Source organism: Pinus tabuliformis, chromosome 9 (assembly GCF_031772625.1).
Source record: "Pinus tabuliformis cultivar Carrire ecotype Pingquan chromosome 9, CPIR1, whole genome shotgun sequence".
Classification (NCBI taxonomy): Eukaryota; Viridiplantae; Streptophyta; class Pinopsida; order Pinales; family Pinaceae; genus Pinus; species Pinus tabuliformis.
In genome coordinates, this window is record NC_142307.1 from 1,711,135,031 (window position 1) to 1,711,207,119 (window position 72,089).

At 39.0% G+C, this 72,089-nt stretch overlaps 1 protein-coding gene and 1 long non-coding RNA gene across 2 annotated transcripts; both read right to left on the minus strand.

Annotated features, from left to right (window-relative positions):
* Nucleotides 1–30,745: 30,745 nt before the first annotated feature.
* Nucleotides 30,746–34,436, minus strand: LOC149155542 (uncharacterized). Its single transcript, XM_089440584.1, has 2 exons — nucleotides 34,028–34,436; nucleotides 30,746–31,565 (listed from the first exon to the last, which is right to left on the minus strand). The coding sequence occupies exons 1-2, from the start codon at nucleotides 34,318–34,320 to the stop codon at nucleotides 30,854–30,856; spliced, it is 1,005 nt and encodes a 334-aa protein (XP_089296710.1). The 5' UTR covers nucleotides 34,321–34,436; the 3' UTR covers nucleotides 30,746–30,853.
* A 51-nt stretch (nucleotides 34,437–34,487) lies between these two features.
* On the minus strand, nucleotides 34,488–35,335 carry LOC149155543 (uncharacterized). Its single transcript, XR_016263698.1, has 3 exons — nucleotides 35,199–35,335; nucleotides 34,829–35,029; nucleotides 34,488–34,689 (listed from the first exon to the last, which is right to left on the minus strand). It is a non-coding gene; the product is annotated as an uncharacterized LOC149155543 (long non-coding RNA).
* Between the last annotated feature and the right edge of the window lie 36,754 nt (nucleotides 35,336–72,089).

Sequence of the window (72,089 nt, forward strand, 5' to 3'; positions counted from 1 at the left end):
ACCCAAAATCGAGCGCTCACCTTAAGCGAAATTAATGATGGCACGCCTGAGTATCCAAAGATGATCATGTTGCGTTTTTCGAAGAGTCAAGTCCTTATGAGTGTCATGATTATGCATTCATTAGAGTTTAAAGCTTTCATGTCAATCTTTTCATATCTCTTTTCCTTTGCGTAAACTGCAAGGCAGCAACTAATATAAATCTATATGCAGGAAACATCCAAGGAAAAGGGGAAAGCGCCTATACTTGAAGAACAGAGAGGAGATGCCTTCGCAAATGAATGCCGCATGCAGCAGAGCCGCGGAGTCTAGAGTATCACTCCACAGACACTGATGAAAATAGACTATCCAAGACTCAGAATCAAAGGCACACAAAAGCAGCATGTTTGCAAAAGATCCTGAAGCTCAGATTGGGTAAAGCAAAAAGAAAAACGCTGAAAAGGGATGATGCTTCAGAAAAGCCTGGAACAAAGAATGGAAGCAATTTTCAATACGTAATATTGTTTAGGCAATCAAATCCCTAACTCATTGAGTCATTCACACGGCCAGAAACCGAAATAGCAACAGCACAATCAGTTTGAAAGAAATCTGGGTTATACTAAGTATACACACAGCAAAAAACACCCAGTCAGAGGGAGATTTTCAAAAATATCTTCTGAGTTGTCAGAAAGAGGTGCCAGCTTTTGTTATTTCTACTTTCATCGCCCGAGCAAAAGGAAAAGACAACCAACCGACTCTTTCTAGGCGAACCTCACATTGCTTACAGCACTAAGGAGCAGATACAGAAACGGTTAGAAATTAGATTCAATTTTTAGAAATAAATTTGCTTTAGTAAAAGGGCGGTCATTTGAAGCCATTCCCTAAATTTGTGTAATTAAAATTAGTTAGTTAGTAGTATTTAACCCTTCTCATGGCATTTGGAGAAGGGTTCGGAAATTTGTCAAAAAAATTGTCCTCAGAACATGCACTTTTGCACCCTCAGAGGGGGTTTTTGATGAATGGATGGATCGAGATTTATTTATGTTTGCATTTTAATGTCTGCTACTGATGTTGCACTTCTGTACTCTTAGTAGATGTTAGAAGTAAGTAGAGATAAATCGTTATTGCTTGAAGTTTGTGGGTGAAATCAGTCATAAATGGTACTTTTATCTCTTGATTAATTTCTGCTCATATTCTTAGAGTGATATACAGCTGATTTGTTTATATGTTAATGTATGAATGTCTGGATTACCATTTGGCACTTTTGTACGGTGGAATCATTTGTTTGTGCTTAACATATGAATAACTGATTATGCGATATGCTGTTCACAACTGTTTTGCCTAACTCCTTATGCAGAACGGTTCATCTTAAATTGATTTATATTCTTATGATAGCTGAATGATCTTTATTACCAGTTGTTGTATGAAATCTTTTTAGATCGCATAATGAAAGAATTTTACCCCGGGTTAGTATAGATTAGATGTGTTGTTTTTGTTAGATTACAGTAGCATAGAGTCAGTTTAGAGTCTAGAATTAAATTAGTTTAAAATTACCTTTAGATTAGTGTCTTCAAAATACACACACACACACACACACACATCTTTTAGATTGGGAAGCTGGTCCCATCATCCCCAGTCGGACCCGCTACACCAAACGGGCAAGGAGCCGCCAACCAGGTTCCCGACCGGGTGGGTATCCCCCTTGTTGTTGACCCGATTTTGGGGCCCTCAACATATTTGGCGCTAGAAGGAGGGCACGAACTATGAATGACAACTAAGTCAAAATCTAAATGCCATTCTGAGAGTAAATCACCCTCACCAACTCCCCCGACTTCTCCACTACGGTTAAACCCGGAGTTACAAGTCGCTCGAGTATCCACCGCTGCTACCTACTCCAATATATCAGACCAACTCATTATTGAACCCCCTGAAATTCAAACTTTGATTCGTAAACTCCAGGGATTCTCTATTTTTTCTCATAGGTCTGATAAATCTAACAGCAGCGTGACTTCGCAGTACAATCCTGCTCACCCTCTGACCAGATTGAAGAGTGAAAAATTTGGTATTCAACCAAGTGAACTCCCTCTCCCTACTAGGAAAAGAGCAAGGAAAGCACCACCAGAGTCTGACCGTGAGACTCTTTCATCCACTTCGTCCATTTCAACACCCTCACCGCGAAGTCAACCACCCACATCCTCATCCCAAATCATTCATCCATCTTCCACACTTCCTCTTCAATCATCAACGATCATAATACCTTCATCTTCTCAGCATCAGGGACCGTCTTCTGCACTCTCATTAACTAGCGGCTCAACGATGGCCCAGTCTCCATGGAACAATCCTGGGGCGGTTTTAATGCCTCCACCCCTGAGCCCAATACCGGCCCATCCTGAGAAGTGGCTACCTAAATTCAATCCAGAAACAGGCATGCTAGCTGAAGAGCATATCAATAATTTCATGCTTTCTGTTAATCTCAACGGAGTTACCAAGGAAGATGCTGTCGTCCGACTTTTTCCTTACACAATGCAAGGAACAGCCGGGTCATGGTACTTTTCGTTACCATCCGGGTCCATCACAAGTTGGGACATTTTTCAAAGTCAATTCCTCACCAAGTTTGGTGATGACAGATCAACAGCAACATTGATCAATGACCTATCTAATCTTAAAGCTGAGGCTAGAGAACCCATTAAAGATTTCAACTTACGGTTCAATAAGATCCTCAACAAGATTCTCGCTGCTTCTCAACCCAGCGAGGAAGTAAGATGTGAATGGTACATCACGGCCTTACCATCTAACTTGGCTATCTTCGTAGATAGGGCAAGCAAGACGACCTTAGTTGAAAACTTAACTGAGGCGCTAGCAGTAGAAAAACGCGTAGTTGCCCTAGAAAAGAGATCTGCAATAGAAGAACGCAAATCTAAGAAGATCTCTTTCAAACAAAAAGAAGCAAACGAAAGATCCTTTCGATATGGAAGGATTACAAAAGGTGTTAAAGGCCATGTCCAACGAGATGATTGACATAAGAAAGCAAGTAGCAGAAACTTCTTCAAAGACGCCCTACAGATCTTTTAAAAGAAACCTTCCCATGGAGGTGAAACCACCCAATGCTGTCTCAAACGTCGAATCTGAAGAAGAAGAAGAAGAAGAGAATACCACTGAAGGGCAGACCGATGATGAAGAAGTTGTGGAACTACAAGGAATGTGGGATTTAATCCTCCCACAAGAAGAGGATCAAGAAGCATTTCCGGTTAGCACACGAAGCAAAAATCAACTTGATCCTCCCCAAATTACCCCTAAACAGAAGGGCGCAAGCCCTGCAACAAAAGATAAGGTCACAACAAAGAAAACAACCACTAGAACGACCCAACTTAGCCCAGTCCAATCAGATCAAGCACCTCCATCAAGAACACTGATAGTGTCGGATGAAATGGAGTATAACATTATCGATGACATGAAAAAGACTAGGGCTAATATCACTCTTTACGAATTGAGAAAACTGAAACATCAACAGAAAATAATGATGAAAGAACTACATGCCGTGCCTACTACATCTTTACCTACAGTTGTAGCTTCCCACAACATGGGAAGACCTCCGACCAACGTGATCAATAAGATTGATCCAAATGACATTGCCTTGATTGGAGGAAGGTCAAGATCCCATACTCCTCCTTTTCTCCTCACTTATGAAATTTTCAATAAAAACGTGCACAATTGCCTGATTGATTCTGGTGCTTCAACGAATATTCTACCCAGATCAATATGTGCCAAATTGAATGTTCAACCTCAGAAATTTGCAGTGCGCATAGTTCAACTTGATCGATCTCAAGTCGAAGTGATTGGTGAACTTAACCAGGTGACCATAAGATTGTCGTCTAACCCGAAAGTCTGTCAAGTTATCGACATTCTAGTAGCTGATATCCCTGAATTCTATGGTTTAATTCTTAGCAGGGATTGGTCCGAGAAACTCCACGGATATTTCTCAACCGACTGGTTGCACATGTGGTTACCCTACAATGACAAACCCAATCAAATAAAGGTTGAACGAGAATTGCACCAAAAGTACATAGTGACAGAATTGGAAGGAGAAAACGAAGCAATAGCATACAACAGCAGTATCATAGGCAATTACTTGGTAGATTCTTTCCTCGACAATTTCAATGCTCACACTTCACCTTACTTAGAAAATTCAGTTGTGTCCCAAATTGAAAATTTTTCCCAAACTGATGATTCAAAGTGTTTTAATTTTTTAGATAGTTCTGTAAATACATCTTTATTTTGGAAATTATATTTTGATGGCTCTAAATCTAACGAGGGAGCAGGAGCAGGATGCGTTCTGGTTAACCCAGATGGGAACAAGAACATGCTTACATGCAGACTTGAGTTCAATTGCACAAACAATACAGTGGAATACGAAGCCTTGGTGCAAGGTCTATATAAAGCAATCGGCTTGAATGTTAAGTATCTTCAAGTCTTTGGAGATTCCGAAGTTGTCGTCAAACAGGTACGTAACACCATACATTGCCTGTCAAGTCATTTAAAGCACTATCAATCTTTAGTACAAGATCTGACTTCACATTTCATAGCATTCAATATTTCGTCAATCCCAAGACTCCAAAATGCGAGCGCAGACCTGTTGGCTAACGTAGCCTCTAGACTGATTCCCTCCGAAGATTTTAGTCCCGATAGGTTTTCAATAGAGTTAATCTTTAAACCATCCATCCCTGACAACATCACCAACTGGAGAGTATTCAATGACGATCCAAACATCGTAAATTTCCTCACTTCTGAAGGATCCTACTCAAATCAAATAATTGACGAAGACCATCATGATCACCAAATTCAGCAAAATAGCACTGATAACGCTATACCTAAATCGGTGGTTAAGTTAGAAGATTTATATGATTTAAAAAGTCGGTTTAAAAGGTCTGCCAATTCTAAACTCTACAGTTCAACTCTGAACTATGAATTAGTGAACCTAGGAACCGATCAGAAGCCACAAAACGTTAATCTGGGCCACGGCCTAGCTCCTGAAGAAAAATCAGCATATATCCGTCTTCTAAGACAATTCAAAAACGTTTTCACGTGGAATTACGATGAGCTGAAAACATACAACACTTCTATCATTCAACACACTATCCCTATGATTGACAATGAAAAACCTGTCCAGCAGAAGCTCAGAAAAATCCACCCCAACTTAGAAAATCAGATAAAGACTGAGCTAAATAAATTGTTGAGAGCCAGAATAATTTTCCCCGTCAGACACTCCAAATGGGTATCCAATATGGTGCCTATTAGGAAGAAAAAAGGAGATATTAGAATCTGTATTGATTTCCGGAATCTCAATAAAGCCTGTCAGAAAGACAATTTTCCCCTCCCACCTATGGAGCAAATACTATAGGCAGTAGCGGGCTCAGAATTAATGTATTTCCTGGATGGATTTTTAGGATACAATCAAGTGCTGGTGCATCCCGATGATCAGTTGAAAACCACATTCCGAACCAAGTGGAGCACATACGCATATCGGAAGATGCCATTTGGTCTGATCAATGTCGGCGCTACCTTTCAGAGAGCAATGGACATCGCATTTAAAGGTTTGGTCAATAAATCGGTAGTGATTTACCTGGATGATATAACAGTGTACTCCAAGAAGTGAAGCGACCATCTCAAAGATTTGAAACAGATCTTTCAAAGATGCTTAAGGTATGGAATTTCACTTAACCCAAAGAAATCTTTTTTCGCATTAAGTGAAGGGAAATTGCTCAGATTCATAGTGTCGAAATCTGGTATTCACATTGAACCTGACAGAATCAAAGAAATTTCCGAAATATCCATACCCCATAACAAAAAGGCCATGCAATCTTTCCTCGGACAAATCAATTTTGTAAAAAGATTTGTCCCCGATTTTTCACGTATTATTTCTCCTTTACAAAATATGATAAAAAAGAATTCAAGTTTTAAATGGGGCATAGATGAGCACGAAGCATTCAACTTGATCAAACAAGCTATCATCAACGCTCCATCTTTAGCTACCCCAAATTTTTCAGAATCCTTCATCTTATACACTTTTGCCTCAGAAAAATCTTATGCCGCGATTTTGACTCAAGTAAACCAAGAAAAGGCGGAAGCTCCAATCGCATTCTTTAGCTCGAACTTACAAGGTGCTGAACTCAATTACTCAGACGTGGAGAAACAGACTTATGTTGTTTTCAAAGCAATCAAATATTTCAGACCTTTCTTACTTAAAGCCCATACCAAAGTCGTAGTACCGTTTCCAGCGGTAAGAAACCTTTTGGTACAAAAGGATGTGGGCGAAAAGAGAGCAAATTGGATTACCGCGCTACAAGAATATGATCTTGAGATCAAACCAGCAAACATCGTAAGAGGTCAAGGCTTCTGCAAGATGTTAGCTGGAGCATCGCAAATTCCAGAGAACTCATCTGAAGAGGTAGACACGTATGAGGTAAGCCTAAACGACGCAGAATCATTATATGCGGACACCATTTATTATCTTAAGCACGGGTATGCTCTGTCACACCTAGATCACACCAAGAAAAGAGCTCTGAGGTTGAAAGCTAAACAATACCAGCTCGTAAATGATGTTCTATTTAAAAGGAATTATGATTCTGTACTTCTTAGGTGTCTTGAGAAAACTGAAGCCGAAAAGGTTTTGCAGGAACTCCACGATGGACCAGCAGGTGGACACTATGCTGGAGAGACTACTGTGCATAAGATCTTACGTGCAGGATATTATTGGCCCACGCTATTCAAAGACTCATACAATTACGTAAGGAAATGCCAAATCTGCCAGACTGCCGCAGGGAAACAAAGGAAATCGTCCATGCCACTACAGCCGGTCAACATCGAGCAACCATTCAACCAATGGGGCTTGGACATAATAGGTGAGATCATTCCTCACTCTTCTAAGCAGCATAGGTATATCCTCACGGCAACAGATTATTTTACTAAATGGGTAGAAGCAATTCCTCTCAAGACAATTAATTCTGAAAACATTATTGAATTCATAGATCAATTTATCATCACTAGGTTTGGATTGCCAACGGCCTTAATGTTTGATAATGCATCATACTTTTCTGGAAATGCAATGACTGAGTTTGCATTAAAAAGAGGGTTCAAATTGAAATATTCTGCTAATTACTATCCGCAAGGTAATGGGTTGGCTGAATCAACAAACAAAAACCTAATCAGGATTATCAAAAGAACAGTCGACCAAAACCAAAAGAATTGGCACAAAGCGCTGGTAAATGCTTTATGGGCAGATAGAATCACGAAGAAAGCTTCAATCGGCACTTCTCCCTTTAATTTAGTTTATGGGAAAGAAGTGGTTTTTCCAACTCACTTAGTCATTCCCTCTTTGTCTCTAGTACAACACATCGATGAAGTATCTACTTCCTCTTTGCAATTAAGACAAATGGAAATAATCAAACTAGAAGAACACCGAGAACAAGCTAAGAAAACCCATGCTCACCACCAAGCACTAATAAAATCCTCTTTTGACTCAGCCATCATAACCAGAAAGAACTTTCAGATGGGAGATTTAGTTTTGAAATGGGATAAGGCTCATGAAGAAAAGGGCAAACATACGAAATTTCAGAAGCTGTGGCTTGGTCCTTTTCAGATTGTAGAAGTCATAGACCCATCAACGTTTGTGTTGCAGGATTTGGCAGGTAGAAGAGATTCTTTGCCTGTGAATGGACAGATTCTTAAAATGTATTTTCCATAGAAGATCACTCATCTGTTTTTTGTACGATAGTTTTAGTTTCTTTTATTTTTGTTTTTTCTTTCTTATAAATAAAACCGGTTGTAAATGATCATTGAATAAGATTCATGAAAGAGCACACTAACTCTCTATCAGATTTTGATTTCACTTGTACAAATAGAAAAACTTTTCGAAAAATCTGATTTTTATTATTGACAAATAGAGTTAACTTTAGCCTGAATAATGATATTAGTTTCAACCTTTCGAAAGACTTTGATGAAATCAACCTTTGGTTAAAAATTGCTTTATCCCAGCAAAATGAAAGGTATCATCAATAATAAAATAAATATTCTCTGCAAAGCTGTGATTTTCAAAGCTCTATTATTGTCGTCCAGAGCTTTCTTAAGGAAAAACAATGACTTCCTCCCTGCCAAAGGAAACCGCAGCATTCAGAGAAACAATCCGAGAAAGCACTATATCTCAAGGAATAAGAGGTCTCATCACGAGCCGACTTATCATGATCACAGATATTATAACTTGCTGACTTTGCCAATACTGTCTATCAAAACAGGGCAACGACTCAAGATTGTTGCAATCAAAAGACAAGGGGTCTCATCACGAGCCAGCTTGTTCAGCAAAAGTGTAAATCAAGTGAATGACTGTGTCATAATTTGGCCACCAAACCAAGACATTGTTCTTTAGAGAGTAAAAAAAGGAAAAAGTGCCAAAAAAGGATTTTTCTCTGAAATGTTGTAAATAACCTTAAGCAGGAAAAAGGATCATTGCTGGATAACATGGTAACCCTGTCGAGGCTATGGACGCTTGCAGGCAGCAGAGGTTCTACCTACGACAAATGAGCATATTTTAAATCCAGCACGCAGAGAAGACCTTATTTTATCTTTTAAAAAGGACCGAATAATGTCTGGTATGAATGCAAGAACTAAGCCTAGGGAAGCAGACAATTGGAATAAAAGAAGGGTTGAAACAAAGTATCATTGACAGGATGAGGGGTAATCTACTCTATCTGTCCATAACAAAATTTAGACATATGAAAACTTTTATGTTTCGAAAGTGGAAATGTCAATAGAAAAGCAGAGATAACTGGTTCTCCACAGTGAATCGCCATTGTTGTGGTCAACAACAACCCCCCTCTTTGTTTAGTATTAGCAATAATATCAAGCAAAGGGGGACCCTTAACAAAAATCCCAAAAATATTTTTATCCAAATTTTTGTATTTTAACTCCCTAAAAGCTATATCGCATCGCAGAGAGAGAGTGAAGAGTTTTCCTATGCGCATAAATAAGCTACAAAGAAGCGATGCGAAATTCATCGCATCGCATATTCTGAAAGCGCCCTTAAAAGAAAATGAGAAGGAATCGCCGACGGCCGATGTGCGACGTCGCATATCGCAAACGTCGCAAAAGCAGCACACAACGAGCAAATGAAAATTGCGATATTGCGATTTGCGATCTGCGATCCTACAAACTGCGATTTTGCGATTTGCGATCTGCGACGAATGAAACTATTAATTGCTGCAATACAAATCGCAGAAACCACTCATCGCAAAGTTTCTTCGGCATGATTTGTAAACCCAAAATCGAGCGCTCACCTTAAGCGAAATTAATGATGGCACGCCTGAGTATCCAAAGATGATCATGTTGCGTTTTTCGAAGAGTCAAGTCCTTATGAGTGTCATGATTATGCATTCATTAGAGTTTAAAGCTTTCATGTCAATCTTTTCATATCTCTTTTCCTTTGCGTAAACTGTAAGGCAGCAACTAATATAAATCTATATGCAGGAAACATCCAAGGAAAAGGGGAAAGCGCCTATACTTGAAGAACAGAGAGGAGATGCCTTCGCAAATGAATGCCGCATGCAGCAGAGCCGCGGAGTCTAGAGTATCACTCCACAGACACTGATGAAAATAGACTATCCAAGACTCAGAATCAAAGGCACACAAAAGCAGCATGTTTGCAAAAGATCCTGAAGCTCAGATTGGGTAAAGCAAAAAGAAAAACGTTGAAAAGGGATGATGCTTCAGAAAAGCCTGGAACAAAGAATGGAAGCAATTTTCAATACGTAAGATTGTTCAGGCAATGAAATCCCTAACTCATTGAGTCATTCACACGGCCGGAAACCGAAATAGCAACAGCACAATCAGTTTGAAAGAAATATGGGTTATACTAAGTATACACACAACAAAAAACACCCAGTCAGAGGGAGATTTTCAAAAATATCTTCTGAGTTGTCAGAAAGAGGTGCCAGCTTTTGTTATTTCTACTTTCATCGCCCGAGCAAAAGGAAAAGACAACCAGCCGACTCTTTCCAGGCGAACCTCACATTGCTTACAGCACTAAGGAGCAGATACAGATACGGTTAGAAATTAGATTCAATTTTTAGAAATAAATTTGCTTTAGTAAAAGGGCGGTCATTTGAAGTCGTTCCCTAAATTTGTGTAATTAAAATTAGTTTGTTAGTATTATTTAACCCTTCTCATGGCATTTGGAGAAGGGTCCGGAAATTTGTCAAAAAACTTGTCCTCAGAACATGCACTTTTGCACCCTCGGAGGGGGTTTTTGATGAATGGATGGATCGAGATTTATTTATGTTTGCATTTTAATGTCTACTACTGATGTTGCACTTCTGTACTCTTAGTAGATGTTAGAAGTAAGTAGAGATAAATCGTTATTGCTTGAAGTTTGTGGGTGAAATCAGTCATAAATGGTACTTTTATCTCTTGATTAATTTCTGCTCATATTCTTAGAGTGATATACAGCTGATTTGTTTATATGTTAATGTATGAATGTCTGTATTACCATTTGGCACTTTTGTACGGTGGAATCATTTGTTTGTGCTTAACATATGAATAACTGATTATGCGATATGTTGTTCACAACTGTTTTGCCTAACTCCTTATGCAGAACGGTTCATCTTAAATTGATTTATATTCTTATGATAGCTGAATGATCTTTATTACCAGTTGTTGTATGAAATATTTTTAGATCGCATAATGAAAGAATTTTACCCCGGGTTAGTATAGATTAGATGTGTTGTTTTTGTTAGATTACAATAGCATAGAGTCAGTTTAGAGTCTAGAATTAAATTAGTTTAAAATTACCTTTAGATTAGTGTCTTCAAAATCTACACACACACACACATCTTTTAGATTGGGAAGCTGGTCCCATCATCCCCAGTCAGACCCGCTACACCAAACGGGCAAGGAGCCGCCAACCAGGTTCCTGACCGGGTGGGTATCCCCCTTGTTGTTGACCTGATTTCGGGGCCCTCAACATATTTGGCGCTAGAAGGAGGGCACGAACTATGAATGGCAACTAAGTCAAAATCTAAATGCCATTCTGAGAGTAAATCACCCTCACCAACTCCCCCGACTTCTCCACTACGGTTAAACCCGGAGTTACAAGTCGCTCAAGTATCCACCGCTGCTACCTACTCCAATATATCAGACCAACTCATTATTGAACCCCCTGAAATTCAAACTTTGATTCGTAAACTCCAGGGATTCTCTATTTTTTCTCATAGGTCTGATAAATCTAACAGCAGCGTGACTTCGCAGTACAATCCTGCTCACCCTCTGACCAGATTGAAGAGTGAAAAATTTGGTATTCAACCAAGTGAACTCCCTCTCCCTACTAGGAAAAGAGCAAGGAAAAGCACCACCAGAGTCTGACCGTGAGACTCTTTCATCCACTTCGTCCATTTCAACACCCTCACCGCGAAGTCAACCACCCACATCCTCATCCCAAATCATTCATCCATCTTCCACACTTCCTCTTCAATCATCAACGATCATAATACCTTCATCTTCTCAGCATCAGGGACCGTCTTCTGCACTCTCATTAACTAGCGGCTCAACGATGGCCCAGTCTCCATGGAACAATCCTGGGGTGGTTTTAATGCCTCCACCCCTGAGCCCTATACGAGCCCATCCTGAGAAGTGGCTACCTAAATTCAATCCAGAAACAGGCATGCTAGCTGAAGAGAATATCAATAATTTCATGCTTTCTGTTAATCTCAACGGAGTTACCAATGAAGATGCTGTCGTCCGACTTTTTCCTTACACAATGCAAGGAACAGCCGGGTCATGGTACTTTTCGTTACCATCCGGGTCCATCACAAGTTGGGACATTTTTCAAAGTCAATTCCTCACCAAGTTCGGTGATGACAGATCAACAGCAACATTGATCAATGACCTATCTAATCTTAAAGCTGAGGCTAGAGAACCCATTAAAGATTTCAACTTACGGTTCAATAAGATCCTCAACAAGATTCTCGCTGCTTCTCAACCCAGCGAGGAAGTAAGATGTGAATGGTACATCACGGCCTTACCATCTAACTTGGCTATCTTCGTAGATAGGGCAAGCAAGACGACCTCAGTTGAAAACTTAACTGAGGCGCTAGCAGTAGAAAAACGCGTAGTTGCCCTAGAAAAGAGATCTGCAATAGAAGAACGCAAATCTAAGAAGATCTCTTTCAAAGAAGACACCAAAAAGAAGCAAACGAAAGATCCTTTCGATATGGAAGGATTACAAAAGGTGTTAAAGGCCATGTCCAACGAGATGATTGACATAAGAAAGCAAGTAGCAGAAACTTCTTCAAAGAAGCCCTACAGATCTTTTAAAAGAAACCTTCCCATGGAGGTGAAACCACCCAATGTTGTCTCAAACGTCGAATCTGAAGAAGAAGAAGAAGAAGAGAATACCACTGAAGGGCAGACCGATGATGAAGAAGTTGTGGAACTACAAGGAATGTGGGATTTCATCCTCCCACAAGAAGAGGATCAAGAAGCATTTCCGGTTAGCACACAAAGCAAAAATCAACTTGATCCTCCCCAAATTACCCCTAAACAGAAGGGCGCAAGCCCTGCAACAAAAGATAAGGTCGTAACAAAGAAAACAACCACTAGAGCGACCCAACTTAGCCCAGTCCAATCAGATCAAGCACCTCCATCAAGAATACTGATAGTGTCGGATGAAATGGAGTATAACATTATCGATGACATGAAAAAGACTAGGGCTAATATCACTCTTTACGAATTGAGAAAACTGAAACATCAACAGAAAATAATGATGAAAGAACTACATGCCGTGCCTACTACATCTTTACCTACAGCTGTAGCTTCCCACAACATGGGAAGACCTCCGACCAACGTGATCAATAAGATTGATCCAAATGACATTGCCTTGATTGGAGGAAGGTCAAGATCCCATACTCCTCCTTTTCTCCTCACTTATGAAATTTTCAATAAAAACGTGCACAATTGCCTGATTGATTCTGGTGCTTCAACGAATATTCTACCCAGATCAATATGTGCCAAATTGAATGTTCAACCTCAGAAATCTGCAGTGCGCATAGTTCAACTTGATCGATCTCAAGTCGAAGTGATTGGTGAACTTAACCAGGTGACCATAAGATTGTCGTCTAACCTGAAAGTCTGTCAGGTTATCGACATTCTAGTAGCTGATATCCCTGAATTCTATGGTTTAATTCTTAGCAGGGATTGGTCCGAGAAACTCCACGGATATTTCTCAACCGACTGGTCGCACATGTGGTTACCCTACAACGGCAAACCCAATCAAATAAAGGTTGAACGAGAATTGAACCAAAAGTACATAGTGACAGAATTGGAAGGAGAAAACGAAGCAATAGCATACAACACAGTATCATAGGCAATTACTCGGTAGATTCTTTCCTCGGCAATTTCAATGCTCACACTTCACCTTACTTAGAAAATTCAGTTGTGTCCCAAATTGAAAATTTTTCCCAAACTGATGATTCAAAGTGTTTTAATTTTTTAGATAGTTCTGTAAATACATCTTTATTTTGGAAATTATATTTTGATCGCTCTAAATCTAACGAGGGAGCAGGAGCAGGATGCGTTCTGGTTAACCCAGATGGGAACAAGACCATGCTTACATGCAGACTTGAGTTCGATTGCACAAACAATACAACGGAATACGAAGCCTTGGTGCAAGGCCTATACAAAGCAATCGGCTTGAATGTTAAGTATCTTCAAGTCTTTGGAGATTCTGAAGTTGTCGTCAAACAGGTACGTAACACCATACATTGCCTGTCAAGTCATTTAAAGCACTATCAATCTTTAGTACAAGATCTGACTTCACATTTCATAGCATTCAATATTTCGTCAATCCCAAGACTCCAAAATGCGAGCGCAGACCTGTTGGCTAACGTAGCCTCTAGACTGATTCCCTCCGAAGATTTTAGTCCCGATAGGTTTTCAATAGAGTTAATCTTTAAACCATCCATCCCTCACAACATCACCAACTGGAGAGTATTCAATGACGATCCAGACATCGTAAATTTCCTCACTTCTGAAGGATCCTACTCAAATCAAATAATTGAGGAAGACCATCATGATCACCAAATTCAGCAAAATAGCACTGATAACGCTATACCTAAATCGGTGGTTAAGTTAGAAGATTTATATGATTTAAAAAGTCGGTTTAAAAGGTCTGCCAATTCTAAACTCTACAGTTCAACTCTGAACTATGAATTAGTGAACCTAGGAACCGATCAGAAGCCGCAAAACGTTAATCTGGGCCACGGCCTAGCTCCTGAAGAAAAATCAGCATATATCCGTCTTCTAAGACAATTCAAAAACGTTTTCACGTGGAATTACGATGAGCTGAAAACATACAACACTTCTATCATTCAACACACTATCCCTATGATTGACAATGAAAAACCTGTCCAGCAGAAGCTAACAAAAATCCACCCCAACTTAGAAAATCAGATAAAGACTGAGCTAAATAAATTGTTGAGAGCCAGAATAATTTTCCCCGTCAGACACTCCAAATGGGTATCCAATATGGTGCCTGTTAGGAAGAAAACCGGAGATATTAGAATCTGTATTGATTTCTGGAATCTCAATAAAGCCTGTCAGAAAGACAATTTTCCCCTCCCACCTATGGAGCAAATACTACAGGCAGTAGCGGGCTCAGAATTAATGTCTTTCCTGGATGGATTTTCAGGATACAATCAAGTGCTGGTGCATCCCGATGATCAGTTGAAAACCACATTCCGAACCAAGTGTGGCACATACGCATATCGGAAGATGCCATTTGGTCTGATCAATGCCGGCGCTACCTTTCAGAGAGCCATGGACATCGCATTTAAAGGTTTGGTCAATAAATCGGTAGTGATTTACCTGGATGATATAACAGTGTACTCCAAGAAGCGAAGTGATCATCTCAAAGATTTGAAACAGATCTTTCAAAGATGCTTAAGGTATGGAATTTCACTTAACCCAAAGAAATATTTTTTCGCATTAAGTGAAGGGAAATTGCTCGGATTCATAGTGTTGAAATCTGGTATTCACATTGAACCTGACAGAATCAAAGAAATTTCCGAAATATCCATACCCCATAACAAAAAGGCCATGCAATCTTTCCTCGGACAAATCAATTTTGTAAAAAGATTTGTCCCCGATTTTTCACGTATTATTTCTCCTTTACAAAATATGATAAAAAAGAATTCAAGTTTTAAATGGGGCATAGATGAGCATGAAGCATTCAACTTGATCAAACAAGCTATCATCAACGCTCCATCTTTAGCTACCCCAAATTTTTCAAAATCCTTCATCTTATACACTTTTGCCTTAGAAAAATCTTATGTCGCGATTTTGACTCAAGTAAACCAAGAAAAGGCGGAAGCTCCAATCGCATTCTTTAGCTCGAACTTACAAGGTGTTGAACTCAATTACTCAGACGTGGAGAAACAGGCTTATGCTGTTTTCAAAGCAATCAAATATTTCAGACCTTTCTTACTTAAAGCCCATACCAAAGTCATAGTACCGTTTCCAACGGTAAGAAACCTTTTGGTACAAAAGGATGTGGGCGAAAAGAGAGCAAATTGGATTACCGCGCTACAAGAATATGATCTTGAGACCAAACCAGCAAACATCGTAAGAGTTCAAGGCTTCTGCAAGATGTTAGCTGGAGCATCGCAAATTCCAGAGAACTCATTTGAAGAGGTACACACATATGAGGTAAGCCTAAACGACGCAGAATCATTATATGCGGACACCATTTATTATCTTAAGAACGGGTATGCTCCGTCACACCTGGATCACACCAAGAAAAAGCTCTGAGGTTGAAAGCTAAACAGTACCAGCTCGTAAATGATGTTCTGTTTAAAAGGAATTATGATTCTGTACTTCTTAGGTGTCTTGAGAAAACTGAAGCCGAAAAGGTTTTGCAGGAACTCCACGATGGACCAGCAGGTGGACACTATGCTGGAGAGACTACTACGCATAAGATCTTACGTGCAGGATATTATTGGCCCACGCTGTTCAATGACTCATACAATTACGTAAGGAAATGCCAAATCTGCCAGACTGCCGCAGGGAAACAAAGGAAATCGTCCATGCCACTACAACCGGTCAACATCGAGCAACCATTCAACCAATGGGGCTTGGACATAATAGGTGAGATCGTTCCTCACTCTTCTAAGCAGCATAGGTATATCCTCACGGCAACAGATTATTTTACTAAATGGGTAGAAGCAGTTCCTCTCAAGACAGTTAATTCTGAAAACATTATTGAATTCATAGATCAATTTATCATCACTAGGTTTGGATTGCCAACGGCCTTAATGTTTGATAATGCATCATACTTTTCTGGAAATGCAATGACTGAGTTTGCATTAAAAAGAGGGTTCAAATTGAAATATTCTGCTAATTACTATCCGCAAGGTAATGGGTTGGCTGAATCAACAAACAAAAACCTAATCAGGATTATCAAAAGAACAGTCGACCAAAACCAAAAGAATTGGCACAAAGCGCTGGTAAATGCTTTATGGGCAGATAGAATCACGAAGAAAGCTTCAATCGGCACTTCTCCCTTTAATTTAGTTTATGGGAAAGAAGTGGTTCTTCCAACTCACTTAGTCATTCCCTCTTTGTCTCTAGTACAACACATCGATGAAGTATCTACTTCCTCTTTGCAATTAAGAAAAATGGAAATAATCAAACTAGAAGAACGCCGAGAACAAGCTAAGAAAACCCATGCTCACCACCAAGCGCTAATAAAATCCTCTTTTGACTCAGCCATCATAACCAGAAAGAACTTTCAGATGGGAGATTTAGTTTTGAAATGGGATAAGGCTCATGAAGAAAAGGGAAAACATACGAAATTTCAGAAGTTGTGGCTTGGTCCTTTTCAGATTGTAGAAGTCATAGGCCCATCAACGTTTGTGTTGCAGGATTTGGCAGGTAGAAGAGATTCTTTGCCTGTGGATGGACAGATTCTTAAAATGTATTTTCCATAGAAGATCACTCTTCTATTTTTTGTAGGATAGTTTTAGTTTCTTTTATTTTTGTTTTTTCTTTCTTATAAATAAAACCGGTTGTAAATGATCATTGAATAAGATTCATGAAAGAGCACACTAACTCTCTATCAGATTTTGATTTCACTTGTACAAATAGCAAAACTTTTCGAAAAATCTGATTTTTATTATTGACAAATAGAGTTAACTTTAGCCTGAATAATGATATTAGTTTCAACCTTTCGAAAGACTTTGATGAAATCAACCTTTGGTTAAAAATTGCTTTATCCCAGCACAATGAAAGGTATCATCAATAATAAAATAAATATTCTCTGCAAAGCTGTGATTTTCAAAGCTCTATTATTGTCGTCCAGAGCTTTCTTAAGGAAAAACAATGACTTCCTCCCTGCCAAAGGAAACCGCAGCATTCAGAGAAACAATCCGAGAAAGAACTATATCTCAAGGAATAAGAGGTCTCATCACGAGCCGGCTTATCATGATCACAGATATTATAACTTGCTGACTTTGCCAATACTGTCTATCAAAACAGGGCAACGACTCAAGATTGTTGCAATCAAAAGACAAGGGGTCTCATCACGAGCCAGCTTTTTCAGCAAAAGTGTAAATCAAGTGAATGATTGTGTCATAATTTGGCCACCAAACCAAGACATTGTTCTTTAGAGAGTAAAAAAAGGAAAAAGTTCCAAAAAAGGATTTTTCTCTGAAATGTTGTAAATAACCTTAAGCAGGAAAAAGGATCATTGCTGGATAACATGGTAACCCTATCGAGGCTATGGACGCTTGCGGGCAGCAGAGGCTCTACCTACGACAAATGAGCATATTTTAAAGCCAGCACGCAGAGAAGACCTTATTTTAGCTTTTAAAAAGGACCGAATAATGTCTGGTATGAATGCAAGAACTAAGCCTAGGGAAGCAGACAATTGGAATAAAAGAAGGGTTGAAACAAAGTATCATTGACAGGATGAGGGGTAATCTACTCTATCTGTCCATAACAAAATTTAGACATATGAAAACTTTTATGTTTCGAAAGTGGAAATGTCAATAGAAAAGCAGAGATAACTGGTTCTCCACAGTGAATCGCCATTGTTGTGGTCAACAACAACCCCCCTCTTTGTTTAGTATTAGCAATAATATCAAGCAAAGGGGGACCCTTAACAAAAATCCCAAAAATATTTTTATCCAAATATTTGTATTTTAACTCCCTAAAAGCTATATCGCATCGCAGAGAGAGAGTGAAGAGTTTTCCTATGCGCATAAATAAGCTACAAAGAAGCGATGCAAAATTCATCGCATCGCATATTCTGAAAGCGCCCTTAAAAGAAAATGAGAAGGAATCACCGACGGCCGATGTGCGACGTCGCATATCGCAAACGTCGCAAAAGCAGCACACAACGAGCAAATGAAAATTGCGATATTGCGATTTGCGATCTGCGATCCTACAAACTGCGATTTTGTGATTTGCGATCTGCGACGAATGAAACTATTAATTGCTGCAATACAGATCGCAAAAACCACTCATCGCAAAGTTTCTTCGGCATGATTTGTAAACCCAAAATCGAGCGCTCACCTTAAGCGAAATTAATGATGGCACGCCTGAGTATCCAAAGATGATCATGTTGCGTTTTTCGAAGAGTCAAGTCCTTATGAGTGTCATGATTATGCATTCATTAGAGTTTAAAGCTTTCATGTCAATCTTTTCATATCTCTTTTCCTTTGCGTAAACTGCAAGGCAGCAACTAATATAAATCTATATGCAGGAAACATCCAAGGAAAAGGGGAAAGCGCCTATACTTGAAGAACAGAGAGGAGATGCCTTCACAAATGAATGCCGCATGCAGCAGAGCCGTGGAGTCTAGAGTATCACTCCACAGACACTGATGAAAATAGACTATCCAAGACTCAGAATCAAAGGCACACAAAAGCAGCATGTTTGCAAAAGATCCTGAAGCTCAGATTGGGTAAAGCAAAAAGAAAAACGCTGAAAAGGGATGATGCTTCAGAAAAGCCTGGAACAAAGAATGGAAGAAATTTTCAATACGTAAGATTGTTCAGGCAATGAAATCCCTAACTCATTGAGTCATTCACACGGCCAGAAACCGAAATAGCAACAGCACAATCAGTTTGAAAGAAATCTGGGTTATACTAAGTATACACACAGCAAAAAACACCCAGTTAGAGGGAGATTTTCAAAAATATCTTCTGAGTTGTCAGAAAGAGGTGCCAGCTTTTGTTATTTCTACTTTCATCGCCCGAGCAAAAGGAAAAGACAACCAGCCGACTCTTTCCAGGCGAACCTCACATTGCTTACAGCACTAAGGAGCAAATACAGAAACGGTTAGAAATTAGATTCAATTTTTAGAAATAAATTTGATTTAGTAAAAGGGCGGTCATTTGAAGCCGTTCCCTAAATTTGTGTAATTAAAATTAGTTAGTTAGTAGTATTTAACCCTTCTCATGGCATTTGGAGAAGGGTCCGGAAATTTGTCAAAACACTTGTCCTCAGAACATGCACTTTTGCACCCTCGGAGGGGGTTTTTGATGAATGGATGGATCGAGATTTATTTATGTTTGCATTTTAATGTCTGCTACTGATGTTGCACTTCTGTACTCTTAGTAGATGTTAGAAATAAGTAGAGATAAATCGTTATTGCGTGAAGTTTGTGGGTGAAATCAGTCATAAATGGTACTTTTATCTCTTGATTAATTTCTGCTTATATTCTTAGAGTGATATACAGCTTATTTGTCTATATGTTAATGTATGAATGTCTGGATTACCATTTGGCACTTTTGTACGGTGGAATCATTTGTTTGTGCTTAACATATGTATAACTGATTATGCGATATGCTGTTCACAACTGTTTTTCCTAACTCCTTATGCATAACGGTTCATCTTAAATTGATTTATATTCTTATGATAGCTGAATGATCTTTATTACCAGTTTTTGTATGAAATCTTTTTAGATCGCATAATGAAAGAATTTTACCCCGGGTTAGTATAGATTAGATGTGTTGTTTTTGTTAGATTACAGTAGCATAGAGTCAGTTTAGAGTCTAGAATTAAATTAGTTTAAAATTACCTTTAGATTAGTGTCTTCAAAATCTACACACACACACACATCTTTTAGATTGGGAAGCTGGTCCCATCATCCCCAGTCGGACCCGCTACACCAAACGGGCAAGGAGCCGCCAGCCAGGTTCCCGACCGGGTGGGTATCCCCCTTGTTGTTGACCCGATTTCGGGGCCCTCAACAGGTCTACAACCAATATCGCATCGCAGTGTTGGAGCGGGGAGGGACTAGCTCTTCGAAGCGCCGATGTTTGAAGTGCGACTTTCAGATCCGAAATAATATAAAGGAGGCTTTAATAACCTATCAGGTCCACGGCTTATCGCATTCGCAAGTCTTTAAGTGGAGGAAGTCTGGCAAGGAGACATTGGAATCCCCGACTGCAATTTTTGATAAGTCCATGTGTTATCGCATCGGAAGGACCATTATGTTATGTTTCGTTCCATAGGAACTGTCGATAGAGATCACGATAGTGTTATTCCAGTTTTTTGGAATAAAGAATCATTGATAGTGTATTTGTATATTAATGCTCTCCTTTGTAAAAACCTCGCCAGTAGTGTAATTTCTTATGAAATAGCACTACAACCATTAACCCCGCTGACAGTGTATTTCCACAGGTAATCGCTCTATGGTAGTGTGGAGCCGCCGATAGTGTATTTATGCTCAATGGCATTAATTCCACTCAAAATCCCGCTGATAGTGTATTTTGTAATTCCCATGGAATTACAGTTCCAATAGAGGAAAAGAGGCTCTATTGTGTAAATTGTTCCCAATAACAAGGGTTGGGGTGATTAAAGGGAAAGGAGTGGTGATAGTGGCCGAAAAGGGAAAATTATGAAACGTCAGTCTAGGAATAGATGACTGATACTCCAGTTAGGATGGAAGAAGGGTTTCACCCAAAATTAGAGGAAATTATATCAAGACTAGGGCATTTGTCAATATCACCTGCACCCAGACCACCAAATAGCGAGAAGGAGCACTCACAAGAGGATACAGAAATGGAGAAAATAGCGATGAAAGAAACACTAGAGGAAAGTGCCATAAAAGAAGATTTGGAAGGGTTAGACTTAGCAACAATTGTAGAGGCATGGAAATTAAATGGAATTAATGCCATACCAAAACACCAGCTACAAAAAATTTAAGGTGCTTATCTCCTATAAGAAAACTCAGAGCACTCCACCCCACTCAAGAAAGCACAACATCAAAGGGAATATTAGCAAATATTCCAGTAGGAGGACTCAACCTCAAAGGCCCAAGCTGGAAAAGAGGCAGAAAGACCACCAACCAACTCCTCCAAGAACTAGGAGCCAAGCTAATCAATGAAGGAAAGGTAAAAGTTCTTTCCCTTAAACCCTCTCCATGTCAATCAATTGCATTTCTTGAAATATTAGAGGATTGAATGGTCCTGGGAGGAAACGAATCTTGAAAAACAACATTCTATCTAATAATCTTGATATCCTTCTAATTAAAGAAACCAAACTTGAGTCAGTACACCCCCCTCTCCTTCTAAACTCTTGTTTCAAGCCTTACATCTTCTTATCCAACTTGGCAACAGGTTCGATGGGAGGAATAATGACCCTATGGAAAAGATCCAAGCTCGACCTCATATCCTCCTTGGCCACTCATCATTCCATAACAGTGGTTCTGAGAATTATTGGCACCAATGATAGTATCAACATAACAAATTTCTATGCCCCGCATAAGGTTATAGACCAAATAAAAATGCTCCAATGCATCTCCAACCTCCTTGATCCTATACACCTTCCTTTCAAAATCATAGCAGGTGACTTTAATATGATAACTAATCTGGCTGAGAAGAGAGGTGGTATCTCGAAGCTTGATAAGGACTCTGAGGCTTTTCTTACTACCATAGAAAACCTCAACCTCATAGACATACCTACCAGCAATGTCATTTTTACCCGAAATAACAGAAGAGGCGGAGACAATCAAATTGCCTCACGGTTAGACCACTTCCTTTTATCAAAGGCAACTTATCTCACCTCTTGGGAAACAGAGGCGAGAATCCTCCCACAAGCAGGCTCAGATCATTGGACTATCTCTCTCAAGATTCAAATTTCCAATGGCCAAAAAATAAGCCTTTCAGATTTGAAGCCTTCTAGTTGGATCACCCGAACTTCATGGAAAAAATGAAACAATGGTGGACCAATCCTCCCACCAGATCAGGAAACAAAATGTACAAATTCCAACAAAAGCTAAAACATATCAAAGAGGAAATAAAAAAATGGAACAAAGAATCATTCGGCAACATCATCACGAACAAAAAAAAATTGGAGCACAAATTGGAACTTCTCCAACAAAATATAATTGAAGAAGGGCTCATGGAGAGTAGAAAGCAAGAGGAACAAAGATTACAACAAAGCTGGGAGGAAAGAGCCATCCAGGAAGAGAAGTTGTGGCAACAAAAATCTAGAATCAATTGGCTGAAATGTGGGGAAAAGAATACCGCTTTTTTCCATAAATCAATGATACAACATAGGAGGAACAACAGAATTTTGGCTCTGAAGAACCGAGAGGGTCATCTCATTCACTCTCAAGAGGAGTTGGAAGTAGAGCTCACTCATTACTTTAGCTCTCTTCTCAAAGAGCCAAGGAATGACCAAGTGCAGAAATTAATAAGATCACCAACGACATCCCAAAAATCTTCACTGAAGAGCATAACAAAATTCTCCTAAGAAAAGTGTCCCTCCAGGAAGTGGAAGATGTGATAATGGGAATGCCTAATGGAAAAGCCCCTGGTCTGGACGGTTTCACCATTGACTTCTACAAAGCTTGCTGGCCCATCCTCAAACTAGAAGTCCATGCCCTTGTGGAAGAGTCCCGCATTCAGAAGTTTGTCCTAAAAGCCCTTAAATCCACTTTCCTAACCTTGATTCCCAAAGGAAAATCTGCTGACTCCCCAGAAAAATTTAGGCCCATAGCCCTTTGCAATGTCATTTACAAAATTATCTCCAAAGTCCTCGCCAATCAGATAAAATCCATCTTGATCAAGATTTAAACAGGAAAGAAACAAATTACAAAGATAACCATAAACACAAAGATGCAGCAGAAATAATACTTCATTTCATTAATGTAAAATACTGAAATATGCTTACAAACAGAAATGGAAATACACCAGCTAGGGCGATGGTAACTTATATCTGAGAAGAGATGTGGTGGCTACATGCCTCTGAATTGAACTACAATGAGGCTCAAGGGCCTTTTTATTATTGAACAATAAGAGCAAACCCTAAACAACCAAAACCCTAACCCGAGGAGATGTAACACCAAGAGTTTATGGGCCCCGTTGGGGTGAGTTGGACAGCCAACTTCTCGGGGTCGTGACTTGGTCATATTATCTCCGTTTGATGTGCATGATAGCCCATTGGAAATATCTCTCGAAGGAATACAACAAAAAAGAAAATTTTAGTTAAAAAATCGCTGATGGAAGATTTCCAAAAAAACATCGTTTAGGGCCTCAAAATGGGTCTGGAAGTTTAGGACCCGAAAAACTGCTAAAAATAGTAAACTATGATACAATTAAGGAAATTGAAAAACTGAAAGAAGCAATGGTGGGGGTCCAAGTGGAATTGGCGGGTGACCACCAATATCCACCTGGATCATTCCTTCCCCCTTAAGAAGCAATGGTCCCCATTGCGTTGAGTTCCTCCATGAGATGAGGAAACTTCTGTTGAACTTGGTCCCTGGTGAGCCACTTGCCCTGGTGAAGGAGTTGGCCTACTTTGACAACTTGATAGAGTTGGATATTCTATTGGCGAGTGTGGTTGATATGTGTGTCCATGATCCAATCAGTTGCAACTTGTTCCATGCAATCTAGATTTAACTCTGTGGGTGTGAGTTGTTCTGTAATGTCGAATGTATCTATTAATGGTGGGAAGTATGGCCAAAGGCAGTCCACATTGAACACTGGGTGCAGGCCAAGGAATGGGGTAATGTTGAGCTCAAATGCATTCTCTCCCATAGCCTTGGTAATGGTGTAAGGACCATATCGGAGTGGTCTATGTTCCGATAGGCTGCAGTAAGACGTTCCTTTTGCAAATGCAACCAGACTTTGTCACCCACCTGAAACTTGTGTGGCACCCAATGTTGATCATGTTGCTGCTTGTCCTTGGAATTTGATTACTCCAGAATGTCATGGACCTGCTGGAGAATATGTTGGATGTGCTCAATGAAGCTGTTTGCCTTATCTGTTTCGAACTGGACATGAGCCAAATCTGCGTGAGTAGCTACAAATGGCATGGCCACATCAATGGGACATAGTGGCTGGAATCCCAAGCCCACCTAAAAAGGACTATGGCCAGTTGAGTTGTGGAGAGCCCGATTGTAGCTGTGCTCAACATAGGGGAGGATCCGTCCCATGTGCGTGGATGCTTTGAGTTGTACATGCGCAGAATGTGTATGATCATCCTGTTGACAACCTCTGTCTGGCCATTAGTTTGAGGAAGGAAGGTTGTGGACTTAGTGAGTTTGGTGTCCAACATCAACCAGAGACTAGACCAAAATGTACTCAGGAAACTGTTGTCCCGATCTGAGATGATAAACTGTGGGATCCCAAAGTGTACCCACACTCATTAAAAGAAGAGTTTAGTAGTGGCTTCAGTTGTGATATTCTTTTTGCAAGCCGCCATAATGGCCATCTTTGAGAACCTGTCGATGACCACAAAAACACAGTCATTTCCATGCTTAGTGGAAGGAAGGCCTGACATGTAATCCATGGAGATGGATTCCCAAGGTTGACTAGGGGTAGGCAGTGGGGTATAGAGGCCTTGCTTCTTGATGGTCGGTTTAGCAATGGCGCAGGCAGTGCATGATCTGATGTACTTCCCGACATCCTATCAAAGATTTGGCCAATAGAAATACTTCTGCAGTATTGCCACCATTTTCTCGACCCCGAAATGCCTAGCAGCCCAATTGTAGTGTGCTTCCCAAATCATCTTGTCACACTCGCTTCAAGGAACACAAAGGTGATCCAGGTGGCATAACAGGGCATCCTAGAGGTGAAAATCTGGAATATGTTGACCCTCCAAGAGTTTCTGGTATGTGTGGCCGAATTCTGCTTCGCTTTTGTAGCGAAGTGGCCAATCAGAAGTCTCGTGCCCACAAGAGTTGAGCACAGTGGTTAATGCCATGATCAGTGGTCGACTTAGGAAATCTACAACATTATTGGTGATGCCCTTCTGATACTTGATATTCAAATTGAACTGTTGTAGGTATGTGGACCACTTCTGATGGCGATAATTTTGCAATTTCCCTTGGGTTTGTATGAACTGCAAGGGTCGGTGGTCTGTGTGGATGACCGTTTCCTTCCCGAAAATGTATTGCTTCCATTGTCGGCAGACCTGCACAACGGAATACATCTCTTTATCATAAGTGGGATTATTCTAAAATGTGTCTGAAAGTGTCTCATTGTGATATTCCACTGGATGCTCGTGTTGAGCAAGGACTGCCCCAATAGCATAGTCAGAGGCATATGTTTCTACCTCAAATGGTTGTTGCTAGTCTGGTAATGTGAGAATTGGTGTCAAGCAGAGGCGATCTTTCAACTCTGTGAATGCCTTTGTTGAGATTCAGACCAAAATAATTTTGCTTTTGCTCCTCCCTTGGTGGCGTGACTCAAGGGCCAAGTGATATGAGAAAATCCCAACACGAACCTGTGGTAGAAGTTGGCAAGACCTAGAAAGCTGCAGAGCTCTGTCAGAGTGGTTGGAGATGGCCAATCCCAAATGACTTGGATCTTGGCTAGATCCACATGCACCCCCTGTTGATCAATAATGTATCCCAAATACTGAACCTGGGTCATGCCACTAGTGACTGCTTGGCCCAACACTCACTTGTGTTGTGAGTGGAGCTCTTATGGAACTCACACCACTTTCCCGTGTCCTTTGTCGGCTTTGTGGTGTTATTCTTTGCTTGCAGCTTTGGCAGGTTGTCTTGGGCCGCCCCGCCTTGGCTTTGTCCTTTGTTCTGCGGTTTGGGGGCACCTTTCCCTTGCTTCAGATTCGCAGATCCAAAGTCTCGCTTCTTATGTTTAAACTTTTTCTCGACCTTGACGGCATATCGGTATGTTGTGCCGAGTGAGGAGATGTTCAAGAATTCTATTTCTTCCTGGATGTACTTGTGTAGGCAATCGTGGTATTTGAGTACCAAATGTTGCTCTGAATCCTTGATACCCAACTTTGTGCGAAGGGTATGGAAAATATTGGTAAACTCTAGCATGTCCTGGTCCCTTCCCTGCTGCAGTGTGGTCCACTTCATGTATTGATCCTCATAGCTTTTGACAGGGTAGTACTACTCCTTGATGGCATCCTGAAATGAATTCCAAGTGGGTGCGGCCGAAAATAGTGAGCCTATACTTTGGTCCTTCTACTCGCAGTAGGTTTCCCACCAGTCCTTAACGTGGGGGGCTGCTTTGAGAAGAGCGAAAATAATCTTTTCCCGACTGGAAAAATCATGAACAGAAAAATAACCCTCTAGCATATTTAACCATTTATCAATGACATCTGCGTCTATCTGACCCTTGAATATGGGAATTTCAAAATTAACTTGTACCTTAAACAATGTGGTGTTTCCAGAGTAGCTTTTGGAAGCTGATGCGTCGCCCCTGGGTAGCCGCTAAAGGATCTGGGCAAAGTTGTCCATCACACGTTCCTTTGTCGCTCAAGGGCTTCTTTGAGCAAGATTTTTATAGTATCTCCTGCCCCCCATCTTTCTTTTCATCTGCCATGGGAGGCCGTCGGAATTTGCGAGGCTGGTCTTGCAAAGGTTTGACCAGTTCAAGCCCTAACTCTTTATATCCCTGTTAGGGACATGAAAAGAAAAACATAGAAAAAAAAGCAAACCCTCTGATACCACTGATCCGGATTTAAACAGGAATGCAACAAATTAAAAATATAACCATAAACATAGAGACACAGGGGAAATAATACTTCATTTCATTAATGTAAAATACTGAAATATTCTTACAAATAGAAATGGAAATACACTAGCTAGGGCGATGGTAGCTTATCTTTGAGAAGATATGTGGTGGCTACATGCCTCTGAACTAAACTACAATGAGGCTCAAGGGCCTTTTTATTATTGAAAAATAAGAGCTATCCCTAAACAACCAAAACCCTAACCTGAGGAGATGTAACACCAAGAGTTTATGGGCCCCATTGGGGTGAGTTGGACAGCCAACTTCCCGGGGTCATGACTTGGTCATATCATCTCCATTTGACGTGCATGATAGCCTATTGGAAAGATCTCTCCAAGGACTACGACGAAAAATATGATTTTAGTTAGAAAATCGTTGCCCGATAGATTTCCAAAAAAACGTCGTTTAAGGCCTCAAAATGGCTCTGGAAGTTTAGGACCCAAAAAACTGCTAAAAATAGTAAACTATGCTACAATTAAGGAAACTGAAAAACTGAAAGAAGCAATGGTGGGGGTCCAAGTGGAATTAGTGGGTGGCCACCAATCTGGCTACGTCGAAGGTAGGAAAATCCTGGATAGTATCATCTTTTCTCACGAGCTCATCCACTGTCTCAAAACTAAAAAAAAAAACCTGGTATGATGAGTCAATTGGACATGTCCAAATCCTTTCACAAAATCATTTGGGAGTATATGAGACAAGTTATGGAAGCATTTGGGTTCCACAATGACAACATCAAATGTATCATGGCAATGGTGTCGGGAGCATTTTTCTCCATCCTCATGAATGGTTCCCCTTCGCAACCCTTCAGTCCTACCAGGGGTATCAGACAAGGAGATCCTATCTCTCCCTTCCTCTTTGTCATCATCGATGAAGGGCTTAGCTACTCTATTTCTTCTACTTTTCAATCTAACAAGCTCTCAGGTCTCCAACCTTATGCCTCTGTTCCCCCCCTACACACCAGCAATTTGTGGATGGCACCCTTCTTATGGGGCTCCCTACAATTAGAGAATCACTACAACAAAACCAGCGATTTACGCCAGATTTAGCGCCAGATTTTAGTGCATTTTTTTTGTAATTGTGATGAGCAACCTGGCGCTAAATCTGGCTCTATTGTACAATTTTTAAAGCGTCCTTTTTTGCACCTGATTTTGCATCCTTTTTCACGCTAGATTTTGCATCATTTTTTACACCAAACTATGCATCATTTTTTGCGTCAAATTTTGAACCAAGATTTGCATCTTATTTTATGACAGGTTTTACTTCTAGTTTTGTGTCATTTTTTGCATCTATTTTTCATTCTCTTTTGCTTCCTATTTTGTGTCATTCTTTGCTTCCATTTTTGCACCATCATTTGCATCAAGTTTACACTGTATTTTGAATCCAATTTAACGTCTTTTTATGCATCCATTTTGTGTCAGTTTTTGCATCTAGTCTTACGCCAGGTTTTGTATCTAGTCTTACACTAGTTTTTGCTTCTATTTTTGCACCAGCTTTGGTGCCTATCTTTGCACCATGTGTTGAATTTGATTTAGCACCAAATTTTGCATCCATTTTTGTGCCCATTTTTGCATCTTTTTTTGGACCATTTTTTACATCCACATTTATGTTTGATTTGTCTCCATTTTTCCCATCTCATTTTGCATCATATTTTGCGTCATTTGTTTCATCCAATTTTGCATCATTTTTAACACCATCTCTTGCATCTAATGTTACATCATTTTGAGCATCCAAATTTGCATTTATATTTGCATCTTATGTTGAGTCATGTGTTGTGTCCACCTTTGCATCTTATTTTGTGTCTAATGGTACATTCAATTTAGAGCCATTTTTTACGTCTACTTTTGTATTTGTTTTTGCACCAAGTTTTGCATCCAATTTTAAGCTATTTTATGCTCCTTTTTGCACCATTTTTTTATGTCTACTTGTGTCCAATGTTGCACCATTATTTACACAAACTTTTTCATCCAATTTTGCATTTTTTGGTGTCTAGTTTTACATCTTTTTCACCATCCAAATTTGCATCTTTTTTTGCCTCATTTTGTGTCCACATTTGCATATAATTTTTTGTCTGAGTTCGAGCCTAAATTTGCATGTGATTAGGAATCATTTTTTACATCCAATATGGCATCCTTGGTTTCACCTTTTTTCAGCCCCATTTTGCATCTTGTTTTATGTCTTTTCTTACATCTTTTTTTTTTCCTTTTTTGCACCCAAGTTTGCATCCCAAATTTACACCATTATTTGCAGGAGTAGTCTACCTAGGCAGTAGAATGGCCCGTTTTCCCAGGGGAGGGTGGCGGAGAAGCGGAGAAGGAGGGTGGCGGAGCTAGGGGAGGGTGGCGGAGGACGGAGACATTCCTGGTGGCCAGAGCCGGACGATTTTCCGGCCGGTGACGGAAAACGGGCCATTCTACCGCCTAGGTAGACTACTCCATTGATCAATTATATCATTACTAGATTCAATGACTAATTATATCATTATTTAGCATAGTGAACTTTCATATATACTAAGTCAAATGATCAATTATATCATTGTTTAGTATGGTGAATAATTTTAAATTTATGGAAAAAATAAATTTTTAAATTAAACCAGCACTGCTATTTATGATATTAAAATAAATAAAACACATGAACCTTTTCTTGCTGGTAAAAAAAAAATGATAAAACACACTTTAAATACAAAAAGCTGGGTATTTTTTACCCATCAAAAAAATCTTGGAAATTTTCATTAAAAATCGTTACCCAGCAAAGCTTTTTAATATAAAAGTTTTCGGAATTTCGTTTAAATAATGACTAATTATATCATTATTTAGCATAGTGAACTTTCATATATACTAAGTCAAATGATCAATTATATCATTGTTTAGTATGGTGAATAATTTTAAATTTATGGAAAAAATAAATTTTTAAATTAAACAAGCACTGCTATTTATGATATTAAAATAAATAAAACACATGAACCTTTTCTTGCTGGTAAAAAAAAAACGATAAAACACACTTTAAATACAAAAAGCTGGGTATTTTTTACCCATCAAAAAAATCTTGGAAATTTTCATTAAAAATCGTTACCCAGCAAAGCTTTTTAATATAAAAATTTTCGGAATTTCATTTAAAACTTTGTACAGATCCTTTTAGAAGTAAAAAAAACTTTAAATTCCCTGGAAGAAATGCACATTTTGTGCATCGAACGGAAGTAACCACAAAACCAAATTTGGGTCATGTTTAACCTCTCATAACTTATGGGTTAGATAGGTTAGCTTTCTGTGAGCCTCACTTTAACTAAAAATAAAATATTCTGAATTGTTACACTGGTTAAACGTGATTGTTGGTGATTTAAAAAAAAATGTCACCACAAACCGAAGAACACTCGTTGCAACACCGGTGAAGATTGTATGATGATTTTTTTCATTTCAGCCTCCATTTAATTTTGGTTGTTAACTAAACCAACTTCATCATCTGTGAAATAGGAGGAGAAGAGCCTAATATTATATTAAATACAGAAAATCCCCCTCTCTCCCTGTCACAATTATCAGATTAACTATATGCAGAGTGGGATTTGCTGCCCTTCTTAGAATCTTCCATAGAGCTCCAAGAACGAGCCCGCAAAGAAAAGTATATCGATGATCTCGAGTAATGATCACAGATAAATGCTTATAACTGGCAGCAGCACCACGTACAATTCACAATAACATGTGGTAAACTGAACAGCAGCAAACAAACAAACAATATGCTTTTGTGTTTGTGGAAAAATCTCAAAGCCCAAATGCAGAAAACATGGTGCTATCCCATGACAAAATCAAAATAAGGATCAAAACTTGTTTATACAACGTCTGACACAACTAAAAAATCCCATCTTCCTGACACAGTTCCTTTCTCAGCGTCCGTGAGACTAGCTGGCAAGCATCCATACTCAGATCTACTGCTGCTGCCAAGGCCACAAAGACTGCAGCATCTTCCATACAATTAACATGTCTCATGGCTATTTGTACAATGGGCTTGTTGCATTGACGTTCTCCCTGAACAGTAGAACTCATCACAAAGCCTTTATAAACAGGATAGGGGAACTGGCTGAAAGAAAAATCTCCACTGCTGTGAGGACTTGCAACAGGAGAATTGAGGGATGAACATCCTGACCGTCCATTACCCATGTCAATCAGAAACTTCCCTCCCTTCTGGGAACTGATCACTGATTCTGCAAGCAATATCCCATTATTCATGCCAACCAATCCATAGCCCTCTGCCACAAGCTCAAATCTGCAGCCCAAACCGTCACTACCGCCGCGTTCTTTCCAAGCTTCCAGTCGACCCCATGGCATCCAACTGCCTTCTCCCATATGTCTAAGAATAAGCCAAGCTCCAAGGTTAGAGTGGCTAACCCTATCTGTACCAACTGAAGGAACAAAAGGAGTTACCATTGATGCAGCTGCAACTGGAGACCCAGAAAGATCATGTATCATAACCAACCATCCTTTCCGTACCCTTATATCTCTCTCCCGACTACTACTGCAGGAGCTTAACCAGCCCCTATTACTTGAGTCACATTGGATCGATCTGTGACAGATAAAAAGCTGTAATCAGAATCAAAAGAAATCAACAAATACAAAAACAGTCTCTAAACCCCTGCTAATAAAACAGAACAAGAACATGCAACCATCCACAGAAACATCTACATACAAAGGAAAAACAAAAAACAGACAACAATCCCTTCATACAATCCAAAACATGACAATCTCTTTCCACAACAGAAACGCACTCTCATGGTACAAAACCTTAAAATCTGCTAAAGCAGTTCAACTTTCAAATTTCAAATTTCAAACAAACCACCTCCAATATCCTCCACAAATTTTACATAAAAAAAACATATAAGACATCACCAGGTTTGCTACGGTGGTTAGCTCTTAGAATTTAATCTAAACTGCAGGACAGTCTGACATTAAATATCATAATGGGCACTCTCAACAACCCATTTCCTTAAAATCTGCTAAAGCAACTAAAATTTCAAATTTCAAACAAACCACCTACAATAGCCTACACAAATTTAAAAAAAAAAGGACGACATCACCGGGCTTTGCTATGGTGGTTAGCTCTTAGAATTCAATCTAAACTGCAGGACAGTCTGACATTAATTTTGATAGCATATATACAAATTTTGCATGGGTTTTGATAATGGGTACTCTAAACACCCCATAACTCACAATCTACGCCAGAAGACAGCCAACATTCCACCTGATCCACTCATTTATTCAAATTTTAAATTTATGGTTTGATTGGGAGTGGACCACTGGATTTATAGATCAGAAAAGTCACTGGAAATGGGGGCATTTGAGTGTCTAGTATAAGGGCTCGGTTAGATGGTGAAGTGGGAGTGCTTCATATCCCTGTCAAGGTTCACATCCGAGTCAATTTCATCCCTCATGCGCTGTCTTGCTCAAGAAAGCAGGCTGCTTAGAGTGGTTAAGACCAGTTGCATGTATGGATGACTTTGGCAGAATAAGATACCCACCTAGGTGAAGAATTTCTAAGCCATCTACATTCAATTGGAATATTGTCAGATTGGGAAAATGCACACTTGCCACACATTGATACCAATAATAATAGAAAGTCAATTGTAATATTGCCAAACTGGGAAAGGTGCTCTTGCCACATATTGATGGCAACAATAATAGAAAGCATATTGTGATAACAAATAAGGGATTTAAATTTCACACTAGCGTTCTTTTTCATTCAATTCAAAAGGAAATCCTGTATACCAATCTCTAGCTACATACAAAGGAAAAACAAAAAACAAACAACAATCCCTTCATACGATCCAAAACATGACAAACTATTTCGACAACAGAAACACACTCTAATGATACAAATCCTTAAAATCTGCTAAAGCAGTTCAAACTTCAAATTTCAAACAAACCACGCACAATAGCCTCCACAAATTTTTATGTAAAGCAGTTCAAATTTCAAACAAACCACCTACAATAGCCTTCACAGATTTTACATAAATAATATATAAGACATCACCGGGGTTTGCTATGGTGGTTAGCTTTTAGAATTTAATCTTAACTGCAGGACAGGTTGACATTAAATATGATAGCATATATAGAAATTTCGCATGGGGTTTGATAATGGGCACTCTAAACACCCCATTTCTTTAAAATCTGCTAAATAAATTCAAATTTCTAAGTTCAAACAAACAACCTACAATAGCATACACAAATTTTACATTAAAAAAAAATATAGCAAAATAACAAACAGAAAAAAGACACCACCGGGTTTGTTATGGTGCTTAGCTCTTAAAATATAATCTAAACTGCAGGACAGTCTGACATTAAATATGATAGAATATATACCAATTTTGCATGAAGTTTGATAATGGGCACTCTAAACACCCCATTACCCGCAATCTATGCCAGAAGACAGCCAACATTCAACCTGATCTAGTAGTTTATTCAAATTTTAAAGTTATGGGTTGACTGGGAGAGGACCACCGAATTTATAAATCAGAAAATTCACTGGAAATGGGGACATTTGTGTGTCTAATATAAGGGCTTGGTTAGAGATGTTGAAGTGGGAATGCTTCATATCCCTGTCATCTGACTCAATGTCATCCCTCATGGGTTGTCTTGCTCAAGTAAGCAGGCTGCTTCAAGTGGTTAAGACCAGTTGCATGTTTGGGTGACTTTGGCAGAATAAGATACCCACCTAGGTGAAGAATTTCTAAGCCATCTATATTCAATTGAAATATTGCCAGAATTGGGAAAATGCACACTTGCCACACAATGACACAATGATAACAATAGAAAGTCATTTGTAATATTGCCAAACTGGTAAAGGCACGGTTGCCACACATTAATGGTTGATAATAGAAAGCATATTGTGAAAACAAATAAGGGATTTAAATTTCACGGTAGCGTCCTTTTTCATTCAATTCAAAAGAAAATCCTGTATACCAAGCTCTAGAGATTCTGCACAATGTAGTTGAGAGTAAATAATGCGTAGCTAAGAATCAGAGCACCAACCGTGATCTAGAATTCCTGTCGCGGCTAAACTTGTAGCTGAAAATTGGTTGCCGAATATTGCCCTGAATCTGCAAGACCTGCGGACTGCACTCGAGCTCGCCGTCAAACTGGAAAACAAACCTTGGGTCAGGCTCTGCCCGGACGTTCAAGTGAAGCTGAGGTCCCGCTTTCGAATCTCCGGCTGAGCTTTTCCCAATAGACACCCACCCGTTGTGGAACACGACCAACCTCTCGTGGGCTCCCTCCAAGTCCAAAGGAACCGAGAATTTACCCAGCACCTTTCCCAAGTTCATACCGCAGTTCGAACCCTGCCGGCCTGTGTAAACCGTAATGTCCAGCTGCGGATTCGAAACCCCGAGGCAAGAATAATTCTTGGAAAGCTTCACTAGCTCCGAATGCTCCAGATGAAAAATCGCCACCAAATAATTCTTGGAAAGCTTCACTAGCTCTGAAAGCCCGCCAAAAGTACCTCTACGCCAAGTAGATCCCTGGAAAGTGTCTATCTCTCAATGTTAGTGACATCTCAACGCATTCACCCATTCGGGAGCTTTCGTAGGCAGTCAGCGTCGTATGTAGAGCATCTAGCTCGGCGGGCCTCACAGTTTGTGAGGAAGAGTAAGCAGATCGCAGAGTATTTGCTTATTTCACTCCTTTCGGAAAACCTATAAATTTTTTAAAGTAACTGCTACTTACGAATCATAAGTTTTTTAAAATAAATTCTACTTAGTTTCAGATTTTTAGATTTTTAAGGGGTTTTACCGACCCAGAAATAGAGATTCAATAAATGGAAGAGAAGCTTACTGATGGTGACATCGCCGTCGGGGCTCTGGAGCATCTTGTCCATTCCCTTGGGGCCGAGTGAGGTGCGGAGGATTCTCGCAACGGACCTGGTGGCCGCAATGTTTGCCTTCTAAGCATCTAAGCCTCTGATTTGGGTCTTCTGCTCCTGCTCCTTTATTATGATAAATGGCCTCCCGTACTCATCAAATGCCAGCGCCATCCCTACAAACAGTAACAGATTGCAGCACAGAGATTAAAACCTAAACATACAAGAGTGGCTGCTAAAAACACACTGGATTTTGAACCAAAAACCTGAAATGCGTGTACTCCTCTCTGTGTGGAAGACTAAATGTGCGGGTGGAAATCCATTGAAGTTAAAAATGGAACATACCTTGGCGCCGTTAATGGACTGAAGAACCGATCGTGGGGTTCGAGTGTTTGCTACTGGTGAAACCCTAATTCGCAAATCTCTGCAATCTCGTTTTCGCTCCCGCCCTGCGAAAAGCGAACAGATCCTCTTTCTTGTTCTAGAACGTAAACAAAGTTTGGGTTGGGAGGGGTTTTGTAAAGAAAAGTAAAGCTTTACTTTTTTTCAAAAATGCTAATTTCATAGTGAAAAACAGTAAATACATTTTTTTATTTTCACATCACTAGTTAAGTAGCTATATAATGTTTTTGGTTCTTGGTTAGGTTGGAAAATATTTATAATAATATAATTTTATGGTTGTTGTTTAAGTTTATTAGGTGTTATTAAAACAATAAATACATTTTTTTTATTTTCACATCACTAAAGGAGTAACTATATAATGTTTTTGGTTATTGGTTAGGTTAGAAAATATTTATAATAATAATAATATAATTTTATGGTTGTTGTTTAAGTTTATTAGGTGTAATTTTTTTTAATTTCAATTTAATAATTTTTAAATGGAAAAATATGATTTTAATTTGGTTGTATTGAAAATATTTATATGTTTTTACATATAAGGTGGGTGCAAACAAAGGAGAATATATAGTAAGTCTATTTAATAGTTAATAACAAGTGTTAATTTCTTAAAATTATATGATAAATTTGAAAGGAGTAGGGTATGTATCTTTTTTCGGGTGAAATATATTAAAATTATTGTGTGAATGGGGTTGTAAGACCCTATATTTTCATCCTGGGAAAATATAGTCCTCTCTTAGCCACTTGCATAGTTTAGATTGTCATAAGCAAAGTAGGTACATTGTCTTAAGATGTAAACATTTCATTTTAAGCAGTGTCATAATGTGGTTTCAGCGAAGCATTAAAAGATGGAATGAGCATGCACATTTGGGATGCTAGTGTTATATTCAGCTTGAGGCATGATTGCACGTCTAAGAAGACTCTAACAAGGGTTGCAGAGGAGAGGTTGGGGGATTGTAGTCTCACTTAGAAGTGTATACAGGCAAGTTAAACCCTATGAGAAGTTGTGAAACAAAATTAAGGGATTTGACAAGTTGCACGAAGGCAACTTAGTAGTGGTACTAAGTGAGCAATCCTTGATTCAACTTGATACTCTCTCCTTGGCACTACCACTTTGTAAGATGGAGAAGAAATGTGAAATAGATGTGCAACCCACTAAAGAAGTTGAAGGTTGTTGTAATGTATATCGGTGGTTATGTCATGATGTGAAAGGAAGTGTTGGAACTTGGAAGGTGACCATTAGAGTAGATTTACCATGGAGTGAAAGGAGGTGCAAGGATCTGATAAGGAGGTAACTACACAAATCTAACAAGTAGGCCATATTGGGTTAGGATATTACTATTTTGGGACATCCAAAGTTGAAGGTGCATTTTATGGAGGTGCAGTCGAAGCGCTTGGGTGCGTGCCACAGCGTAAGGGTATCTAGGACTTTTAGTGTGTGTTAGTGGTGTTAGTGCATTGTGTTTGATCAACACTAGCTAGAATGTGTTCCATGAAGGAAAAAATCCCACAAATTTGGGATGACTTAACCATTTGGCATTTAAGGTGTGTTATGTCCTAGTTTTGAGGAGACAATTAGAACCATCTTAGAGTGTGATGGGTTGTGCCATGGACTTAGGTCCACTTATATGGGTTGAGGTGTAAAGGTACCGTGTGAGTTGAGGAAAATGATTACAATGCTTACCTATATAAAGTGTTTATGATATAAGATTAATAAGTTTTTGTTGGAGAATGGAAGAGGAGGATAAGAAAAGAGAGGCATTAAGGTTTGTTGTAAATCAATCAAAAGGAACGAACTTGTTAATCTTATTAGCAAGATTGTTCAAGTTGTCTCTTCAATAGGAGTGAATTTTGGCTAGGACTAGGAAGTTAAGCATTGATTGGGTACTCTGGAAATCCAAGACCTAACATATCCAAGCTAGTCCATTAAATAGATTCATCTTGGGCAAGGGTTGTTAAGGCTAAGGTGCAAATATCCCCTCTGCTCAAACTATTTAACATGCAAAGTTGGATCTGATTCTTCAACTTGTCCTGACGATGAACCACACTGGTTGGTTCGAAACACCTAAACAAATGATATATCTTGTGATTTATGCTGGAAAAAATTCTCGTAAACTACACATTAAGAAAGTTTGTGCACTCGTATATGGATAAACATGCTTATTATCTTTCATGAGTTTCATCAAATATTTAACAAATTATTCATCAACTTTATTTAGATATTCATCATCTCCAATTAACAAATATACATTAAGCAAGTTCATGCACTCTTATATCGATAACATGCTTATTATTTTTCATGAGTTTCATTAAAGATTTAACATATTATTCATCAACTTTGAATTTGGCGAGGATGAATTCTAGTATATTACCAAGTGTGTTTTTTTCAATTGTAGTTCTTACTTTCATGATTAATTTGGTTGTAATTTTTACTTCCACGATTAATTTAGTCTAAGTTCTCTAGGTAGTCATTAATGATCTATTCAGTGCTATGTGGGGGTTTTACTTTTCAACAAATATGAAGTATCTATGTTACATTGGGACCTAGTGACCTTGTTGAAAAACCCTAGCAAACATCTTTGAAACCATTTACTAGCACTAGTTGAACTTGAGATATCTCAAAAACTAAAAGGAACAAATAAGGGTTGCTTTGCCAATCCACTCATAACCTAATCCACTTTGGTGTACTTATATTCTCAAAGTGAATCAAATACCAAGAATGATCTATGTCTGCTAAAACCTATAATCACATTGTTTCCCTAATAGCAACTAAAAACTTCTATACCCAGTTGTTGAACTTTTGCAACCAATTATAAACCTTCAACAAGAAGTAGTTTTCTAACGAGAATTATTGCCATATCTTCCTTGGTTTTACGAGGAAAAAGAAATAAAATTTCATTTGTTATCAAAGGTAAACCAAATTCATTATTTGCATACTTCCAAACCTAGGGTTTCGTATCCAAAGTAGATCCTAACCACATCAATGAAACAAACTTTGTTTTTATGTATCATCCAAACATTATGTACAATTACAGACTCACCTCTAATCCATTGTTTATAAAAATGTTGAATATTTTCATACATGATATACTGAACAATTGGACAATGAAAATAGTTGTCGTCGCTATTCTTCCATTTATATGCTTTTTGCAACTTATTTGAAAGAGCAATTTTGTCCCAACAATTAGACTTGTAGCATAAAGAACATGGTTAATACATATGATTAGACCAAAAACTAGTTACTACCAAAATTCAACCAAAAAAAATATTACTGCATAAAAATAGAATTAAAAACAAAAATTTCCCAAATTAAAAATAAATTAATGATAAACTTTTTTTTACCAAAATTTAGTGATTTTTTTGGTGCTAATACTAACATCACCATTACAACAAGATATTTTTCTAGTGCTAATACTGCCATTACAACAAGATATAAGAGGGATATAATGCAAAAAGTTTAATAATAATATGTATGTAGAATATGGTCTTCAGACTGGTGAATTCATGATAATCAATGGGACTACAGTCAAAATAATTGGATGTTATTTACTTTTTTACATAGATTGTCAAAATAATTGCATAAATCGGTTTTTTTTAACCAAAATTTAACAAAAACTTTGCTAGTGCTAACATTAGAACCACCATTACAACAAGATATCTTTCTAGTGTTGACAACACCATTATAGTAAGATACCTCAAGAGAGACAGAAAATCTAAAAAGTATGATAGTAATACGTATCCAGAAGATGGTATTGAAACTAGTAATTGTTCACGAATCCATAAGATTGTAAGGTCATTCTCATTATCATAATCATTGTCATCATCATCACATCCTTGTCATTGTTATTGCCATCATTACATTATCATCATAATCACCATTCATGCCATCATCATCATCATTATGGACATTGTTTGCAATTGTTCATAATTGTAGATGTTGTAAGAAATATCATCAACCCAAAAAATGTGATCAGTGCTAAAGGGTTGTTTAGGACACATTGATATACGTAAGAGAAATAACAACTCTATTTTTGAGAGATGATCGATGATGATCATCATCACCACCATTATCATCGTCATTGTCATTTTTATCATCCCCATCATCATCATTAATGTAATTTCTATCGACATTGTTGTAATCATCATCATCATTCATGCCATTATAGTTTTTTATGATGACCTAGATGAAAATGATGATGATGACACCAAAGATAATGCTTATGATTATGACAATGACAACATCTAAAATTGGGAAGATTCGCCAACGTCATTAGCATCGTCATCATCATAATCATTGCCATCATCATCATTGTCATTGTAACCACTATCGTCTTTATCATCATAATCACAATTCATGTCATCGCCATCATCTTCATTTTCATCATTGTCAATATTATTGACATTGTCATCAATTTTTCATAATTGTCAATGCCATAAGGAATATCATCAATGCAAAAAATATGATGAGTGTTGGAAAAGGGATGCAAAAGCGAACATAGAAATGGGGGCAACAATAGAAGTAAAATTGGATGAAAAGTGGATACAACATAAGTAGATGCACAACAACATGAAAAACCTGACACAAAAGTGGATGCAAAAGTAGATGCAGTTGTCAATGCAAACTTGGATGCAAACATGAAGGCAAAAGTGGAAGCAAACATGGGTCCAATGGTAGGTGTAAAACTTGGCACAAATTGTGGTGAAACAAATGTGGATGCAACAACGGACACAAAAGCAGATGCAAAAATGGATGAAACAAAAGTGGATGCAATAGGGGATGCAAACGTGGAAGCAAATGTGGTTGCAATGGTAGGCGCAAGATATGGTGCAACAAAAGTGGATGTAAAAATAGACAAAAAATATGCAAAATAAGATGCAAAAATGGATGTAAAAGTGGAAGCAAACATTGATGCAACAGGAAAAACAAAATTGGATGCAAAAAATGGATACAATGTAAGTAGATGCAAAATTAGATACAAAACGAGATGCAAAACCCAATGCATAAACCTGACACAAAAGTGGATGCAAAAATAGATGCAATATTTGATGCAAAAGAGGATGTGAACATGGATGCAAAATTGGAAGAAAACGTGGATACAACAGTGAGTGCAAAACATGGTGCAAATTGTGGCATAACAAAAGTGGATGTAATGATAGATGCAAAAAAAGAATCAAAGTATGATGCAAATGAAGATGTAAAAAGGGATGCAAAAAGTGAAATTTAAAATGGGTGCAACAGTGGATGCAAAATTGTGTGCAAAAGTGGATGCAATAGAAGTCGATGCAAAAGTAGATGCAAAACGAGACACAAAACCCGATGCAAATCCTGGTCCAAAATTGGATACAAAAAGGGATGCAAAAATAGATGTAGTAGTTGATGAAAACCTAGACGCAAATGAGGATGCAAACATGGATGCAAAATTATAATCAAAAGTGGGTGCAAAAGGAGGTGCCAAACTAGGCGCTAATTGTGGCACAAAAATATTAGATGCAATAGTGGGTACAATAATAGATGCAAAAGAGGATGTAAATATGGATGCCAAACAAGATGGAAAAGTGGATGCAACAAAAGTAGATGCAAAATTATATGCAAAACTAGACACAAAACTCGATGTAAAACTTGGCGCAAAAGGGATGCATAAATGGATGAAAAAATGGATGCAAAAAATGATTTAAAAAAGGATGCAAAAAAGGATGCAAAAGTCGATGCAAAAGTTGATGCAAGTGTAGGTGCAAAAAGTGGATGCAAATGAGGATGAAAAAGTATGTCAAACAAAATTAGGTGCCAAACTTGATGCAAAACCTGGAACAAAACCTGGTGTAAAGGATGACACAAAACTTGGCATAAAATTTGGTGCAAAACGTGGTGCAAAACCTATTGCAATACCTGGTGCTAAACTTGGTGTAAGATTTGGTGCAAAACTTGATGCAAATTTTGTGTCAAGTTTTGCACCATATTTGATAAATGGATGCAAATAGCACCAAAAATGGGCTCTAGATGCAAAAAAAGAAGTAAAAAGGGACGCTAATCGCTGGTTTTGTTGTAGTGAATCTTCCTCTTTTAAGTCCATTTTGTCTGACTTCTCTGCAGCCTTTGGCACCTCGATCAACCATGAAAATCCAATTTGTTCTTCCTTAACACCCCGTTGTCGATCCGCATGAACATCACCAGACTTCTGGACTTCCCCATCAGCAACCTCCCCTCCAACTTCCTTGGGGTTCCCGTGACAAATAGGCCACTCTCCCAGGCTACCTGGGAAGACTTGATCAATAAGTTGGAAAAAATAATTGTCAATTGGACCTTCAGATCCCTCAATCTGGTTGGATGCCTTGTCCTTGTTAAATATTTTCTTCACGCCATCTCGCTCTACTTGTGTTTGGCTTTGGCAGTCCCTAAAGTGATCTCAAACAAAATCAGAAACGTGCAAAGGAATTTATTATGGAGAGGTGCAGAGGTTAAGCAAAAATGGGTTCTCGTTACATGGGAAATAATTTGCAAGCCTAAAAAAGATGGAGGCATTGGTCTAAGAGACATAGAACTTCCGAGGAAGGACCTGGGTACCAAAACCTTATGGAGATGGATTGAAAATCCCAACTCCCCTTGGGGAACCCTTTAAAAATCTAGGTACATCCCTTCCCTTTTGTAGGAGAAAATCATGAGGCTAAATGGAAATATCAAAGGATAAGTTATCTGGAATCAAGCGTAGGAGAATAGGGATATCATTCAAAATCATAGTTTCTAGGAGATTGGCAATGGAAACAAGGTTCTCTTCTAGGAAGACGCTTGGAAACAAAGGTCAAAACTTGATCAAGATCAATACCATCAAATCAATATTGACATGAAAAAATGAGGGAAGACTAAAGTAAGCTAGTATTGGAAACCAAGTGACGAAGAGGATAGATGGAGAGTCTGGATGGATCGAAAGGACTAGGATCCCCATATTAATCCTCAAGCCTGGTCTGATCTATCATCAAAACTTCAAAAAATACAAATCCTCCTTGACTCCGCTGAGGACAAAATCAGACGGGGAAAAAATTCAGCAAGTCTTTTCAATTTAAAATAAGCCTATAGATACATTCCAAGCTTGATCAACTACAACCAGACTCGAAATGGAATTCCATCTGGGACACGAAGCATTGGCCTAAAATATCTATATTTCTATGGCTAGTAATGCACAGGAAGAGCTTAACGTGGGACAACTTAAGGAGAAAAGGCTTCATCGATCCCTCCAGATGCCATCTCTGTCAGCAAGAAGAAGAAACCCCCAATCACCTTGTGAATGAATGCCCATAGGCATGCAAATTTTGGGACTGGATACTACTGGCCTTCAACAACTCAGATCGGGATCCCTCCTCCATATAGAACACCATAGCAAACTCGATATCATCCTTCTCCTCACATCCACTGGTTAACCACACATGGAATTTAATTCCTCGTCTAGTCTGCTAGCCACTTTGGAAGGAGCACAATGCAATAATTTTCTGGGGAATCTCCACAGAGGAGGAAGTTATAATATCCAAGATCAAATGAGAAATCTGGGAAACTATGATTTCTCTTCCCACTCACACTTCGAAAGACCCTACCACCAACTCCGAAGTGAGAATTCACTCAATGTTGGGCCTTCTTCAGATCAATTTTAACGAAGTCGCCTCCTTCTCTAGGCATGACAAACAAAGGGGCATTTGTAGGCCACCAGAGCTGGGCACCTTAAAGCTCAACTCCAATGGCACAACAAAAGGTAATCCAGGATAATCAGGTTTTAAAGGGGTCTTCAGGAACACAAAAGGTGAAATAATTTGGATATATGAAGGCAACTTAGGTTCAACCACAAACCATGTTGTTGAACTTCATGCTCTAGAAAATGGCATTACCATTGTGCACAACTTAAATCTTAGTCCTCTGATCATGGAAGGATATTCCAAGCTGGTCACCTAGATAGGAAAAAAGATACAACAGGGAATCAACGTGGAAAAAGTCTCTGATGGCTAGCAACTAAACAAAATTATACATCGGATCAAACACAAAATAGACAGAATGGCAGACCTTCACTTTCAGGTCATCAGAAGGAGTGGTAATAAGCTTACGGACAAACTTGTAAATGAGGGTACGGCGAGGACCCTTTGGTTGAACTCCAGAGCATGGAAGGACCTGGAGGACGGTGACCTTCATCAACACTATGCAACCATTAATGAAAAAGTTATCCAATCTACCGGACAATAATTGTTTGCATACCCTTCATCATTTCAAGGTCGATTCCAAGTACTTGAGGAAGGACATCATAGTGGCGCACTCAACGAGACCCATGCTTGGCTCGCTAGATGTCATGGCCCTTACTCCCACCTCCCTTCTCCCCTGTGAGGACACCGCCTCCCTGTCACATCCTTTTTGCTGGCCTCTTCCTTCACCTCCTAACATCTGTTCTTCACATGCTTCCCCTTCTCCCCATCTTCCCTGCCCCATGCCTCCCTTCATCCCCTAAACTCTATTTATATCCCCCTCATCTTCTCCTCTACTCTCTTTACTCCTCACTCGTCCTTCACTCTCTAGTTTCTCTCACTCCCCAACCCCTCTGTTTTTCTCATGGCTCCAAAGAGTAGCTCCATCCTTGACTCCAGTCGGGGACAGGGGCGCAGTCGCACAGCTTCCTGATGGAATTCACTGGGTTCACCTCCTACTATAATCCAAAAACTCAACAGCGCATAGACAATTTTGAAGCCCAAGTAAATGTTCTTCGCAGAGAGGTCATGACTGAGGAAGTTGACACTCACTTCGCTTGGATCTCTGATCCTGCCCTCACTAGAGGACACGAGAACCTCTATGTGTGGACCATAGAAACATGGTGGTAGATGAAAACCATCATGGAGCTTGCAATGAAGGAGCAAGAGGGGCCCAACAAGGTACTCGAAATAAAGATTGACAGTCTTAATGAGAAGTTTGTTATCTGTGTCGAAGTCGTCCACCACTGTCGGTTCATAACTCAGGATTCGCCGCAATATACGGTTATCAGGAGGAAGTCGATGTCGAAGGTCCATTTTGTAGTTGAAGGCTCCCCAAGCATCAAGAAGGATTTTGCAGGAGCCTCCACCAGTCGAACGAACACTATTGCACAGTAGGAGGGGAGCACCTAGGAGACTCCTATTATCCTAGACGATGATCTAGTGGCCACCAACCAAGAATCACTTCAGCAAACTCTTTTTTGTCTCTTTTCCTCCGTAGAGGTCTGACTGTTGCGACCTTCTTAGTCTTGGAAATAATAGACTCAAGCCTAGTCTGCTTTGATCCCGCTATAAGTAATACTCTCCTTTTTTAGGATGTTGTAAAAATGGTTCTCCTCTGTTTCCACCAAAGACCACAAAACCTATTTATGCCATGGTTTCCATGTAAAAAAGATAATATTAAGGCCACATCAAGATTTTTTGTTGGTCCTTGTGTTGGGCTCTCTCCCCTGCACAACCCAAACATTGCAATTTTCAGGTTTTTTCAGTAATACATAATATCTTATTCACAAAAAAAAGTATGCCTTGATCACTATAGCTGTGTTGATCTGCTACTTCCATTGTTGCATGTGTACTCAAACTATTGTTGAGTCATTTACACTTGCAACTTTATCTACAAAGCCCGTTATGACCAGACACCTTTAGTCATCGAGATTACAACCACATAGGATGAGATCTCATCCACCAAACTAGCTTTAGTTGTGATCTTCAGTGGCCCTGATGTCAGTGGTGTACAAGCTTGCAGCACACAACATGAAACCCTAGCTTTGTCCTTATGTCCATCTCTCTCTCCCTCCCCATTTTATTATTTATATATTATTATTATTATTATTATGAACAAAATTAATATATGTATATTAAAAAAACGTGTAACAAATTCTTTGCCATGAAAATTTACCCCCACTTTACTAGGGAAATTCTTAAATTGTGGGCCAATACTATGAACCTATCAATATTACATGTACAAAAAAACATAACTCATATATATATATATATATATATATATATATATATATATATATATATATATATATTACCTTTTTAATTAAATTGAAAAACAAAAAGGCATAACTACTACCTTTGAAATAAATATCAACCCTCTATCTTGAGTATTACTAAAAATATTCCTTTTCTATCCTAAAATAAATCTCAACCCTCTATCATGACTATTACTAAAAAATTCTTTTTATATCCTAAAATAAATCTCAACCCTTTATCCTGACTATTATTTGAGCTTATAGAAGACGATCATTCCTAGATTCCCTTTATGATAATGTAACTCATCATCCCTTTATATTAAGAATTGAATCAATAATCTACAATGTAGTAATTATTGCGAATAAAATGGAACTATTTTTATAAATTAATATTCATAAGTTTTTATAAAAATTTATAAATGGCATAGTCTAATTTATGGATTAAATTACGAATATGTTTTTTGGTTAATTTTAATCAAAATCAGGCGAAGATTTTTAGAAGCTCCTGTTTGATTTGTTTATTCTATAGAATTCGAGTGCTCTATGGGTTTTTTACGGTCCTAAATCCATTTATGCATTCAAAAATGTATTTTCCTCACAAAATCCATTTATGCATTCAAAAATGTATTTTAAACAACAGCAAATCACAAGTTGAAATTGTGTTGCGAGTGAAAAATGTTATTTCGTCTATAAGTTGTTGGCATTATAGCACAGGTTTGGCACTATGGCACAGGTGTTGTCCTTGATGGCAACTCACTCAAATGGCAGATCACAGTTCAGGCTCTCAGAATGAAAGAAAATGAGGTATACGCAGGTTCATCTTATTAAAGTCCTGTATACACGTGGGTGTACCGATCAAAAGGTGCATATACATATGCACGCGTACATGTGGGAAAAATTATGGTTGGTCCATGGTATTTAGTCTGACATATTTGAACCTATGGTTTTGATCCTTGGTATTGCATTTAAAGTGTTGAACCCAAGTATTGGGTCCCTAGTATTAGTTCTCAATGGTTTTGGACCATGGTTTGAGTAAGGCCTAAGAATATAAAAAGGGAAGGAGATCATTTGGCAAGGGTATTGACTTATGTGTTGAATATCTTGAGAGGAGCAAGATATGGATTACTGGTGATTGGTTGGTAAGTTACAGCTGGATCTAAATCAAGGAGGAACCTGAGCATTACACGATGATTAAGATCTATTGATGGGTCGAGATCTCAAGGCTTGAATAGTAGTATCATTGTGTGATTTTGATCTATTATATTTGGCGCGTGATTAGATTTATAAATCTGATAATCTGGGTATAACTGATGTCTGATTAAGTAAAAGGATAAATTATCTTTTATAGATCTTGTTAGCACCTAAATCTGCCTTAGGCTGAAGGAAGGCAAAAATTAGGGTAACCACAAACCACGCTCAGTCTGGTAGCTAGCCCTACCAGAGCAGGAGAGGGCTCTCTCCGAGTCACACTCAGCGAATGGATAGGAAAAATGGTCTGAGATGACTTGCAATGCGATATTTACCTTAGGCTAGTAAGTGAAAAAGGATTTTGGAAAATATTTTCGAAGTGACTGAACTTCTGAGATGTATATGGGACTGGCGCTTAGCAAAGAACAGAGAATTGAGAATGAAGGCACAGATTATTCCGTGAGGCAAGGTAGGCGGGAAGCGCAGAAATTTCAACTTAAGGTGACGCGGAATGGAAATATTGTTGAAGATAGTGAAAAGGGCATGGTCGCATGAATCCTTTTCAACAGAAGAATAACACTGCACATGAAATTTTCCCACAGGCAGAGCAATATAAATTGAATTCTACCTAATCTCACTTAGAAAATTTCACTAAAATGAAACATGAAATGAATTATGAAACATAACAAGATACATATGGAACATAAGAACACATTTGCTACACTCAAAACCACAAGAATCTCATGAAACAGAGCCACTGCCTTTCATTAACTCTCTGTCAAAATATACACAGTGCAGAAACAGAGTTTCTTTCCCACAGTCTCCCAGAAGTTACAAGCCAGCCAACCCTTTGCAAATAACTTGCATACAATATATAGAAAGTGTAGAAAAGAGATGGAACACCCAGGGGTTGGGAAGTTACTCAAATCATTTCGAAAAGGAGATGGAGAGCCAACCATCAGCTACAGGTGCAGCGCTCTCAAGCATGACATTTGGCTGTAGTGACCCTTTGCATTCTGTTATATACCTAGGGGGGATAATATGGGGTACCAAGGGAGGTACCCAAGGTAATAATGTAATAATGGGATGGACCATAGTAATAAATAAGGTGGTTAACCCATGTCATGTAAGGGACCACAAGTAGTTAATAATAATGTAATGGGCCCATGGTATTAGTTTGATGGTATGAAGGAACCATGGTAATGATCCATGGTATTGTATGTATGAGGCCTATATAGAGGCTAGAGACTCCACATGGAAGAGAGTGAAGGAATATTGTATGAACAGGCATATGGCTTGTGGAGTGTTCTCCTTCCTTAAGGAGTGAATGTATGGTGTTGCCCTACCTTAAGGGTTTGATCAATAAAGAATCATTTCTATCCATATTTTGATCTTATTATTTCTTGGGTTTATTCTATTATCATATATTTCTGGGTTAGATCTATAACAAGTAGTATCAGAACTACAACAAGTGGTATCAGAGCACTTTCTTGGGCACAAAAGTGGAATTTTTTTTTTTTTTTTTGCTGGGATTTTTGGGTGGTGAATTTGCAGATCAGATCTGTACATTTTGGTGAAATATCTACAAAATCTAATTGTAGATCTGTATTCTTTGTGGAAAAATAGCCGATTTCAAAAAACAAATCGGTTGAATCGGAGTCCGGATAAAGGAGATATCGCTGATCTAAAAATCAGTGGGGTTGCAGACAATTTTCAGGGCAGCGAGTTTGCGGCGCAGATCTAGATGTCTTGGTGCAAGATCTACAAAATCTAATTGTAGATCTGAACTGTTTGAGAAAATTTACCCAATTTCAAAAAAAAATCAGTGAAATCGGAGTCCGGATGAGGAAGATATCGCTGATTTAAAATCAGCTCTTTTTTGGAGAAATTTTGGTGACAGCGGGAGAGTTGCAGCGCAGATCTGGAATTTTAGTGCCTGGATCAGGATTTCTATCACATGGGCAGATGCAGAATGGTCATTCCATTTCTGAAAACAGGTCATAATAAAGATTCTGAGCAATATTGACTAAACTGTGGTCACTTTAAATTTTCGCCAAGTGAGTGAATTTTTTCAAAACCCTTTTCATGGCTTCTAGCAAGCAATATTTTACAGGGAAAGATAATGGTCTTACTATTAAAGAATACATAAAACAACAAAAGTCAGCATGGGCAAAAATTGGAGGGATTCAATGTGGTTTGGTTTCAAAGATGAGGCTTACAAATGGTATTTATCACTTGACTTAAAGCAGTTGCTCAAACTTTCAGATGCAGAATTTGAAAAAGTCTTTTTGGAAAAATGGTCTCGGGCTAGAAAAAAGAAGAATGAGACACATAAGGGGTTAATTGCTACGGGTGTCTCCTTATTGCAGGTTCATGGATTGATGCAGAAGGAGAAGATCGTTGTATCTATAAATCCTAGTTGCAAGCAAAATCTTATAAGTGTTAATTTGGCAAAAAGATTGCAAGTTCCAGCAAAACACATTGAAACTGCACAAGTTGATAATGAGGATGTTCAAGTGTACAAGGATTTGAAGATTTCTATGGATAAATATGTGTTGCATGGTGATTTTTATGCTTCAGAGATGGATAATATGGATGTTGTTTTGGGATATCCTTGGATGGAATCCATGGGTACTATCAATATTAATGTGCAGAAAAAATTATTGAAGCTCTGGTATAAAAAGAAGAAAATAACCCTACAAGATATTTCCATCAATAAACAGGTAGAATCCACAGAAGTTGACACAGAAGATGTTCCAGGGACTGACATATCAGATGATGAGCAGTTGATGGTCGACAACCAAACACAAACAGAGGTTGAAACCGAAAAGGTTACAGGTGTTGACACATGTGATGAGGGTTCAGTGGTTGAAGTCATATTCGAAAAGAAGACACCACAGCAGGGTGAATTAAAGAAAAAGACACTGTGGGTTAAAACTTCAACATATCATCACCCACATCACCCCGCAAGACAACCAGCAAGATGGCAACCAATTAGCCACATGGACAACAACCCCCGCAGGACAGATAGAGAGGAGTGAAGATCCACCTACTACACATCCAAACAAAAGAGCTACCACAGTCAACTTCCATCTCAAGCGAGCGAGGCACCAGCGAGATCGAGGGTTCACCTTTCTCTTGGATGGCTAGATGCACGTGCATGGTATCAGTGGACTACTCTTTTGAGTAGATCTTATTATTTATGTTCTTCCCATGTTTCGGGGGCGAAACATGCTTAGGGGAGTGGAATGTTATATACCTAGGGGGGATAATATGGGGTACCAAGGGAGGTACCCAAGGTAATAATGTAATAATGAGATGGGCCATAGTAATAAATAAGGTGGTTAACCCATATCATGTAAGGGACCACATGTAGTTAATAATAATGTAATGGGCCCATGGTATTAGTTGATGATATGAGGTAACCATGGTAATGACCCATGGTATTGTATGTATGAGGCCTATATATAGGCTAGAGACTCCACGTGGAGATAGTGAAGGATTATTGTATGAACAGGCATATGGCTTGTGGAGTGTTCTCCTTCCTTAAGGAGTGAATATATGGTGTTGCCCTACCTTAAGGGTTTGATCAATAAAGTGAATAATTTCTATCTATATTCAGATCTTGCTATTTCTTGGGTTTATTTGCATTGTCTTATATTTTCATTGTAGTTCTGATACCACTTGTTATAGATCTAACCCAGAAATATATGATAATAGACTAAACCTAAGAAATAATAGGATCAAAATATGGATAGAAATGATTCTTTATTGATCAAACCCTTAAGGTAGGGCAACACCATACACTCACTCCTTAAGGAAGGAGAACACTCCACAAGCCATATGCCTGTTCATACAATATTCCTTCACTCTCTTCCATGTGGAGTCTCTAGCCTTTATATAGGCCTCATACATACAATACCATGAATCATTACCATGGTTCCCTCATACCATTAAACTAATACCATGGGCCCATTAAATTATTATTAACTACTTGTGGTCTCTTACATGACATGAGTTAACCACCTTATTTATTACTATGGCCCATCCCATTATTACATTATTACCTTGGGTACCTCCCTTGGTACCCCATATTATCCCCCCTAGGTATATAACATTCCACCCCCCTAAGCATGTTTCGTCCCCGAAACATGGGAAGAACACAAATAATAAGATCTACTCAAAAGAGTAGTCCACTGATACCATGCACGTGCATCTAGCCATCCAAGAGAAGGTGAACCTTCGATCTCACTAGTGCCTCGCTCGCTTGAGATGGAAGTTGACCGTTGCAGCTCTTCTGTGTTGATGTGTAGTGGGTGGATCTTCTCTCCTCGCTATCCATCATGTGACTACTTGGTTTCCATCTTGATGGTTGTCTTGCGGGGTGATGTGGGTAATGATATGTTGAAGTTTTAACCCACGATGTATTTTTCTTTAATTCACCCTACTGTGGTGCTTGTTGTTGTGTCTTCTTTTCCAATATGACTTCAACCACTGAACCCTCATCAGATGTGTCAGCACCTGTTACCTTTTCAGCTTCAGCCTCTGTTTGTGTTTGATTGTCGACCATCAACTGCTCATCATCTGATACGTCAGTCCCTGTAACATCTTCTGCTTCAACCTCCTTGGACTCTACCTGCTTATTAATGGAAATATCCTGTAATGTAATTTTCTTCTTTTTATACCAGAGCTTCAGGAATTTCTTCTGCAGATTAATATTTATAGTACCCACTAATTCCATCCAAGGGTATCCCAAAACAACATCCATGTTATCCATATCTGAAGCATAAAAATCACCATGAAACACATACTTATCCATAGAAAGTTTCAAATCCTTATAAATTTGAACATCCTTATCATCAACCTGTGTATTTTCAATATGTTTTGCTGGGACTTGCAATTTTTTTGCCAAATTAACATTGATAAAATTATTTTTACCACTAGGATTGATAGAAACAATGATCTTCTCTTTCTGAATCAATCCATGAACCTGTAGTAAGGAGACACCCGTAGTAATTAACCCCTTACGTGTCTCATTTTCCTTTTTTCTAGCCCGAGACCATTTGTCCAAAAAGATTTTTTCAAATTCTGCATCTGAAAGTGTGATCAACTGTTGATAGTCAAGTGATGAATTCCATTTTTGAGCCTCATCTCTCATATTAAACAGCATTGGAAGCTTCCAATATGTCCCATATGTGGACTTGTATCTTTGCATGAATTCTTCAATAGTAGGACCATCATCTTTTCCTGTAAAATATAGAGTCGTCATGAAGAGGGTTTTGAGAAAAAAATTGCTGACTTGGCGAAAATTTGAAATTGTCACAGTTTCGTCAATATTGCTCAGAATCCTTATTATGACCTATTTTCAGAAATGGAACAATCATTCTGCATCTGCCCATGCGATAGAAATCCTGATCCAGGCACTAGAATTCCAGATCTGCGCTGCTACTCTCCCGCCGTCACCCAAAATTTCTGAAAAAAGAGTTGATTTTAAATCAGGGATATCTCCCTCATCCGAACTCCGATTCGACTGATCTTTTTTTTTTTAAATTAGGTGTTTTTCACAAAGATTCTAGATCTACAATTAGATCTTACAGATCTTGCACCAAGACGTCCAGATCTGCGCCACAAACTTGCTACCCTGAAAAATTGTCTACAACCCCACTGATATTTAGATCAGTGATATCTCCTTCATCCGGACTCCGATTCAACCGATTTTTTTTTAAAATCGGCTATTTTTTCACAAAGAATACAGATCTATAATTAGATTTTGCAGATCTTGCACCAAAACTTACAGATCTGATCTGCAAACTCACCGCCCCCGAAATCCTGCAAAAAAAAAAAAAAAATCTCCACGGTTTGCCCAAGAAAGTGCTCTGATACCATTTGTTGTAGTTCTGATACCACTTGTTATAGATCTAACCCAGAAATATATGATAATAGACTAAATCCAAGAAATAATAAGATCAAAATATGGATAGAAATGATTCTTTATTGATCAAACCCTTAAGGTAGGGCAACACCATACATTCACTCCTTAAGGAAGGAGAACACTCCACAAGCCATATGCCTGTTCATACAATATTCCTTCACTCTCTTCCATGTGGAGTCTCTAGCCTATATATAGGCCTCATACATACAATAACATGGATCATTACCATGGTTCCCTCATACCATCAAACTAATACCATGGGCCCATTACATTATTATTAACTACTTGTGATCCCTTACATGACATGGGTTAACCACCTTATTTATTACTATGGCCCATCCCATTATTACATTATTACCTTGGGTACCTCCCTTGGTACCCCATATTATCCCCACTAGGTATATAACACATTCTTTGCCACTTGGATAGATGCCCATCTCGAGAGAAAACTCTTTAAAAGGCACCCTTGGTGCCAAAAAACCGAAGAGTAGATGACCAGGCGCACTTGGAGAAGTTGCGACCCGAAATTTCGTGAAACGGGAGCAAATTGGCAGTTTTTTCCCCTGTGCGCCGCGCCAAATTCTCTGTGCGTCGCACTACTTTGGGGCCTGTTTTGGGGAACTTGCAGGTGTCCAAAATGTGCCCAAGTGGGCTTGTTGGAAATCTTGTCCTGTCAACTTTCTAACCCCACTGGAATTTCTGAATTTGGTGCTCATTTTCCCCTCCAAATCTTCATTCTCCCAAGACTGCTTTCTGTGTGTCAAAAAAGTGGCAGAAATGCCATTTTTAGGCATTTTTTGACCTTTTGGAGCTTCATACCTTGCCAAAATTTCTTGCCCGGACACCAATAATTGTGATTTTCCATGCTGAATCAAAAAATGCAAACCATTCCTCATTTGGAGCTCTAGAATTTTAGCGCCGCACAGGGTGCGCGGCGCACAAGGAGAAAAACCCTATTTTTTCCACAAAAAATTTCCAAAAACACAAAAATGCCCCAAATTTCTTGAAATTTGGGCTGGATGTTCCCTATCGGGTGCTATGCTGAGCCAAGGAAGCCTTAGCCAAGATTCGGAGCCGATATTTCTCTTTTTCCCTTTTTGCCTTTTTTGTTGCTTTCCTCAATTTCGCCTTCAAGCTCCTTATCTGGGCCTTTAAACTCAAGTTCTGTGTCCTGTAATGATAAGTCATGTGTCTCAGCAGTGTGTTGTCTTCATAGGCCTTGTTCAATATTTTGTCCAGGTGCATGTTAACCAACTCGAGAGTAGACTCCTGATCATCATGAATCTGTTGCTCCAAGGAAGTGAACTCAATCCTCCTATGTTGGGCAACTTGGCGATCCTCACGGATGTTCTGCAGCTCCATGATCACATGCTGGTCTTCCAGTTGTTTGTTCCTCTACTCCAAATACCTGATGTTCCATTTGGCCATCTCCAACTTGAGTGATAAGGATTGAATCTCTGTTTCTTGCTCCTGGATGGTCTCTTTCAGTTGTGCACTTTGTGGATCTGTGTCGGCATCATCATCATGCTGAAGGAGAATGAATTCGGTCTCTCATTCACCTGATGGCACACATGAAGGCCCCTCATATTCAGATGAAACTTCTGATGCCATTACTATTGTTTGTACCCTGAATTTTATGTTGTCCTTGAATTCCAATGAAGCTGATAGATGCTCTGAGGGGAGCATCAGCAAGCAAATCCAACTTAACCTTCTCTTTTTCCTGATTAGGTTTTCCTGGAGTATTTTCTTCAACTGCTTGATTTTGACTTTGGAGACCTGATTCCTTATGTAGCAATGAGTAGCCATGCGTATTTGAAATTTGTTATCTCTTTTGGCCTTCTTAAGAAGATTGTTTGAATGAAAATTTACTTTGTCTAGCCAAAAATCCCTATTTTCATTGATTTCTCCTTTGGGCCTGTTCTCTTGAAGCTGTGTCACTGTGGGTCTCCTCATATTCTGATGAAACCTCATATGCCATGACTGTTGTTTTAAAAGTTGAATTTGGGTTGCCCTTTGATTTAAATGAAGCTAGAAGTTTCTTTGACAATCTGCCACCAAGGGGACAATTTAATAGGGAGCATTAGGATGGGGATAATATAATGGGAATAGGGGTTTATAGGAGAATTTTGTTTAGGGATATACAAGGGTTTTTGGGGTATTTTAATAGGGTAGGGTTTGGGTTCTTAGCAAGGTAGGGTTTTAGGGTTTGTAAGGTAGGGTTTGTGTTTATTGAGCAATAGGAGGAGGGGAAAGGGAGTATGATCTTGGTAATGTTAGGGTAATGATTATGGGGACAATGGCATATGGAAATAAGGAGCAGGGGTAGGGTAGGAAGAATAACCTTGGCAACAAAAACACTGTAGCAAAAAGCCTAGCAGAACAGTCTTTCTTTGATGTCTTCTTGTGTTTGCTTTTATGAAACTTTTTGCATTCAATCACAGGCAATAAACCATCATATCCTTATCAAATTTGATGCACAAGTGAGTTTATGGAGCCTCCTTGCAATTTTATGGGCTTCACGGGAAATTTGAGGCAAATTTGCACAATTTCAGGCCCTTTTTTCCCTGTGCGCCGCGCTCTCTGTGTGCGTCGCGCCTGTGTAAATTTTACACTGGAAAACCTCTCCCAGTGCGTCGCGCTCCCTCTGTGCATCGCGCTCTTTTCCAAGTGACTTTTGGAGGCCTTCCCGGTGTCCACATTGGGTGCAGGATAGCTCGTTGGAAAGGTATTTGAGACTAATTTCTAACTCAACTAGAATGTTTCAATTTGGAGTTCGATTTCTCTATGAAAAATCAAATCTCCCAAGACTGGTCAAAATGTGCCAAATGGGGCTGCCTAAAGGCAAAGTGCTGTTACAGTCAACTTTTGAATGCCTTTCGCAACTCCAAATTGATCTCATGATAGCTCATTGGAAAGATATTTGTGTCTAGTTATCATTTGACTCATCAAGCAAGTCATTTGGCCAAATGATCTAGGAGAAAATTTTATTGTCCCAAGGTCACTGCAGAGGTGCATCAATTCTCCCGAGGCAATTGTATTTTTGACATTTCTCTAAAACCATGACACCTGTGTAAAACGTGAAGGATTTTTTTCTTCCTTGTCATGTTTTGGACAAAAACCTCTCTCAGTTTTCCAAAATTCATCTTTTATTGCTCAGAAACCTCATTTGAGTGAAACATATCCCGATGTGTGGAACAAGGGATTTGTCGAAATGAAGCGAAATGACAGGGATAGGGAGCTTCTAAATTCTTGAGGAAATTTTGGGAAGTAGGGAGGGATGTTATAAATTAGGGGAAAGTAGAATCTTAGAAATTGAGTGAGGGGAAGGGGTCAAAAAAGCAAAACATAGGTCCAACCTAGAAAATTGCCAGGTTGTAGCAAGAAACTAGGGTTTGAGCGAAAATGATGAATTTGGGGGATCTCAGTGATGGGAAGTGTTTGATAAGGTACTTTAAGGATAGGGGAAGGTGTATGAACATCAGGATACAAGTTTTGCCGATGATTTGGCTGTCCAAGAGAAATTGCCTTCGAAACCCTAGGAGAGGGAAATGACCTTGCCTAGGCGCAACTGAAGCATGAACAAGGTGTAAAATGACCCAGTGGGACTTGACATGATAATGAAAACTCTCTGAATGATGGTACACTCAGCTGAACTGTGACATGGACCGAAATTTGGACAACTTTGACAAGGGTCAAATCAAACCCTAGACTCAATGCCTAGTGACCAAATTTTGCTTGAAGACTCACTGAAATGACAAAATTTGACCTTGACACATTAAAATCACTTTGTAAGAGCATGTTTGATCACTGGAGGAAGGCTGTAAATACTGACACTAACATTGGCTCCAATAGGGATGGTAGCTCCTTGGAGGTGGCAAGAACTACAGATCTTTGGGTGAGCAGACAGTGCCTTCGTCCATTGGGCTATGGAGTCCATTATTCCGACAAACCAACATGACTCAATTTATTGACTGAAACTTGACTCAAACTGACTCAATGCGAACTGAAATGACTAAAAAACTTGACTCTATGCAAAAGGAAATGACTCATGACTTACTTAACTAAAACAAGTATTTACAAAGCTTGTTCAATGGCAGCAGTCCATCAAGATTCGAGGGTTTCAAATTAAGATGACAGCCACCTGCATACTAATGCAATATGTACAATCATGTGTAACGTGTCTTCCAATGTAACCAATCAAGTAGATGCCTCCTTGATTGATTCTCCTGATCAGATCTTCTGGTCAACAATAGATACTTGTAACTGGGCATCCAAAAAACTAATTGACCCTAATCTCCTTCATCACTGAATACAGTAATAAACACCTTCACGACTGACTGCAACAGATGTGCCAGAGGATCTTGAAAAACATGAAGTCTGTCCTCCTGCTGAAAGAACAAGGTGTCTTTCTCCTTTGCTTCTGATTTTCCTTCATAATGTACTTCAGTATGAGTATGTTCTTGATCCTCAGAAAATTCTGAACAGGTAGATGAGTGAATCTCCTCTTGAAAACACATTTCAAAACATGAAACATATGAAGAAGAATCTGAAATGGAATCCTGAATGGTCTGATCTTCGGTAGTCTGAATATATTGTAAGTCATCTTCATATGATATGACAGCCAGATTCTCATTACATTCATCACATTCATTAATCATGAGAAAAGAAACTTCAGATGATTCTTGAAACCCAACACTAACATTCATACCATCTACCAATGATTCATCCAAGGAAACTTTTTCACTTACTTGAACCAAATTCTCATCTTGTTGTTCATGAACTGAATGAGCTACCTCCTCATGAAGATCTAGTTCTGGTGAGATAAGGTCAGTTAGGTTTGTACCTCTGTTTTCTCCATTTGAGGCAGCCTCAACCATGCAACTCTCTTTTTCCTCCTCACCATCTGTCTCTTGATCTGATTTATCATCCCCATTATCTGAGATTGGAACATCATTTTCTTGCATATCATCTTTTATTTCCACCAGATCTGAAACAAAACTTCTTCTTTCATCATTTCCAGCCATATGGAAATCTTCAACCTGTTGATCTATAAAGTTGTTCACCGGATTGTCATCCTTTTCTTTAGATATATTACGAAGATTCTGCCTTATAAAATGAAATGCTTCGTAACACAAGGGTACAAAATCCTCTTGCATCATTAAATCATGTATTTCGGCTGCCTCACCTTCATCTGTAATCTGACCTTGAATTGGGTTTGGTGGCTGCAAATCTGGTTCTGTATCCAAAATGATTTCATCAATCATTTCAGGGGAAGATTTCTTATTAACGACCTGCTCAAAAATTTCTCCATCTGTCTCATCTTCAACATTAAAACTGAGAGATTGTTGATTTCCTACAAGCTTTTCATTTGAATATTTACTATGCAATTTACCCTGCAAAAACTGAAATGATTCAAAATAGAGAGGTAAGGAATCTTATTGTATCGTTTGATCATATAAGCCAGCTTCTATGTCTTCACGTGCAACCTGACTATTAATGGCATTTGGGGGCTGGAACTCTGAATATAAGAAGTCTAGAACAAAGTTTTCATCTCCCTCAAGAGGATCCAAATCAAGATTTGTCGATAGCTGATGTCTGACTGCATGGAAATTATCTCTGATGAACTGACATGAATCAAAGCACAAAGGCAAAGATCCTTCACTTACCTCAAAATCTGTTGCACTTTCCTCATCGTTTCCATAGCTGATATGCCTCGGTTGATCACTGTACTCGAGCTGCTGTAAGCGAACTTCCTCATCCCATAAACTGACTGTTGATTTGTCTGAAAGATTAGCTTCTGTTTGGAGAGCATAATCATCATCATCATACTGATAAAACTAAGGCAAATCGTCAGTATAAAACACGTCATCAAGCATACATGTCATATCAACAGGTCTTTCTTCTCCAATATGATCTACAAAACAATCCTTATGACTACTGAGATAAGAAACAAAATGTTTTGGATCAGCCACTTGTTCATGAACGCCATTTTCATCTTTTGCAGTCATTTTTCTCACCATCTCTTCTACTGCACTCACCAAAATGTCAAGATTTTCCTCTTAAGGGGTAGTTTTCTCTAGATCCACGTTTTTCATCTCTTCTTCTTTCAACCTTGCCCTTCTGATCAGCAAATGAGCCTCTACATTTACTGCATTGTTCTGCATCTCTTCAAGTGTTGCGACATTCTTTTCTCTCAGCTGAAACTCCATTTCCGGATCAAAGGCACCCAAGTAGTGCAAGAGAGCAGATCCAGGAGTGGGTCTTATATCAACCGGCATTGAATAATAAACTTGATTAAATCTGGCTGAAAACTGTTGTACTGTCTCCCCTGGCAGTCTTTTCAGCTAATTATACTCTTCTACGATAAGGAAAATGTTCTGTCCGATCCTCCATCTGTCAAGAAAAACTTTGATGAACTGCTGTAAATCTGTGATGCTCGCATCAGTCAAGGCTTTGAACCAACTCTTGACTTTGCCTTGCAAAGAAAGAGCGAAAAGCCTTATACTGACATCTTCTTCATCAATTTCAAAAAGGTCTAGAAAAGTCTCAACATTCTGCACATGTTGCTCAGCATTGACATTCTTACATTCACGTCAAATCTTGACAAGTATAGATCATAATTTTTGGGGAAAGCATGAAGAACAGAAGGTAAAACAAGAGGCTTATACCTATCTGGGATTATAACAGCTGTAGGGATATGTACAAGAGCTATGGGATCAGTTTTGTTTTCTTTAGGCTCATCACTTTGCAGAGAATCATCATAAGATGTAGGAAAAGTAAGGAGGCCAGGATCCAAGGGAAACTCACTATTTACACTTTTTGAATAGATCGAGTGAAGATTTTGATCACCTTTATCATACAACAAGTTCTGAAAAACTTTTAGGGCAGCTTCAAGAACAGCGAAGAAGTAATTTACAAGAAAGAAGAGTAGAACCTGAATACCATTCCACTTTCGATACCTGAAATTTGTGTAAGATCCTTCCATTTTCGCAGAGAAAGAGTTAGTCCTCCAGTGGAGTCACCATGAAGCACCGATTGCTAGGTTCTTCAGTGAATGGAGTCGCCAGGTGAATGATTTCAGCCTTATTATGTCTGATCGTTGTTCACCGTCAACAATCAGCTCTGAACTTGAGATATGTACTGGGGCAAAACAATCTTCAAGCAAACCAATTTCGTCCCCAGTGGAGTCGCCACTATGTTAGCACCTAAATCTGCCTTAGGCTGAAGGAAGGCAAAAATTAGGGTAACCACAAACCACGCTCGGTCTGGTAGCTAGCCCTACCAGAGCAGGAGAGGGCTCTCTCTTAGTCACACTCAGCGAATGGATAGGCAAAATGATCTGAGATGACTTGCAATGCGATATTTACCTTAGGCTAGTAAGTGAAAAAGGATTTTGGAAAAGATTTTCGAAGTGACTAAACTTCTGAGATGTATATGGGACTGGCGCTTAGCAAAGAACAGAGAATTGAGAATGAAGGCACAGATTATTCCGTGAGGCAAGGTAGGCGGGAAGCGCAGCAATTTCAACATAAGGTGACGTGGAATGGAAATATTGCTGAAGATAGTGAAAAGAGCATGGTCGCATGAATCCTTTTCAACAGAAGAATAACACTGCACATGAAATTTTCCCACAGGAAGAGCAATATAAATTGAATTCTACCTATTCTCACTTAGAAAATTTCACTGAAATCAAACATGAAATGAATTATGAAACATAACAAGATACATATGGAACATAAAAACACATTTGCTACACACAAAACCAAAGAATCTCATGAAACAGTGCCGCTGCCTTTTATTAACTCTCTGTCAAAATATACACAGTGCAAAACAAAGTTTCTTTCCCACAGTCTCCCAGAAGTTACAAGCCAGCCAACCCTTTGCAGATAACTTGCATACAATATATAGAAAGTGTAGAGAAGAGATGGAACACCCAGGGGTTGGGAAGTTACTCAAATCATTTCGAAAAGGAGATGGAGAGCCAACCATCAGCTACAGGTGCAGAGCTCTCAAGCATGACATTTGGCTGTAGTGACCCTTTGCATTCTTTGCCACTTGGATAGATGCCCATCTGGAGAGAAAACTATTTAAAAGGTGCCCTTGGTGCCAAAAAACTGAAGAGTGGATGACCGGCCCACTTGGAGAAGTCGCGACCCGAAATTCTGCGAAATGGGAGCAAATTGGTAGTTTTTTCCCCTGTGCGCCGCGCCAAATTATCTGTGTGTTGCGCTACTTTGGGGCCTGTTTTTGGGAACTTGTAGGTGTCCAAAATGTGCCCAAGTGGGCTTGTTGGAAAGCCTGTCCTGTCTACTTTCTAACCCCACTGGAATTTCTAAATTTGGTGCTCATTTTCCCCTCCAAATCTTCATTCTCCCAAGACTGCTTTCTGTGTGTCAAAAAAGTGGTAGAAAGGCCATTTTTGGGATTTTTTTGACCTTTTGGAGCTTCATACCTTGCCAAAATTTCTTGCCCGAACGCCAGTAGTCTTGATTTTCCATGTTGAATCCAAAAATGAAAACCATTCCTCATTTGGAGTTCTAGAATTTTAGCAGAAAAAACCCTATTTTTTGCACAAAAAATTTCCAAAAACACAAAAATGCCCCAAATTTCTTGAAATTTAGGCTGGAGGTTCCCTATGGGGTGCTATGCTGAGCCAAGGAAGCCTTAGCCAAGATTCAAAGCTGATCTTGCTCTTTTTCCCTTTTTGCCTTTTTTGTTGCTTTCCTCAATTTCGCCTTCAAGCTCCTTATCTGGGCCTTTAAACTCAAGTTTCGTGTCCTGTAATGATAAGTCATGTGTCTCAGCAGTGTGTTGTCTTCGTCGGCCTTGTTCAATATTTTGTCCAGGTGCATGTTAACCAACTCGAGAGTAGACTCCCGATCATCATGAATCTGGTGCTCCAAGGAAGTGAACTCAATCCTCCTATGTTGAGCAGCTTGGCAATCCTCACGGATGTTCTGCAGCTCCATGATCTCATGATGGTCTTCCAGCTATTTGTTCCTCTACTCCAAATACCTGATGTTCCAGTTGGCCATCTCCAACTTGAGTGATAAGGATTGAATCTCTGTTTCTTGCTCATGGATGGTCTTTTTTAGCTGTGCACTTTGCGGATCTGTGTCGGCATCATCATCATCCTGAAGGAGAATGAATTCGGTCTCTCGTTCACCTGATGGCACACATGAAGGCCCCTCGTATTCAGATGAAACTTCTGATGCCATTACTGTTGTTTGTACCCTGAATTTTATGTTGTACTTGAATTCCAATGAAGCTGATAGATGCTCTGAGGGGAGCATCAGCTAGCAAATCCAACTTAACCTTCTCTTTTTCCTGATTAGGGTTTCCTAGAGTATTTTCTTCAACTGCTTGATTTTGACTTTGGAGACCTGATTCCTTATGTAGCAATGAGTAGCCATGTGTCTTTGAAATTTGTTATCTCTTTTGGCCTTCTTAAGAATATTGTTTAAATGGAAATTTACTTTGTCCAGCCAAAACTCCCTATTTTCATTGATTTCTCCTGTGGGCCTGTTCTCCTGAAGTTGTGTCACTGTGGGTCTCCTCCTCATATTCTGATGAAACCTCATATGCCATGACTGTTGTTTTAAAAGTTGAATTTGGGCTGCCCTTTGATTTAAATGAAGCTAGAAGTTGCTTTGACAATCTGCCACCAAGGGGACAATTTAATAGGGAGCATTAGGATGGGGATAATATAATGGGAATAGGGGTTTATAGGAGAATTTTGTTTAGGGATATACAGGGGTTTTTGGGGTATTTTGATAGGGTAGGGTTTGGGTTTTTAGCAAGGTAGGGTTTTAGGGTTTGTAAGGTAGGGTTTGTGTTTATTGAGCAATAGGAGGAGGGGAAAGGGAGTATGATCTTGGTAATGTTAGGGTAATGATTATGGGGACAATGGCATAGGGAAATAAGGAGCAGGGGTAGGGTAGGAAGAATAACCTTGGCAACAACAACACTGTAGCGAAAACCCTAGCAAAACAGTCTTTCTTTGATGTCTTCTTGTGTTTGCTTTATGAAACTTTTTGCATTCAATCACAGGCAATAAACCATCATATCTCTATCAAATTTGATGCAAAAGTGAGTTTATGGAGCCTACCTTGAAATTTTATGGGCTTCACAAGAAATTTGAGGCAATTTGGCACAAATTTAGGTCTTTTTTTCCCTGTGCGCTGCGCCAGTGTAAATTTTACACTAGAAAACCTCTTCCAATGCGCCGATCTCCCTCTATCCGTCACACTATTTTCCAGGTGACTTTTGAAGGCCTTCCTGGTGTCCAAATTGGGTGCAGGATAGCTTGTTGGAAAGGTATCTTAGTCTACTTTCCAACCCAGCTAGAATGTTTCAATTTGGAGTTCATTTTCCCTATAAAAAGTCAAATCTCCCAAGACTGGTCAAAATGTGTCAAATGAGGCTACCTAAAGGTAGAGTGTTGTTACAGTAAACTTTGGAATGTCTTTCTCAACTCCAAATTGAGCTCATGATAGCTCATTGGAAATATCTTGGTGTCTCTTTATCATTTGACTCATCAAGAAAGTCATTGGGCCAACTGAGCTAGGAGAAAATTTAATTTTCCCAAGGTCACTTCAGAGGTGCATCAATTCTCCCCAGGCAATTGTATTTTTGACATTTCTCTAAAACCATGACACCTGTGTAAAACATGAAGGATTTTTTTCTTCCTTGGCATGTTTTGGACAAAAACCTCTCTTAGTTTTCCAAAATTCATCTTTTATTGCTCAGAAACCTCATTTGAGTGAAACCTATCCCGATGTGTGGAACAAGGGATTTGTCGAAATGAAGCGAAATGACAGGGATAGGGAGCTTCTAAATTCTTGAGGAAATTTTGGGAAGTAGGGAGGGATGTTAGGAAGTAAGGGAAAGTGGAATCTCAAAAAGTGAGTGAGGGGAAGGGGTTTAAAAAGGCAAAACATTGGTCCAACATAGAAAATTGCCAGGTTGTAGCAAGAAACTAGGGTTTGTGCGAAAATGATGAATTTGGGGGATCTCAGTGATGGGAAGTGTTTGATAAGGTACTTTAAGGATAGGGGAAGGTGTATGAACATCAGGATACAAGTTTTGCCGATGATTTTGTTGTCCAAGAGAAATTGCCTTCAAAACCCTAGGAGAGGGAAATGACCTTGCCTAGGCGCAACTGAAGCATGAACAAGGTGTAAAATGACCCAGTGGGACTTGACATGATAATGAAAACTCTCTGAATGATGGTACACTCAGTTGAACTGTGACATGGACCGACATTTGGACAACTTTGACAAGGGTAAAATCAAACCCTAGACCCAATGCCTAGTGACCAAATTTTGCTTAAAGACTCACTGAAATGACAAAATTTGACCTTGACACATTAAAATCACTTTGTAAGAGCATGTTTGATCACTGGAAGAAGGTTGTAAAGACTGAGACTAACAGATCTGTACGCAGGTTTGACGCAGCGGAGGTGCGTATACACGCAGGTTAAGGAAGTGAAGACTGTGTATACGCTGGTTGGCTTTGGCATAGCTGCGTATGTATGCAGGTTTATATTGATGAAGTAGCGTACATCTCTTGAAACATGTTTTAGCTGCTTCTATTTATTGCTGCAATTTTCTAGGTTCAGAATTGGTGTCTGGTTACTGGTACTGTTTTCTGGTTACAGCGTTCTGAAAAGTTATTGCTTGATTCAGTATTTGTATAAAGGAGATTGGTTGTTGCAAATCTACTTGATGTCTGATTGATATTTATGGATCCAGTCTGAAAAATTTATAAAACGTGGTCCCTGGAAGAAAAGAGAAGGTTGAAGCCTTTTGTAGGTCAGCACCTACGTACTAGTACCTCAGCTAGTAAAAGAGCTAAGGGGGTTGTAGCTCCCTTCCAGGAGAAGCTGGAGAATGAGAGAAGGTTGTAGCCTTCTGCAGGTTAAAGCCTGCATGCTGGTATAAGACTGCACAAGTACAGAATCATTGTAAAAAGAAGTTTCTAATTGAAATAAGATAGAGACATATTGCAGCAGGTGGTTTTCACCCACATTGGGTTTCCACCTTATATCTTGTGTTCTTTTGTGTGATTGTCTGCTCTACTTTTCTATTCCTGCTTATTGTTATATGTTTCTGACACACAGATTAATGATCAACATCTGAAGAATAAATTAAATTATAAGTCTAGAAGTTATACGCGAGTTTCATTAGTCAGAGTTGCGTATACACGTTGTTTTCATTCACTGAAGTAACGTATACAAATCTTTGTATAAATTGAAAAAGAATTTGACTTAATAATACTGATTCACCCCCCCTCTCAGTATTATTTTCAACAATTGGTATCGGAGCAGGTCCTTCAAAAGAAGCTTGATCACTTGAAGGAAGATCTATCATCATGAGCAACTACAAAAAAGAAGCATCAATCAGGCCACCAATTTTCGATGGAAGCAACTTTGTCTATTGGAAAGTAAGAATCACTAACTATCTTCAATCTCTTGGTACAAAAGTTTGGGATATTGTGGAAATAGGATACACTTTTCCATCAGCAACTCCTACAGATACGGCTAGTAAGAAGCAGTATGAAACAAATGCAAAGGCGGTAAATACTCTATTTGGGAGCCTATCTCAATCAGAATTCATCAAGGTTATGTAGCTCAAAACCGCAAAAGAAATATGGGATAAGATCATTCTGAGCTATGAAGGAGATGAACAGGTAAAACGAGCAAAACTACAAACTATTTCCTACGTATAGATGATATTGTTAATTGTATGAAAAATTTGGGTGAAGAAATAAAAGAAGTTGTTTTGGTTGAAAAGGTTTTAAGATCTTTGTCTTCTAAGTTTGAATCAAAAGTTTCCACGATAGAAGAAAAACAGAATCTACAGAGCCTTACCATGTCACAGCTACACGGAATCCTAACCGCTTACGAAATGAGAAAAAGGGGACCATCAGACAAGAGAGAAGTCGCATTCAAAGCCTCAGGAAAAGGAGATTACAGTGACTCAGGACATATGTCGGAAGAAGAGGAAGAGTCAAATTTTGTCAAAAACCTTCAACGGGGTTCTGGAAGATTCAGAGGTAAGCTCCCTTTCAAATGTTTTGCTTGTGGAAGAGTCGGTCACTATGCTGCCAAGTGTCCTCATAAAGATAATCTTGACAAAGGCAAGGAACCAGTTAGATGGAACAAAAAACAGAATGTAAGTAATAAGATCTATTACACACATGAAGATAGTGATGGACTTTCAAATAGCGATGAAGATGAACATGGTAATGATTATAGACTTTTGATGGCTTTTGAAGATGATGATTTCTTGGATGCTATAGATGAAGAAAGTCTTTATGAAGAAATTTCTAAACTCAAAATTTGCTTAGAGGAGAAGAACATGATTATAGATACTCTGACATCCTAACTTGCTGAAATGGAGAAGCACAATGAAAAGTTAGAATGTGAAATTGTGGGACTTAGAAAGGACACTGAAAAAACGAAAGCTATTAATCTTAGATTTTCTAAAGGATCAGAAACTTTAGATGAAATTATCAAAGTACAGTGTTATCCTCTAATCAAGACAGGTCTTGGGTATACCAAAGAAACATCTCAAGCACAAAAGCCATCTACCTCCAAAATTTATCTTGAAGCTGCAAGGAGAAGTGAGCAGGTTGATAATCGACAGCAAAGGCCCAATGGAGATCACTAGGGAAATCAAGGACAATTTACCTCAAGAATGAACAAAGACTACCAGGTAAATCGAGGGCAATCTTCTTCAAGGATGAACAGAAGCTACAACCAACCACAAGTAAATCATTCTCAATTTACCTCAAGAATGGATGTCAATAGAAGCTACAATCAATTGGTTGGTAGATTTGATAATCGCAGGATTTTCTTTAATGGCCAATGTTTCTCTTGTCATAACTTTGGTCATAAAGCAGCTCAATGTGTTGCCTACAAGACAATCATGACTAGAGAAGCTCGAAAACAAAGGAGTATGACTGGGATCATGAAAAGGACCTACAATAACTTTTCTGCTCTTGAAAATGAAATAGAATGTTCTATTTGTAACAACTTTGGTCATGAAGATTCTGAATGCAGGAGTAGGTTTCGACAAATAGTTAGAAGGAGCAAGCTTCATTAAGTCCCAAAAATTGGGAAAAGAAAGAACCGCTACCAGAAAGATGTGGGATAGCCTTATATGTGGAAGGACAGGAAAATCAATGGTACATCGACAATGGATGCTCAAAACATATGACAGGTGATAAAGATAAACTTCAGTCATATGGTGCCTTAGAAAAGTAAAAGAAGGTCTCATTTGGAAATGACACCCCTGCACTCATAAAAGGTAAAGGTTCTGTTCTTTTGAAAGAAAAGGTCAAGGCTGGAAATGTTATGTATGTTGATGGCTTAAAGCATAATTTATTAAGTGTCAGTCAAATGTGTGATCAAGGAAATGAAGTAATATTTCGATCAAATGGATGCATTGTTCGTGAGCTTGATACAGGAGAAACAGTGATCAAAGGCATAAGAACTCCAAATAATTTATATATACTCAAGGGAGGACAACAACAATGCTATCTAAGCAAGAATGATGAACACTGGCTATGGCACAGAAGATTGGGGCATCTAAGCTTCTCACAGATAAGGAAAGCATGCAAATATCAGGCGGTTCGTGATCTACCTGACATCAAAATTCCAGACAATACAATATGAAAATCATGTCAATTTGGTAAGCAAACCAGAACTAATTTCCCTGAGAAGGAAGGATCAGCTAGTAGGCCACTTGAACTTGTCCATACTGATGTATGTGGTCCATCTAGGAAAAGGTCACCTCGAGGAGAAGAATACTTTATATTGTTCATTGACGACTTTTCCAGGATGTGTTGGATAGGACTTATGAAGCATAAAGATGAAGCTTTCGAAAAGTTCAAATCATTCAAAGCCTTGGTGGAAAACGAATCAGATCGCAGAATCAAATGCCTCAGGTCTGATCGAGGAGGGGAATTTACCTCGAATGAGTTTTTCGATTTTTGTGAAGAACATGGAATAAGAAGGGAATTCTCTACTGCAAGGACTCCTCAACAAAATGGAGTAGTGGAAAGGATGAACAGAACGGTTCAACAAATGGCTCGTGCTATGCTTGATGAGTCTGGAACTCCCGCAACCTTCTGGGGTGAAGCCACATTTGTTGTAGTTACTATTCTCAACAAGACAAACGTCCAAGTAAACAACACTCAGACTCCTCATGAACTTTGGTATGGTAAGACTCCCTCGGTAAAATACTTCAAAATTTTTGGAAGAAAATGCTACATCAAGAAGACTAATGAAAATCTTGGCAAGTTTGAACCTAGAGCAGATGAAGGCATTCTCCTTGGTTACTCTCCCCACAGCAAAGCATACAAGTGTTACAATAAAAGACTTGGAAAAATTGTTGATAGTATTGATGTAGTGGTTGATGAAGAAGGAAACATTCCTAGGCAGGTAAAATCTGAAGATTTCGAAGATGATGAGGACTATCCATCAACATCAAATCAGATTCATGATGAAGAAGAAACCCATGAGGCACTCGAAGAACAGATAAGGATAGAAGAAAAGAATCCATCCAGGTACATTCAGAAGAATCATCCAGAATCTCAAATTTTGGGGCAGAAAGAGGCAGGTGTACAGACAAGACGAACCATTTCAGAAGCTTCAAGCTATCTAGCATTGCTCTCCTCCACTGAACCACAAAATATAAGAGAGGCAAGCAAAGATGAATGTTGGGTAAAGGCCATGAAGGAAGAACTTGAGCAGATTGAAAAGAATAACACTTGGGAGTTGGTTCCTAGACCAAAAGATAAGAATGTCATAGGAACAAAATGGATATTCAAAAATAAGCTAAATGAAAATGGAGATGTGACTAGGAACAAGGCCAGACTTGTTTGTAAAGGGTATGTTCAACAGGAAGGCATAGAATTTGAAGAAAATTTTGCACCAGTTGCCAGACTTGAGGCCATAAGGATGTTCCTTGCCCTTTCTAGCTTTCAAAAGTTCAAAGTATTTCAAATGGACATGAAGTCTGCTTTTCTAAATGGAGACTTGGATGAAGAAGTGTATATTGAGCAACCAGATGGGTTTATCCTTGGAAATGATCCAAAGCTTGTATGCAGACTCAAAAAGGCTCTATATGGCCTTAAACAGGCTCCCAGGGCTTGGTATTATCGCTTGGATAAGTACCTCCATCAACAAGGTTTCACAAAAGGTTCCACAGATAGCAATATGTATATAAAAGTTGACAATGATAAGTTGCTAATACTTGTTGTGTATGTTGATGATATCATCTTTGGTAGCAATGAAGAAGACATGAGTCAAAATTTTTCCTTTGTGATGCAGAAAGAGTTTGAAATGTCCATGCTTGGTGAGCTCACATATTTTCTTGGTTTACAAGTCCAACAAAACAAAGACGGCATTTTTCTATCACAAACCAAGTATCTCAAGCAGATCTTGAAGAAATATGGGATGGAGGATTCGAAACCAGTATGTACCCCTATGGTAACAGGATGCAGCCTCAGCGCAAATGATGAATTGGCAGTAGTACATCAACCAACCTATAGATCCATGATTGGTAGTCTGCTCTATCTAACAGGTATCCGACCAAACATTATGCATGCAGTGGGAATAGTTGGAAGGTTTCAGGCAAATCCAAAGGAAACTCATCTTCAGGCAGTTAAGAGAATTTTCAAGTATCTTCAAGGAACTCAAAAGTATGGCTTATGGTATCCTAGAGGTACAGATATCACACTTCATGCATATACAGATGCGGATTGGGCAGGAAGCGTGGATGACAAAAAAAGCACTAGTGGTGGTGCATTCTTCATGGGTCCTAGATTAGTATCTTGGTTCAGCAAGAAACAAAGTTCTATTGCATTATCTACAACTGAAGCAGAATATGTAGCTGTTGCATCTTGTTGCACACAACTCCTTTGGATGATGAAAACATTGCAACACCTTCAAATCACTTGTACTCCACTTATCTCCATTTTTTGTGATAATATAAGTGCAATCAGTATTTCAAAGAATCCTGTCATGCATTCAAAGACTAAGCACATATCGATCAAGTATAATTTTCTCCGGGAACAAGTGCTTGAACAAAAGGTCAAATTGGAGTATGTTCCCTCTAAGGAACAAGTTGCTGATATCCTCACCAAACCACTGCCCAGGGAGACATTTGAATACCTCAAACAGAAGCTGGGGGTAGTTGATGCATCATCTTGCTGTTGAATCTTGTCTTTTTAGAGAAAAGTGGTTGTACGCGAGTTGAATGAGGAGGATCCACGTACATACGCTAGTTTATTAAGGTACAGTCGTGTATATGTTGGTTTGAAGAAAAGCAGTGGGGCCAGGCTCAGGATGAAAAGAGTCTGATATGGGTCTGACAGAGACCATCTGGCACAGGTTCAGGGGGAGCATATATTCTTCTAATAATGCATTGTTGGCATTATCTTAGAAGATCTTGGTTCAAATTCACAATTGGTTTGATTTTAGGTGGAACAGGTGTAGAAAGAGAACATGGGTGTTGGTCTGAATAATGACTGACAAATGTTGTTGATGTTAGTTGTTGATAACTATCAGAGTCTTGTTGAAGATATTTTGTCTCTATTTCTTTTATCAAGGTCATGTAACGGCCTATTTTGGTTTCCCAACTATGCCTGGGATGAATGATGTAATGTACTTATTTGTCATGTGTAAACTTTTGGTGTATCCCCACTTGGTTGGGTGCTCAATTCTAGTATATCCCCACTTGGTTGGGAGATGGATGTATGTAATGTACTTATTTGTCATGTGTAAACTTCTGGTGTATCCCCACTTGGTTGGGTGCTCAATTCTAGTATATCCCCACTTGGTTGGGAGATGAATGTATGTATGAGTCTTTGGTGATAGGAAGGTCTCTTATAATGTATAAAGTCATGTTTCTTGTGTAGATCATCTTTTTGCAGACCTTGCCTGCAGTCAGGGGGAGCTTAGATAGCTCAGCAAAGCAGAGGATTCAGCATGTATTCTGGGGGAGCACAACCCTTTTCCCCTGATGTCAAAGGGGGAGAATGTTTTTGAGTGACTTGGGGTTGCCATCAAGTCCAAAGGGGGAGATTGTTGGCATTATGGCATAGGTGCTGTCCTTGATGGCAACTCATTCAAATGGCAGATCACAATTCAGGCTCTCAGAATGAAAGAAAATGAGGTATATGCAGGTTCATATTATTAAATTCGCGTATACACGCGGGTGTACCGATCAAAAGGCACGTATACGTATGCACGCACTTTCATGCAAAGAAAAGCGCGTACATGTGGAAAACTTATGTTGGTCCATGGTATTTAGTTCGACATATTTGAACCTATGGTTTTGGTCCTTGGTATTGCATTTAAAGTGTTGAACCCAAGCATTGGGTCCCTAGTATTAGTTCTCAATGGTTTTGGACCATGGTTTGAGTAAGGCCTAAGAATATAAAAAGGGAAGGAGATCATTTGGCAAGGGTATTGACTTATGTGTTGAATATCTTGAGAGGAGAAAGATCTGGATTACTGGTGATTGGTTGGTAAGTTACAGCTGGATCTAAATCAAGGAGGAACCTAAGCATTACACGATGATTAAGATCTATTGATGGGTCGAGATCTCAAGGCTTGAATAGTAGTATCATTGTGTGATTTTGATCTATTATATTTGGCGCATGATTAGATGTATTAATCTGATAATCTGGGTATAACTGATGTCTAATTAAGTAAAAGGATAAACTATCTTTTATAGATCTATATGCAGGTTCGACGCAGCGGAGGCGCGTATACACGCATGTTAAGGAAGTGAAGACTGTGTATATGCTGGTTGGCTTTGGCATAGCTGCGTATGTATGCAGGTTTCTATTGATGAAGTAGTGTACGTCTCTTGAAGCATGTTTTAGCTGCTTTTGTTTATTGCTACAGTGTTTTGGGTTCAGAATTGGTGTTTGGTTACTGGTATTGTTTTCTAGTTACAGCATTCTGAAAAGTTATTGGTTGACTCAGTATTTGTACAAAGGAGATTGGTTGTTGCAGATCTACTTGATGTTTGATTGATATTCATGGATCCAGACTGAAAATTTATGAAACGTGGTCCCTGGAAGAAAAGAGAAGGTTGAAGCCTTCTGTAGGTCAGCACTTACATACTAGTACCTCAGCTAGTACAAGAGCTAAGGGGGTTGTAGCTCCCTTCCAGGAGAAGCTGGAGAACGAGAGAAGGTTGTAGCCTGCGTGCTGGTATAAGACTGCACCAGTACAGAATCATTGTAAAAAGAAGTTTCTAATTGAAAGAAGATAGAGACATATTACAGCAGGTGGTTTTCACCCACATTGGGTTTCCACCTTATATCTTGTGTTTTTTGTGTGACTGTCTGCTCTACTTTTTTGTTCCTACTTATTGTTATATGGTTCTAACACACAGATTAATTATCAACATCTGAAGAATAAATTAAATTATAAGTCTGGAAGTTATACGCGAGTTTCATTAGTCAAAGTTGCGTATACATGCTGTTTTCATTCACTGAAGTAGCGTATACAAATATTTGTATAAATTGAAAAAGAATTTGACTTAATAATACTGATTCCCCCCCCCCCCCCCCCCCCCCCTCTCAATATTATTTTCAACATAAGTTAGACTACACCTTTATAAATATATTATTACACCTAGAGATACTCTCCAACCCAGTATGGAAGAGATGATGTAATATCTTATGATGTCCTATCATTTCAAAGACATTACAATATCACAA

Bases quoted from the DNA above. Each gene is read 5' to 3' on its own strand.
- LOC149155542 (XM_089440584.1), bottom strand. From the start codon at position 34,320: ATGAACTTGGGAAAGGTGCTGGGTAAATTCTCGGTTCCTTTGGACTTG. The intron at 31,566-34,027 runs GTTGGTGCTCTG...TATCTGTCACAG, and splicing joins GACAGGAATTCTAGATCACG to ATCGATCCAATGTGACTCAA.